We start from the raw sequence: 70,852 nt of genomic DNA on the forward strand, positions 1-70,852 counted from the left end.
GACTTCAGTCATGCCCGAGGGTGAGTAAACTGATTCAAGACCTGTCGCTCGGGGATAAACGTGACTGGACCCAGAGAACAACAACCCCCATAATTCCCTGTGGACATAAATTACATAACCATCAGTCACACCAATCAAATCTCCAAATAAACATCCTTATGACCTGACCCCTGACCAATCAGAGCAGAAGACAAATAAACTGTTGACCTGGCCGTTTCAATTCACTCTCAGTATACGCAGACACTCGTTGAGTCATTAAGAGAGAGAGAGAGAGAGAGAGAGAGAGAGAGAGATGTAGTATTATAGAGGTGTTGATGGATGAGGGTAACTGTGTTATTGTCATTTACGCCCAACTCCTTCTTCTATAAACAAATAATCACAGAAACCGCTTCTCGTCGCAGTCTTTCAGACGCTCTCACACACAATTTAAAGAATCTTAAATAAATACATAAACACATTTTCATAATGTCATCCCTTTCTCTTTTCTGCCAGATAAAATCGCACACAAACAGATAAGAGGTTAATTTCCCAGGACATAAGCAGCCCTTTCGGCTAAACCCAGCAGCTTCTGGCTAATCAATCAATCCTTTGAGAACACGCGATCAATCATGATCAAAACCCACAGTGGCTCGCAACTCTCTCAATCTTGCACTCTCACACACGCAGATGCAATGCCTGGGAACACCACCCTTGTTTCAGAGTGACCCTATTACAGCCCACTGTTTTACCCATAATTAACTCATCTGTCACCCTGACTGTGTCCCTAAAACAAAAATCGAAGTGTTTCAGAAATTAGCTAAGCACACACTCCGTGGTCTTTTTAGACTGGACATGCACGCAACGCAGTCCAAGAGTGAGGAATTTCTACATCGAGTCTCTACGGGGAAACATCACAATCCCAGGAACTCCACTAAAAACTTTGTAGTATATCATGCCAGGGGAGGGAGAAAAGTAAATATTTGCTCAAGCGGTAAAAAATTGAGACATTAATATAGTTGATTTCTAAGTCTGTGGAGTGCAGACAGATATAAAGATATTTTGTCTGTCTTTCCTTCACGGTTATGCATAAAAAATATGTTATGGTCAGACATGGTTCACAGTCAACATAACTGCATTACATTTATTCATTTGGAAGATGCTTTTTAAACTACATTTTTGAATCAGTATGTGTCTGGGACTCGAACCCATAAACTTTGCCCTGCTGATTCTCATCGAACTGGCCATTCATAAGACTCACTCTCACTTAAGCGGTCCGATCCGTTTAACCCGTTTTGAATAAGCTCGATAATGGACGCGGGATGGAGCAGCACGGCCCATTGCACAATGCGGAATATAACGCGCGCCCGCTCTGGTCGCGCGCTGACAGGCGGAGAGAATGCACGAACGCAGAGCTTATTCTCACGCGCTTCACTCACGCGGAATGTCACATTGTTAAATGTAGAAGTCTGTCTTTATTCCTTTTGCTGAGTCGAGCCGTTTCTCCGTTGTTTGGACATTTTCACGGTGAAGCGAGTCACATCAAAGTCAAAACAAAGGACGTGGCGTGAAACCGATGGACCTTGTGAAGACGCGCATAAGAGCCAAACAAACAATCGAAAGTCTTGCTAAACATGACCAGCTTATCAAATGCCGTTTCCATCAAAAAGCATTCTAATGCATACTAGCCTAATAACGATTAATAATGTCTGAGCGTAAAAAATATACTATTAATATTAAAGGAAAAAAACGCAACTCTTTCAACTTGTAATTTGATCCTCATTTGATCCACTGATCATAAATAATACGCCTATAAATAATTAAACCATACACAGAAATATTATCTACAGTTGATAAGAGTAAATTATTTTCATTAAAGCATTCAAAGTGTGTATTGAACATATTACGATACATTTGATGCTGAAATATAGTTAAACGTGCCAAAGCAATTAAGCTTGTCATAAGCTCTTAATGCCTGTCACAAAGCAGACATTCATTAGTTTGGTATCAACTGACTGTGCATTGTGAATCTTGGCATGTTAATATCTTTATGTATGCTCATACTGTGTAATTTTACCCCATTCGCCGTAAACAGGCAAATCATGCCGAGGGATAGGACAGTTGGCACTGCATGGCGAAGCATTAGACAATTTAAGACTGTTGGACCTGCAGGTGAAATGTCCGGCACCGCTGGCCAAATCCACAAAACATGTCGTGGACACACACACTTACTAAACGACTGACTTTTATTACATTTAAAGCACTCACACGCGCACGTGCGGCTGTGGTGTTGTGTGGTGAGCGCGCGGCAGAGGCCACACGGAACGGAGAGGGCTTCTTTCTTTTTTGAGGAACACGAGCCTGTAGCTATTCAGACTCGAACTGAACGCGTTTTACCGGCAGACGGTCCCGTTATGAGGAGTCTGGGAATTTAAATATTCAATGTTGACAGAGTGCAGGGACTGGCGTGGGGCCAGAGTGGCCAGTGTCTCGCGGGAGAGTTGCGGTTCTCGCCAGCCAGAACATTCTCCCCCTTTGACTTAATATGTAGAAATCTCCTTAAATCTTGGGTAGATAATTTTAAATGCACCCTTGTCAATTATTCAGCTATTCTAGTAAATAATAATCTTGAGCGAGAGGGTGAGAAGGTCTGTAACAACCTTAGTCTGACCTCTAACCAAACCAATGTATTATAAGAAATGCGTGTATTATTTGTTTATCTGTCGTCCAGCCTGTTATGACGCGGTGGTCTGTTGCTGTGAAATTTGTTTCTCAATGTGGTGGTGTAGAGGTTCCTGCTGCTATGAATATAAGGACAAAGTGACCAGCAAATTTCCTCAGAAAAAAACTGACGGTTGTCGCCCTCTTGATTTACACTAACAGCTGAAAACCATAAGAGTTATACATTTATACAATTACCAGTATTGCTATTAAATATTCATGACTTAAATTACATTTGAGCAGCTTATATTGTTACTACTCCTGTTTGATGATGTCAGTGCATTAAGTAACATGACTTCCAGAGCAAGTTGTCTGCGATTGAAATATAATGGGAAAAAGCAAGCGCCGGTAAGTGTGGAGCTATTGGTGATGATTTATGTACTATGAATATCAAAGTTAAACGATACCCGAGTAAAAGTTATGTGTTTGTTGCGAGACATAAAAAAATCTAATATGGCACTGTGATGTGTACCCCACCTGGTGCAAAATAACACTAAAGAATTCCAATTGCATTGGTCTGGGTACGCGCGAGAGAGTGCATGCACGTGAGTGCGTGTTTGACAAGTTGCTGCTGTGCGCAGAAAAATCTCTCACTGTACAATGGTAGGGCATAGGGCTCCAGAAGCAGTTTATTGAACGGATAAGACCCGCGTGACCCCTGTTTCTGTCCAGACGGGGCGCGCAGTTTCTAGCCCATCATGCTGCTGTCGACAGGAAAGGAAACAATAATTCAAAAGCAAAATGATCCTTTACTTGTTTTCCGTGCTTGTTTTCTACCCCAACCTCTTACGAACTTTATTAAATAAATGCCACTGTCTGTTATTTTGTTATTTTTAACAAAGACAAAAATATACACTTTCGAACATTTTAAAATAAAATAAAATGTTTTGTTGTTTGTTAATGCAACAAAGAAATAAAATGATTACTATTTATTTCTTTAAACTGGGCCTAATATATTAACATTTATAATTTGTTTCCTACTGTGTGCAATTAAAACAAGACTTTAAGCTCTGCACGCACGGCGAGAAATTAACTTAAAGCCTGTGGAATATTTGCATGGATTTCCGTAGCGCGGACCACAATGAGAGTTTATTGGAAAACAGCAGAAGGGAAAATTGCTCAAATCAGAGTCAGCAGCCTACTGCGCTAGAGGGGGGCCGAATTATTCACAGACCTGAGCGAAATACATTCGTTCCGAATAATTCCAGTGAGGAGGGGAACAACGTCCCACTTACCACTTGATGTTCAGTTTCTGCGTTTGTGTTGTGGCGTGGCAAAACACACACAAGCGCCAAAGGCAACCCGTAATCAAAAGTTAAGCTTACGGTCCACCGTTTAAAGTGCCATTACAAACAAAAACATTTCTCCGGGCTGTTCATAGCGAAACACAAATTCATAACGGGATTTGATCACTTGTTGCACAACCAGCGTCGACAATTACACAGAAAAAAAGGGTACGACGTTAACGCACACAAATCAAATATACTTAAAAGCATTTCGGACACAGTTCTGTTAATTTGGCATATATGCAATTCATTGAAACGCCAGCCGTGCGCCAGTTGTAAGCTACCTGTTTGCATTTAAAAGCGTGCCTCCGTATTTGCCTTTCTGTTGTCGACTATGGGGAAGCTGTCTTTTCAAAGTCGCGGCTGCAAATTGATGTGACCGCAGCCTCAAAACCTCGCACTGACAGCGTTGTTTTGTCGAACTTTCTTATAACACCATAGCGATCCGTACTTGAATGCAAAACGCGATTACAACACGCGAATCTTAAAGTTGGTGAGGCACGCGCAACTTTTGTCACTTTCGAATCTCGCTTCACAAAGTCCAACAGCGCGCTACGGTTCGCGTTTAGCTCGTCTTTAACTGTTACAAACTAAAATTCACGGAAACCATCGAGCTGACACGGATTGTTCGTAGTGCTGTCTGTAGCGGTTTAAATACGAAAGCGTGTATACTTTATAAGCAGCATACACATGTACAAGATGGCAGTTGGAAAAGGGCTAAAAAAGGAGATGTTGCACCTACCCGTGGTCAGTTTCCTTGCCCTGCCTTTGGACCTCATGATAGCCTTCCCGTCGTTTGGCGTTGCTTTGCCGGAATTTTTCTCGAATCTTTTCCTCCTTTTTCTTTTTCCTCTGTCCTTTTTCTCTGTGATTCTCAATCCCAGACACACTATCTCTCCAGCATTGTCAGTTTAGACACCTTCGCACATGCGCACACCCCCGAGCTGCCAGCATCGCCAAAAAAGTTTGGAACGATTTATCACCCAAGTATTACAGATCTTGTCAGATTGCAACAGCCAGCTAGATCCCTCTCGTGTCAGATCTTCAGAGATCAGTGGGCGCGGGACGGAGCCATTCGCGACCTCCGGGTCCACGAGGAACCAGAGACATTAATTATAATGAAGTAGTCTCGAGCGTCCAAAGCGCCCGGTCTTTGCGCTTTAAATGAAGACGCATTAATCACTGTTCAGCTAAATGACTATTGTAAAACGTTTTCATTAAACGTTTTATGTTGTTTAATTGAGATCTGACTATCGTTATGTATTTTTGAAATTATTAAAAAAAGAAAGGAAAAACTTTCACTTCTCCCCTCCTCCTTCAGTCCGTGGGCAGTCGGCACCGGGGGCAGCCCGTATGATTTTTTTTTCTTGCGGGACTGACAATTATTAATCTATGAAGTTCTGAGCTGCACGCACACGGAAGCTACTTTCACTTAGCTACAGAATAAATGTTCATGTGAAAACTTTAATAAATTATTTTCCGATCCCTACTCTCCAGGATTAATTACATTTATGTTTTAGCCCCACTACAGAAATATTTATGAACTTTCTTTGTTAATGTAAAACAAACAGTGACACTTTCTGCGGTGCCTTTGGGACTCATTTATGTTGGTGTCCAGCAGTGCTCATCAAATTTAAATAAATTAGATCTAGATTGTTGATACAGCAGGAACGTATATAGAGTATCTATTTAATTTTCTTTTGCCTTCTGTTGTTATTAGTTTTAAAGAGGGGTGAGAATTTGGGAAACTCATGGGTCATTAAGTTAATTGTCCATTAATTAGAAGCGCGTGACATCATTTTGACCTTGCCCATGAACCTTTTAAAGGGTCGCGTTCCACTCGCTTGGGGTATTGATTATTAGCTATTTCTAAAACGGATCCAATTAATCTGACATCATTCTGCATACAAATGAGCAGTGCGAGGCAAACAACAAACGCAAATCCCTAATTTTTAAGATGCGAATTGACCAGCTCTCAAGCATAAAACACTTGCTTACGTCAACAAAAATCCACAACAATACCAAATACTCGAAGAGACATGTCATTACACTAACGAAAATATCTCGTCTCGCTGCAAAAAATTTAAAGGCTTTCATGTAAAATTGAATTATCCATTATAAATAACAGTTCATAAAATGACAATAATTTATTTGTTTGATTTACGAGAAATAAATAGACAATCTATAATTTAAAGTCAGCTGTTATAAATCTAGGAAAAATGCAATGCTCTGGTAAAATTGTCCTATGGAATGGTTTTAGGAAAACCTTTTTCTGCATGAATACTGAAGACATCCTTTTTCAGTAAAGATTATGAATAAATATGGATCTTCAATTACTCAGCAAGAAACAATTCAATAGGAGCTTGTGAGAATAAAAATAAGTACCCATAAGAACTTCTGATGACAAACAAAAAGAAAAAATAATGATTGGGTGATCCATTCGTCTAGAGCATTGTATTGAAATTTTACCATCCATTTGTAGACCTGTACCTTGCTTTCCCATTAGTCTAAATGGACAGCGTTTTCATCCATGCGCTGCACACAGAACATATTTTATTAGGATACTCTGACCTCGTCGGCCAGAGATGGCGTATAGCTGGCGCACTGGTGGGGATCAGTCAAGACACCGTAGGCTGTAATTATTGAAAATTAATTGAGGCCAGAACCCTTTTGAAAACGCGGCTAAATTATTAGTTTTTCTTGCCCATCAAAACGAGAGGATACAGTTTACCTAATGTGATTATTACACCAACCTAATTAATGCTTTGCTCTCTCATGTCGTTAGATCGAAAACACGCAGAGGTCGATGGCATGATATGATGGTGAAAAGGGGAGGGAAGGGTTAAGATAAAAAACATAATTTGTAAAGTAAGGGGCTCTCGCGCCAGACTGAAAGTGAAATGGGAGCCGCGGGCACAAGGAAATTACCGCGCGCCCGCGTGACCTTTGCGCGAAGTAATCAATCAAGTGATCAACAGGGATATTTATCAATGCTCCATCCTGTCTGCCGCTCGTCAAACTCCAAATCAACACACCGCATATGAAAGAGGAAGTGAAAAAATAGGGTAAATATTTTTTATAACGTGTGAGAGATTATAATAAAGTGGCCAATACACTAAGGGATCAAGAGCTATTAGATCTAAAGATCTTTAATTGCACTGTATCTTAAAAATGTAACTCAATCGAATAGACAAAAATCGAATTTTAAATTAAAAAATCGAATTCTTAATAATACAAAAATAAATAAATAGATTTATTTTTACAAGAGGGCTAAAGGCAAACAAAACAGAAAATATGCTGAGAAGGGTAAAAATTGTATTAATTCACTTACGCTCGTAAAAACTCCTCGGTCATTTAATCAATAGAAATATATTGGCATCATTTATCGACATAATTTTCATTTGCAAATTCATATTGCAAGTTGCTTTGCACATAAAATACTCGGGGAGAAGTAGGAAGAGAGCTGGTAAAACATGAGGAAGGGAAACGAGCGGTGCCCCATCAAGTACTGCCCCTCTGAGGAGAAGCGCGTAACGGGAGACCGAAGGCACACGGGCGCATTCTCCACATCCGCGGAGACCCTGCCAACGACTCGCTCTGCCCAGCCTCTCCGCTTCAAACAAGCTGAAACATTCCGTAACCACAGGCTTCGCGGCAGAGAGAGGATGGAGCAGACAGCAACAAACACTGTGTGCAAAACTTACCTTAACATGTTTGCTATCTATCTATCTTTCTATCCATCTATCTATACTCCAGCTTCTACAGTTTCTAGAAGATATAAACCGAGGCTTTGCTTGGCAAAAGACATTTATACCTCTGCGGTGGTGCTCCACGTCCAACAGCAACAATGTATGATTACTGTAAAATCATTGGCGATTAAAAAAATGCTTTAACACAACAGCGTTAATGGTATTACAACAATCTCAAATGGTTTTAAAAGCCTCTGACACGTCAAATGTAATAATAAATAATGGGGGGCAACGTTGATCCAAACGAATGTCTGTAACACATTTCTAACAATGTCAAAATTGTTAGTGTATTTATATACGACGTTTATCTCGTCGTGTGCGTGAAACCCGCTCTGATAATCCAGGCAAACACAGAACAAAAAAGCTCCGCATAGAAACACTTTGGTTATGACGTGCTAGCGGACGTTAAACAGGCATCGAATAAATCTCCGTGTATAACGAGACCCAAGCCACAAGGCGCTGATTGTGGAGGGAAAGGGGGAAAAACTCTCATTAACTCCGCTGTGGGGAAAGATATTGTGCTGATCTTGCATGTCATAAAGTTACATCACTATCCCATATAATAAATCTGATTCATTCATATGTTCTGTCTCGCTCCCTTTAGCTGAAAAGGTATTTAGTAATTGAAGTGTTTGCAATGCCAAGACTGAATTTTATGCACTCACAACAACATGAGTGAGTCAGAGATTATTTGTACTGTTGACTACACTATTATGTGTTAAAACCATGCACGCAATATACGTATAAATAAATAATCGTTATGCAAATCGTTGCATTGTTTTATTTTTTTCTTATTTTAAAATGTTTTATTCATAGTAGATCATGCATAAGGAAAAAGCTGTTGGTCTGGTGATGCAGACATGTATACTAAATCTATAAGAACGTCTAGTACAGAGTAGGCTATACATTGCGCAGGTGGTCACATAAAACTTTAACATTTAAATCCATACTAGAAGTTTCGACATTAATAAAAACATTTACGAAGACTGAAAACTGTTGTAAAACAATAGACATTCCATTAAAGTACGGTGTATGAGTTCATTTATAATTAAATACACAAAACATTTTTTACTGCGCGCTTATAAGCAATTTACTTTCAAATAACAAATATTTACTACAAACAGCGCCACAAAATTAATGAGCATTTTCTGACTCTGCAAAGGCTCAACTGCCTAACACGAATAATTCTTGGAGGTTCACTGCCATCTAGTGTCACATACACAGACAGTATAACAAAAACATAATTATCCACGTTTTGTCATTATTTGTTTTAATGCGTCATAATGCACTGTGAGGTCCGTGCCCATCGGTTTGCTCTTAATCAGCGTGAATTAAGAGAAATGAGTAAAACCAACTGTTGCATCTCCCGCATCCCTGTAAAGTCTGACAGGACCACGAAGATTGACAGCTATTGGAGAAGAATCGTCAGCTTGCAGCTGCTTTCCCGGCAACTGACTATCAACGAGGTTTACGATGCGCGCTCGAGACAATATGTGGACGTATTTATGACCCTGAGCGTGGACTTGCCGACTTTATAGGCAGCCGTTTATCCTTAAGCACGCACACACGATGCTCATCCATTCCCACAAGCTCCAGCGCGAAGAGCTGACGAGAAATCGATTCGGACAGTCGAACAGAATTATTTATCGTCGATTCCAGTAAAACGGACAGCTAGTTCCCGGTTGTCTTTCTTGTAAACTTTTTTTTTATAAAACAAATGTACTTAATTTAATAGTCAAAATCGAATGACATATTTTTCTCATCGGTTAAACTGACTAGAGGTCAAGAAAAATATGAATAGTTTGGTTCCAAAATGAGATTTAATATCATTAATATCAATCAAACTGCAGTTGGTTTGTTTTGATTTAAACCATAATAACAAAAAATACAGCTAACTAACACAATAAAAACACGATAACAAAACAAAAAACATTATTTTTGATTAGTTATCTCATTTTGGAACCAAACTCTTCATATACAATATTATAATATATGTGTCTAAAATCCAAATAATATTCTATCCTGAGGCTAGTGCCCTAGCTTCAAACTGACTTCAAAAAGACAAAGTATCAACCCTACTACTACAAACAATGTACAATAAAAAAAAACAATGTGTCCCACTGCATTTTCACATGTTAATTTCATGCATTTGACACTTTACTGCATTGTTTGTGTTGTATTGTCCTGCACACATTAAATAAATAGTCACCTTCAAAATGAACATTCTGTCATCATTTACACGCCCTCTTGTCACTTCAAACCTGTTTGACTTTCTTTTTTCTGTAGAACACAAAAGAAGATATTTTGAAAAATGATGGTAACAGAACAGCACAGCCCCCCATTCACTTCTATTGTAACCGATGCAAGTCAATGGGGGGCTGTTAACAACATTCTTCATTTGATTCAAATATTAGTCCATTAATTCTAAGCAAGCGGCTCTTACACATTTTAATGTAATTACAGTGGTTTTTAACTCTGGTGATTTCTTTTTGCTGATTGTACGCTGTCATTGTCCCCAAACATGGCAGCGACTGCACAGAATGCAATGCACAATGACGTAGATTTCCAAGCTCTATACTGCATTATTTTGTACTTACTGTACTGAATTGCACCACACTATTTTCCTGATCTCAGTTATTGCCTTTTCTTGCCGCAAGTGCACCACTGTGTAAGAATTCCTTTAAATGACCTCCTAGCACTTTTGGCAACAGAGCTATCTTAAATCTTGACATATTACACAGCAGGGGTATTTACTATAATGATAGCTATGCTTGCATGTAAAGCGGAACACATCTAAACAAGAGGGGACCCACAATTTCAACTCACCAGACCATCAAGACAATTTTACACATGACATAGACACATTGCACAATACTGTAAACTTGACCTTAAGAAACTTAAAAGGAGAAAAATATAACGTGCATGCTTAATGCTCCGTGAAATGACCGAAGTATTTTGCTTGACTTTTAATTTGTATATTCAAGCCAGGCACTTGTCAAGTGTTATGGAATGGATGCTAACTGGCCAATCCAACACACTAACGTTACCATTCCACTAGCATGCTCAGTTTTAAACAGACAGATAAATATTCTCACGTTATTCGTTTAATCACTAATAGTACAGTTATCACAAACTATTGCATTAGGCCTTAAATAGTTTTGTAAAGGCACGTCCAACAGAAAATATTGAATTCACAAGCCTGGCATATGGATATACGACTGTCGTAAAGCTTGATGTTCATACAGAAAACACATGTCCGGAAGTCTGAAAATGGGCGGCTTAAAAATACCTCATTCCATCCTGAGCATAGACATAAATATATATTAACTAGACGCCAGAGCTGCTTATTTTTTAATATATTTGGTTAAAAGTCACTGTGCGCAATATATATATTTCTTACAGAGTAATTAGCCTATCACGTTCACGCGAAAGGTTCTCGGTTCGAAACCGGGCGGGAACATCCACTAACGTTACTATTCTTAACTCCACTTTACAGCACAGCAGCTCTCACAAGTGACCAAACTAAAATACTAAACTTCGTAACGTTAGTTGACTAAAAACGTGGTTGTTACTCAAGCTAATTGGACTGACGGTTGAAGTGATACAAAACGGACATATGCTTATGCAAGTAAACCAAGCCGACGTTTTATTTTTTCTTTAAATCACAACTTTCAAGTGAAGTTTACATGCATGAAGTATCCGTCTTTAGTCACAAGATGGCGACAGAACCTTGCCTTTAAACAACCATTACCCAGTCAAGGCCTAATGACTGCATAACAAAAACACATCATCTAACCGTCACGATTTGTCTAACCACTGCACGGTTTCTGTAGCATATGCCGTAACTATGACCAAATGACAAACCCACACGACATATAAAACACGACAGTTATAAAAACAAGCTAACAACACAAGCTGACAAAATTCACCACTCACCTTAGTTTGGTTTAAATGTAGAAAGTTGACGATCCAAGATCCTAATTATTATCTGTAAAGAGGTGACACGTAAATGAGTAAATTTGTCATTTTGAATGAGTGACAGTAACACCACAGAGCAAGACCATACAAGCTTACTGATGAAGTTTGCTAGGCACGCCAACCCAACAGTACCTGTGAATGCGCATGCGCACTGGATTTGGTGTTTGTTATTAAAAACTCAACACTCAGTGATCTTGTAGAATATTTTTCTACAACGTGCAAATATGAACATGCATATAATCTCGTTTTTAGGAGATTGTTAAATCAGACAAAGTGTACTTTTTTAACTAGTTTGTGTTTTATCGATCATCTTCCTTCTTTTACTTCCAACTGTCATTCCTTTCAGCTGTGGAATTACTTGAGAAAGAATAAAAGATAATTTTGTAAATTTCCGTTTCCATGGAAACTACAACCTCACGCCGCGAGCTGAGCGTGCAGGCTTTGGTGAAGAAGTTCGCGGTTTGTTCGCGGATTTATTGTTAATCCGTGACATCCGCAACTGTATCCTCTCAAAATAACGTCATAACAGAGCAGTATTAACGTCAGAGATGGTTCACTTTTTTTCAGTGCTTTCTTGCAAGACATATTACCTTATGACAACGTGCCATGGACCATGATTTTATTATGGTAAAACTATGCCAATGATTTCCGTATGTAGATTCATAATAAATATAGACAATATATTCTGAAAGTGAAAAAAAGATCGTATTTTTTATCGTAATTATGAATTTTTTTCAATGTGTTGGTGAACTATTTAATAAGAAATATAATTTGTTTTATCAAAGCGCATTGATTCGTGGGATTTGTATTCTTAATGTTTAACTGGTTGCTGTGGAGTCTACAATCATTTTTTGATTTAGTTTTTTTTCAATAAGACATTACTCAGTTAAATCCTGGAGCTGTACACTCCATAAATGAATTATTTCGCTGACCAGTTTTGTGGGTTTATAAAGATTTTCCATACTTATTATGCTAAAGTAATGCCAATATCCTTAGGGCCCAATTCTCTTCACCATTTACATAATGGAAAAACATATCATCGCCACAATATAAGAACACCAATGTCAACATATATGCTAACATGGTCGGGGGGATGGGAACTAGAAGCTTTGACTGAAAAGGCATATGGGGGGTCAAGGATGAATCATGACCTCTATGTCCATACACACCAAGGTCAATTCAATGCCATTAATCCCCTTGAGACGTGCTCGACATCTACCATCAGTGTACTAAATCTGCATTAAGCAAAACTTGATATTAAGGATAGAGATAAGATGTAGGCTATGTACAAAGAAAATACAGCATAACCAATGAATGCAGAACGAACAGCAACATTATAATATGCTGTTTTGAGATACTTGCTATGTGGTCTGTCTGATTCAGAAGACTGAAGCACCGGATTGTGTTAAACAAATTAACAAATGTAAACAACAGTATTGAACAAACCAAATTGGACTAGCAGACACAAAGCCTGATGGAGTTCCCTCGTGAGATCCACTTACACTCCAATCGTTCGTCCCAACTGACAACTTCCTGCTCTTCACTCTTATCTCATTACCCACATCAATAATTATGCAAAACATATTTCTTTTTCTTCAATGAATAGGTTATTTTACTTAACAGGATGACCAGGCCACTGATGGATTGTCTGAACAAAGATAATATGTGATAAGGGTTTGTTGGCGATACTGAGAGGTTAATAGGTCAACTGTGTGTAAGCGAAGGGGGTTAGAATAATCTTTTTCTGTTACTAACCCCCTTTATCTGTTTCCTTAAAGTCAGTCCATTAAAAAACTGTTGAGAATTCCCTTTGGGATGGTAGGCACACATTCCATTAATAGAAATCTGATGCACACATTATACATTTTTCAAGCAATGTCTTTTCAACCTCTTCTTGAGTCCTTTATCAGGGTCTCTTTGATTTGGCGGTGCGAAGCTTTCTAATATTTCAGAGCAGCTGATATCAAACATCAATGTGAATCTTTTTTATAGTAATACATTATGAAAGTGCAGCTGGAATGAAGTCAAAAAAGCTAAAAATAGGAATTATATCAATCAAGTCTATATACCAAAACGGTAACAACTGGCTTTTTTAAACCTGGCTCAAAAGGAGATTTGTTAATGATTTATATTTGATGCAAATTTGCTTTGGACAGCAGACATCAGCAGAACATTATGGTAAGGCTACGAAATTAAATGAGTAATGTGGAGTTTTTAGCGGCATCTAGCGGTGAGGTTGCAAATTGCAACCAACGGCTCACTTCAAACCTCCCCCTCCCTTTTGAAGCACTAGGGTGGCTCTCGCAGGACAAAGATGTCATGGCGTTTTTGCTTTTTGCAGGAGGAGATAATGTTTTTACGAAACACGCTCTGTAGAGCACTTTGTCCGTTTAGGGCTACTATAGAAACAACATGGTGAATTTCATGTAAGGGGACCCGCGGTGTATATAGATAGAAATAGCTCATTCTAAGATAATAAAAACATAACGCTTCATTATGTAAGGTCTTTATACACCTCTGATTTCATAGTTTTGTATATTACATTGCATTTATGTCAATAGATCCTTTTTAAATATTACACACAGCACCTTTAAACGACTCATCAGGACATTACCAGTAAACAGCAAAAATAAATAAGACAGGTTCTATGTGGCCTTGTGTTGGGAGGAAGGTAACATTGATAAAAATGATCAATGCACCATCTAAACTCGGTTTATATTCCTCAGTGACCAGGATAAGTAGAGGTCACCAGTCTATGATTTCATCATCTCAATATACAGCGAGCAATATGTCATTACAGTACAGAAACAGAGGGGTTGTCTTGAAAGAAGGCTAAATAAATGAAAAAAAAGGCTTTGTCTTTCATACACACAAAGGACATAAAGAGAGAGAAAGAGAGAGAGACCATGTTACTTAAGATGATCCACGCTGAAGCAGTCAGAGTGCTCTGACCATAAACAATTCATTACGGGGGCAGTATGACTTATAGAACCAAAACACACACACAGAGTTCAACTAAGAGAAAGGTTTTGCATTAAATAAGTCTTCTCGTTCTACATTAGAAATAATGGATGACAGAGGATGAGATCATCTATATGAGACGACAAATTGACTTTGCAATAGATCTCTGTGCGTGCGTGTATGGATTATATATCGATGTTTAATACACTTCAAGATTAACGGTTTATGATCAGACTGTGGCCTTAAGAATCTTAAACGATACAAAGTGTGCTGTAACTGCAATGCTTTTGTTTAGTTGTACACACAAAGGCTTTCATCAAGAACTGACCTTGTTAAAAATCTTTGTGAGTGTATGGCTGCACTTTCTATATAAAACCCATAACTGATGTATTTCTCAAACCCAATCAGTCTTTCGGAGCAGAAAGATGTAAAGTGTGTTGATAAGAGCCTAAAATCCCTCTCCGTTCTGGAGTTTCATCTGCTGTACCAGCCAGAGGACAAACCGACACATCCTCCCTTTAAAAAGGATTAACACTCGCAGGCTATTTCAGGAGCAGAATTATTGAGATTCATCCACATTCATCCTGTAATGTAAGCCAAGGAATGTGTAGGCCACATGAATCTGTAAAAAAGGAGTGAGAGAATAAGATCATAGAAAAATGATCATGTCAATCTTTCATGTTTTTCATCTATCTAATAGGCTTTATATGTTCCTGTAACTCAATTGGTAGAACATTGCGTTGAGCAGTGCAGAGATGGTAGGTATGATTCAAGGGGAACACACATACTGATGAAAAATGTATAGCGTGAATGCACTTTAATAACTCAAAATGCAAAAATGGAATATCCTTTGACATGTTTACTTCACTTTTAAGGGCTCTCCTTTGAAGTCTACTGTATCTAGGCTATCTGAAGTCCAATAAATGTGTATCGTTTACAATAGTAATCAATTTAATATTTTAATATTAATAATAATAGTTCATAATATATGTTTTCAATGTTAACAGCACACCTTTTCCCGAATCTGGGAGCTATCAACAAACGACAAAAAGAATTCTGTTATTCTAAATGACCCCTGTGAACAAGGATGACCAGGCAAGCCCTGTTCACTGACTCACATCTGTTGTCTCATGTAGCGATGAAGCTCAGCTCGTGTAATATCAGTAAATGGCCACTAGGGGCAGTGCTTACCAATTCATCACAAGTCACAACTTTTTATGTTTATTTGTTATGCATGTTTGTATGTGTTTATGTGGGAGTGGGGTTGGTGGGGCTTAGTGAATCTCTACAAAGTCTTCAAACACAGCAAGTGCACTTATCAATTCTAAAATAACAATGAGTTCAGAATTGTGGAATGTGCTCCAAACAGTTCTATTCAAGAATTCACAAGCAAGTGTGTATGTGAGAGTGAATAGTCGACGTGGGTGTCTCTCCCCTGATTCATGTGGGGTCTTTGTCTCCAGCGATTGAAGACCGTGATCTGTTATTCAGCTGTCTATTCAGCTCCTAATGTCAGCAAATACTGAACACAAGACACACAAATCCACAACAGAGGCTGTATGCCTGTGTGTGTGCGTTTGCGTGTACATGTTTGGCTATACATGTAATGGGCGAATTTTTGAAAATGTCTTCACAAATACAACAATACACGTCAAGAAAAAAACCTGGTTAACTACTTAAATACTCATAAATCATGTTTTGCTTAAAATCTAATCATCTCAAAAGGTTTGTGGGTGAGGTCCTCATTTATCTTGTGTGTGTAAAAATACAAGCATCGATGCAGCCTGGTCTGTGTGTGTGTGTGTGTGTGTACAGTTCATGCAGTTAAAGTGAAGGGGGGCTATGATGTCATGGGGGCAAGGAGTGATTGATGGCCGAAAACCCATAGACAGACATTCATCCCATACACAGAAACAAACACACACCTTCACACAGAAACGAGCAAGAGACTGAGAAAGGACAGAAGACCAGATGAGAGCAGTAAAAGAATGGAGGACAAAAGCAAACAAAAGAAAGAAAGATTTTAAAATACAATACACTGTGCGTGCGTCTTAGCAAAGGAGTTAATAAGGTAGAGAGAAAAAAACAAAAAACCTTAACTCATTAGATCCTGAAACATACTGAAGGTATACAAATGCAAATGCTACTTACTACACAAGCTCAATTTCAAACACAGGTTTGTTTCTAAAGAGCCACGAAACATTTAATTTTGATGTAAACAAAGTTTGTTGTGTTGCACATCATAGAAAACAATGTTAGCAACTGTAAGTTATTACAATAGAGAAAACTAGTTCATAATTTTGCCTTCCGGGTTTAAAATCCTCATCTGGCCAACGTCAAAGGATGTGACGTGGCAATGTACTATAGTAGCAATATTTACGTCACCTAATTCTGACCTCAACCCGGAAGTAATTTTTGAATTGGCGCTGGTTTAATGTCAATAAATACTTGTAACGTTTTAATGCTACAAAATTATTGTTTAAATGTTATTAAATACCTTTAATGTTACTAAATACAAATAATTCAGGAATTTCATATTTAAAGCAAAATAACATACAAAACAAACACAGTAAAATGTTGAATAATTTCCACAAATTAAGTTTGAATTGTTTTGAGTAAAAAACACAAACTATATTTACAAAACACATCAACTGCAAGTAACAGTAAATAACGATCAACGGTCTTCTCTTTTTTCTTCTTTCCTTTTAATGGCGGGTCGCAACCAACATGTTTAAGTGTATATCGCCACCTACGGTACCGGGTGTGTAACATCAGGGTTTTCAGTACTTCGGTGGATTATATAAAAAAATCGGATTTTCTAAACCTGTATTTTAAAGAAATTCATGCAACATCAGCTAACATTGGCGAGACATCAATATTGATTGTCAAAAATATATAAATCCATCGTGTTTATTCTTTCCTATTTGCATAATTTCACGGAAGTCATATGCGTTGTGCTTGCATTGCACGTTAAAACAGCATCTGTCTGCAAGTAGTGTAGGGATTACCGGAGTTAAAGTTCGAACTTCGGAGAGCTCAGCGACGCCATTTTGCCCCTTCTTTATTATTGAGTGGAGGCGACGTATTTCCTGTTCGAGAGTGGAGCTCCACTCGCCCCATCGGCTGCAGCTAGACCCCTCTCGTTTTTAACGGCTCTTCTTCTTACAGCGTTCACGCCCCTTTTAATTGCATTTTTCAAAAACGACAGTGAGGTCAAATGTAGCTGAAAGGGGAGGTTTCGTGACACTTTAAGGACAACAAATCTTTCTAAACTAGATAAACTGTTGACATGTTTATAACTGACAACCTGAACAGAAACATTTCTGGCTTAATGGTAAAGACAAGGTATCTATAGCGCCTCCTTGAGTATTGGGGTTATCAGAGTGATTGCCACTGTAATGCAAGAACACAGTAAGCATATTAGACAACATAGCAGTGCTGTGCAGAAACCTTTGTAGGGGCAGGTGCTCAAGACTTTCCGATCGCGTTCCGGCATTCGAGATTGCGTTCAGTCGCAAATGCCTTTCCGGGGCCCCCCCTTGGTCCGTACCTGAAAAGGGCAACCTAAAAGGGCACTTTGGGCATCAAAAAGGGCACTTTGGGCACAGGGGAGGGGCCTCAAGCACCCTTTGCCTACTATTTATAGGTATGTTTCTGTGAACTACTAACAATACAATACTGCAAAGAAAACAAGTTCATATTTACTTTTAAGCAATACAACAGTTATGTTTGTACATGTTTTTAGGAAAAGTTCAAAATTATTTTTTATGTGATAGCCTCGCACTTTTCATGTGTCTTGTCATGCTGTCAGTCTTTCACATTGCTGTTGGATGACTTTGTCACTCCAGAGGTTTAAAATGGTTAAAATTCAACAGACATTGGACTGGAATTGCCACAATACATCAAGAAATGCTGATTAAATGAAAATTTAGAATGGTCTCTTCATTTTCCCCCGGGGCTGTGTGTACTATTAAAGGGTCATATGACACGGCTAAAAGGAATATTATTGTTTGTTTTAGATGTAATGCAATGTGTAAACACGATTTAAGGTTCAAAAACGCTGTTTTTTCCACATACTGTGCATCTTTGTATCTCGTCTTTGCCCCGCCTCTCTGAAACGTGCAGATTTTTTACAAAGCTCATGGCTTTGAAAAGCGAGGTGTGCTATGATTGGCCAGTTAACCAGTGCGTGGTGATTGGTCGAATACTGCAAGCGTGTGAGGGAAATGTAACGCCTCTTACCATATTTGGAACACCAGGTTCCTCTTCAATTGTACTGACAGGTACGCCCACCTTACTTGCGTATACATTTGGGCGGTCTTAGTCAAATCAGACCACGAACTGAGGTGGATTTGTGGGGGTGTGGTTACACGAGGCGTTTCAGGCAGGTCTGGGTGAGCATTCGCTTTTACATAGAATGCATCTTTTGTTTTTTTGCAATTTTACGTGTCTAATACATGCATGGGCAACTTATAACACACCTAAGACACAGAAAAACACCTGTTTGCGCCATATGACCCCTTTAAAAAAAAAAAAATATTAAATAAATAACTGAAAACGGAAGTGTTTCTCGACCAGTGTTTACATGCGAAGTGGTCTATACAGTAGGTATACAACAGGAATACACACTTGCAACATTTTGGCAAAATGAGGAGACAGCAGAAGCCTCTTATACTACACATCTTTTACACACATTTCACGAGCTTGAAATACCAAGCCAAGCACTTTATAGGTGAAAATCATTTATTGATGCTTAAATACTTTCGCTAAATGTGCAGAGAGAACGAGGCCATTTGTATTGATAGCTTTGTATGGACAGAGGTCATGCCCACAAGAGAGGATTTTCACATATACACACACACACACACACATGTCTGGTTTACTGTATCCCCCACCGGGATATACAAACATGAACACACACACACACACGCACACACACAATCTGCCTTCCAGTGTGTGTTTATGTGTCGTTCTCTTTTTCAGAACCTCGGACAGCTCTAAGGGTGTAGCACACTTGGGTAAGAGACATTGGCTTACATAAAGAGAGAAAGAGAGAGAGAGCAGAACAGAAGATCACCGGGGAGATGGAGTGAGTAAGCAGTGAGGGTTGGGGAAAGCTGGAGGGAAGGAGATCTGCGAGGCGAAGCGAGAGACTGGAGAGAGAGCAGAGAAAGAAAAAAAGACAGAATAGATGATAGAACAGATGCTACAGATGGTCTCTTTGGCTTCAGCTCGTGACGCCTGAGCTGTGTGTGTGACGCGCATGGGTGTGTGTGTGTGTGTGCGTGTGACGGCAGCCGCGGCAGCAGCAGGGGACGACAGATCAAAGCGATTGTGGGGCATGATGCATTTAGCAGCCTAACGTCGCTGTACGCACACCGGCTGAACGAGAACGCTACCCCGCGCAGCCCGCCCGCCCCACGCACACACATACGCCACGCGTGTGTGGGGACAGCACAGATGAAGCAACGACCAAAGGGAGGTGTGGATCTTTTCAGAGCCTTGGTGGCTGTAGAGCAGCAGGAGTGGTTGTAGGTGGACTAGGGTCGGACCACTTCCGATGACCTTTTGGCTTTCTTCAGACATCTGGAACACCAAAGATGGAGCTCTTCTTCTATTCCCTCACCTTACGGTTCGTCACGCCAGCGTGTGTTTCCTCTGAGCTGCGTCGCTGTCGTCGGGCTCGTCTGTCAGCCGTGTGTGTGAGCCCCAGCGCATCCGCAGAGGGATTTGATAACGTATGGTACTGAACAACTCCCGCAGAACACACCTGGACATCAGCTGTTCAAGAGGAACAGACACACCGATACTGTAAGTATGTCATCAGAACCATACTGTATGTGTGCGTGTCCTTCTTCTGGTTTTCTTGTTTCCTCCTCAATCGTTCCACATGGCATAAGGATCTGGGTCCCAATCAGGACGTCTTCAAAATTCACATTTCACATATTCAAGCTCTGTGGGTTTTGGGAGAACCAATCCTGTTCTTCATCACAAAGCATTCAGATTAAATGAGAACATTCTGTTAAACGTGAAGGTTCAGCGGTTTGGGACTTACATAAACAGATTTACAAAATGACCACCGATCCTCTTCCACATCTTCATATTCATTCAATAACCATGCTGTTTATTGTCATTTGTTACAAGAAAATCTATCAATTCAGAGAATTCAGATAAAATAACTTGACACATGCTCATATAATACAACGATGTTGTGTGTCGACGTTGCTTCACGGTTCTGTTGAAGCCACCGTACATTAATTCATGGTTTGCATGTACACATGCTGGGTTTCATGTGCCTGCTGTAACGTGTTTTAAACATTTCTATGCAGCTGTGATGAATTGGCACTATTAATGTGGCGTAGACTAGAGGAAACCATGAATTACAGGGTAATGGAACAAATAAGGAAGCTAAGCTCCACTCACTGGGAAGCACTGATGTGGTGCTGTGGTTTCCCACTGTACAGCATGTGGAATATGGCATCTTGCCACTCCATCACTCCAGAGAAGAGACCTAGTATTAGATGTGCTATTTAAATACGTACGCACAAAGATGGCACAACGTAATTGTAACGTTATCCATCTCCAGCAAACATACACAGTTAAGGGAAGAGAGGAAGAATATCGTGTTTCATGCTTTGGGCATTACATCGCACACACACGCATGTACGGTGGGGATATCACGGGTGCCAACGTAAAGCGGAACTAATGCATCTTCAGCAAAGAATTAGGTTCCCGGCTTCCTGCATTATGTCAGCGCGCTAGGATACTGTTGCCTGGAAACCCACAGCTCGCTCTCCTCGCATTCACTTTATAGAATACAGCTGTGTTTTCTGTGTGTATGTGCATGTTAGTGTGAGGTTGTGGATGTGGTTGAGAGCCTCGTTGTGCATGTACAGGTGTGTGTGTGTGTGGGGGGGGGGGCTATGTTAAACGTAGGAAAAGCAGATGAGGAGTAGAGGGATTTTGAGAGAAGAAGGCATGAGGGGGGAGAGAGATAAGCTGAAATCAGAGTCTATATTAAGACATGCTGAATAATGCAACAGTGAACATCAGACTGGCCACATATTCATAGAGTTGCAGAAATAAAGTCAACCAACTATGGCATTCTCTCTCTCTCTCTCACACACACAAACACACACACGGCCGTCAAGGTGAAAATTCATTATTAAACACACTAAATGATGCTTGTTTGATGTAAAAAAAGATTTGTGTGCTCTTTGCTGTAAAAGGATAACATATTCCCCCGACAACACATACATTATGTGCGTGTGTGTGTGTGTGCATAATTCCCATCTGTACTTCCACAGTGAATATTCTCTCAGTGAATAAGAACAATCTCTCAAGAGGACGATATGACTTTGTGTGCGAGACACTCATCTCCCTCTCTCTCTCTCTCTCTCTCTGGCAGTCTCTCAGCTGTACCGAAGGATGGATCCAGGGGAGGACGAGTGTGCACGTTTCCTGCAGTACGTGGAGGACAGGGGTCTGAGAGTGTATGATGAGCTGGTCATTCAGAACGCCTCTGACATTGCCCGAGAGAGCGACCGCGTCCGCAACCACACGCAATGGACGTACTTACAGGAGAAGAACCAGAAGAAAAGACGTCAGGAGGAGGCAATCAAATGGTACACACATGCAAACACACAGGACCACAACTACAAATTGAAAGATCTAAATATAAATATTAGACATAATATTTCCATACAATGGAATGCATCATTTGCAGTTGCACGCGTAGGTTCCAGATTTTAAAACCTTGACTTGAAAATAACTCCATTGTTTGTGTTACAGATATGAAAGACACTTCGGTAACACTTTACAATAAGGTGCGATTTGTTAACGATTAGTTAATGCATTAGCTTACATGAACTAACAATGAACACTACTAATACAGCATTTATTAATCTTAATTCATGGTAATTTCAGCATTTACTAATACGTTATTGAAATCAAACTTTGTGTCTGTTAACATTAGTTAATGCACCATGAACTAACACGAATAACTGAACTAACATTGACAAGGATTACTAAATGCTGAAAAATATTGTTAGCTAATGCATTTACTAATGTGAACTAATAGCACCTTATTGTAAAGTGTTACCGACACTTCAAATCTTATTGATGACAGAGGTGTGCCATTATTTTTGATGTAATCATCTTATAAATGATCAACCGTAAACTAATGGGTTTCTTCAGAAGATGTCACATTCTCTAGTTTATATCGATGTCAATGTACTGTGCTCTTGGGAGGTTATGTGTGCACAGTGAGAGAGAAAAAGGTCACTGGTCTTATACACTCACAATAAAAGTCAACGAGGAAATAGCTGGATATTAGAGAGACGAACACATTTGGCCATGACATGTGTGTGAGAATTATTTAGAGCCAATCTCATAAAAGAGAGAGATTTATTCATCAGCATCTGGCTTGCATGTGAGTTTGTATGTGTATAACAGTGCATTTAGATTCTCCTTTACCGTTACTACAGACACCTTTAAGACAAAACTGTGAAAGGGGAATGATAAGAAAGTGTGGGGGGTTGGGGAGATCATTAGAAACGTACGCTAGGATCATGAATATTAATAAGGGGATGCCTATAGTATTCATTCCTGAATGGCATAGGTATAGAGCCATAGACAACAGCTTTCTATATGGGGCTCACTCAAATTATTTCCTCGCCCAGCGGCCAAAATTCTTAAAATATAATGACTATTTCCCACAAAGTTACGGGTATAGGGAGAGGACGCTTAAAACGTAAAAAAATAAATAATGCATGGAGTACACTTCCTCAAAATGACGTATGTACGGTGGATTTGAATTAACGTAGGGTGCGTAATATTTCCCAGCCTACACAGCTTTGATCAGCAGAGGCATTCATCTTCTTCAGAATAATGTGTGATGATGAATGCGACGCAATAATAACAAAGATATTTATTAGCATTTATGAGCTGAGTTCACGTTGCCTTCAGCACACATTCCTCTACCCTCCCCGACTCCATTTCTGTGTTCATTCGCCATTACCACATACACACATGCCTGTTCTTCCCTTCAAACGCTTTTTCTTGATCGGAAATTTCTCCTCTCAATGCCCTCATTTTCTTTCTCTGCTCCATTAACCCTACATTTCCTCACCCCTTTACCCTGTTATTGAATCTCTCTCCGTCCCTTTCTCTCTCTCACTGTTTCTTTAAGTGGTCTGGGTGTTTTTATATAGTTTAAGACACTCTTACCACGGTAATAGGGTGTAAGTGGGGTCTTCTCTATGAGGAGAGGAGGGCACAGAGAGAGGGGTTTTGTCTTTCCTGTCAGGTGTTTTAGTGTGATTAAACAATCAGGATTACAGAATAGAGATGAAATTTCATTAATATAAACTCCCACGCTCACAATCCCAAACATAAACGCTGACAGTGGGAGTGGATAAGTCACACCTCCTCAGCCTGGAGGAAAAAACAGGGTCTGTCGCCATGGAGACAGAGGGGTGAGTTTCTATGGCAACAGTGGGCTTGGTCCTTGTCTCCCTCTCGTCTCTAAATTTAGACGGCTCCCCCTGAGGACACATGCATGCACACTTCCTTAAAACACACAACAAAAGTCAGGTTTTGATGTGTCATTCGACTCTTATCTCTCTTGCACACACGCATAGATGCACATACACAGATACACACACAGAAAAGGCCATGCAAGGACACGCGACCTATAGAACAAACTGAATGATCTGGATCTGATGACCTTAAATGACCTACACACAGTGCCACAAATCCTGTTACAACACAGATTTGCTTTACACATGTCATGTCTCTGAAGATAAGGTTAAAGTTACAGAAAAACATTTATTGTTTTATACAACGTTGTTGGTCCACAAATTCTGATTGCTTAAAGAGCATCAGGTTAAGTTCCTTAAATGCCTCTGAGATCAACTTGTAGATTAACACACACGCACAAAACTGTGTCCAAAAGCTAAAAAATGCTTCCTTTGCTGACGGTATATGTGGGTAGACAAGCATTTTATTTTCACAAATAAAGAAGAATTATATCACAAATATATCCATCACTGCCTGGGAAATCACACAATCCTGTGAGCAGTGTTGCGAAGGTCCAATTATTATAAGCACAGTTTTCCTAGAATTTTGTCTTCCAAAAGAGAGAATCTGAAATGATTTCGGTTCATTATAGACTTAATGTTTGTTTAGCATGATCTGGCAACAAAGAAATTTGTGACCCTGAACCACAAAACCAGTCATAAGTAGCATGGGGCAATAAAGCCAAAAATCATTAGGATATATATAAAGATCATGTTCCATAAAGATATTTTGTGAATTTCCTACCGTAAATATATATAAACTTTATTTTTGTGAGTGGATGCAGCAAATGCGCTAACAAAAATGGCCTGAAACGCACCCACAAACTTCACTCGCTGCTGCCCGCTCTTTGGGAATGACCCACTTAAGTTATCTATCTAAGGTATCTATATAAAGCTTAGAATTTCCGCTTTCGGGTTCATCTACTCTCCACAACGCCATTACAGCTGTAAGCCAAAAGAGAGCGTTAAAACAAACCTGTTTCTTCTTAGCAACAGCTTGCTGCTGCGCCTCTGATGGACGACTTTAAAGGCGATTTTCTCAATATTTCGATTTTTTTGCACCCTCAGATTCCAGATCTTCAAATAGTTGTATCTCGGCCAAATGATGCACGAATCTCAATTTCAAAAACTTGACCCTTATGACTGGTTTTGGGGTCCAGGGTCACATTTATTAGCAGAGAATTCTGAGTTCATGTCGACTTCAGCACACATTCTATAGTTTTGACACGGTTCTTCCTGTCTAAAAGACTACAGACAGGAAGAATAGAAAGACAGGAAGTCTTAGTTCGTGTAAACATGTGTTCAGATCAATAACTAGTGCATTGACATTTAGTATCAGTAAAGGTCAGTATAAGGTCTTTTCAGATGCATTAGAGAGAGACAGAGAGAGTCAAAAGGAAAAACAGTTCCAACAAAAGAAAACAATGCAAAAAGGAACAGAGTTAAATGGTTCAAAAGTAAAAAAAAGAAAGAATAGACAAAAGACTGTTGGAACAAACGTTGGCAAGAGGAATGAATTCAAAATCCGTGTTCAGCGCTTCACGTGAACCTATGTGCATCACGCATCATGTCAAAATACGTGCCTTCTGCAGACGGGTCGAAAGGGTTCATGATAAAAGAGACGCTCGCGTTCAGAAGACACTGCGTTAACACTTTACTCTGATTACACATGAGACTAAGCGAGTATCTAGCAAACGCGAGCGTCTCTTTTATTAAAAACCCTTTCGACGCATCTGCAGCAGGCACGTATTTTGACATGACGCGACACACACATGACGGGCTAAATACATGTTTTGCCGAGCTTCGCATTACTGCTTCCCCAGAAGAGGAGGCACCGATCGCCACTGGGAATGAAGAGATGAGAGGTTGATTTATTAGAGGAGGGTGGATGGGTGTCAAACGGTGGATGGGCAGATACAGAGGTTTATTTACCGAGCTCTGATCAATACAGACTAATATAACACACACACACATAAACAAACACGCTGGAATTGGGCTTCGGAGACATCCACATCTCTCCTCTTCCAATGGGATTATAGGAATATTTCAGGGAAGATTTCATTACAAAACCGTGTGTGTGGTAATTTATGCCCATAGGACAATATTAAATCAACGCATCCTACGTGTGTCTAATACACACACATGTGCGCACGCACACTAGTACAGCTATCTATGTCCATTAGTAGTGGAATTCCAAGCTGCACCCTACTAATCCCTGTCTTCATGACCTTTAACCTTTACAAACACAGCCGGCTACAATTCCAATTCCAACACATTGATGGTACACATGATAACACATTGAACCCCACTACACTCGAGACGAACACTTCCTTATCTGTTCATTCACTTAATACACAAATAAAGCATATCTACTTGAACCTAGAACCCCCAGCTTTGTTTTAAACATTATGAATTTGTCTACCTAGACTGGAGAATATCACATTATATGTTGCTTTCTAAGACACATCGTTTTGCCCAAAATCTAAAACTTGCAGCATCACATGCATCCCGGACAAAAAAGCAATCCCAGAATGCATCGCGACAAGCTCAGTGTAAAAAAAAACAGATGATCGAGTCAACATAATGAACTAATTACAGAAATGGTGGCATTTTCATCTTCTAAGAACGAAGGAGAGATGTTGAGGCTTTTAAGAAGGACGGGAGCACTGTTGCAACATTTGTCTCTTCAGACCTTGTAAAATATGAAACAGCGGCAGGAACAGAAGCGATGGATGGAGAATAGAGTTGAATCATCAGTGCTTCTGTGTGCTTGCGTTCTGGTGATTTAGTGCTGGGACGTTTCATATTCGCTTCAATTTTCTGATGTGGACTTTTCAACCTTTCTGGTCTGCAACCTGTTCTTGCAACTCGGGATTAAGCTACACTCTTTTGGATATAAGACAAGGCACCCTATGTTCTCAGGAATACTCACACACTTTACAAGTCAGTCGATTGTTTGTTATGGCAGAGTAAGTGCTATATCATTCTAGCACTTTTAGAGCCCTCAGTGACACTTTCGTGTACTCATATTTGTGCCCTGGTCACAGTGTAGACAACTTTACAAAACGGAGAACCTCTGACATAGAGTAAAATAGTGAAGTAAAAATAGGAAGCTTTTTAAGTAAGCAGTGTGAAAAGTGAGAGGGAGGAAAAACTGCAGATGATACAAGAAAGACAAGATAGATGACAAGATACATAAATGAAAAGATGGAAAGAGAGGGGGATAAGGAGAGAAGAGGGACAATGGTGCAGTGAGGTTGGCAGACAGTGAAATAGACCCTCAATCATTCTTTATGAATCACTACAGCCCACAACACCACACCCTCCACTCTGACTACACACTAAGTGTGTGTGTGTGTGTGTGTGTGTGTGTGCGTGCGTGCGTGCGTGTGTGTGTGTGTGTGTTACTCATAGCCAACACAAGTAAATCCTGTCTGCAAATGAACTGACTGGCCCCTTCTCTCTCCATCTTTTCTCCCTCTATATGTTATTGCGCTTTCTCATGAACAGACAGATGAAACTAACTCGATTTTTTCCTGGGATATTCGGTGCAGAAATCATCTTAAAATCCAGCCAAATTGCTTCGAATTGAATTACGCAGAACTGACTCTTAGGCGAGACAGATTCTTGAAGGTACGAGGGAATGGATAGATGGATGAATGGATAAAGTGAATCGGTCTTTCGTCTGTAACATTCCTACGTTTACAACACTTCGGCATGTTTGGATGGCTAGAGGCCACATATGAAATACAATATTTAACATGTATTAAGCCATTTCGAATTGAATAATATCTACAGGAATTCTGCATCCATGGGCACAGAGATATGAATCACCTAACAGAAATGTATTATAATCTTGTGACCACTGTACCAGTCCTAGAGCAGTTACTTTTAATCATTCCAAACCTGTATGATTTTCTTTCTTCTGCAGAAAAAAAGAAGATATTTTGAAGAACGTTGGTAACGCAACAATTTGAGGTCTCCATTGATTTCCACTGTATTGACACGAAACCACATTTCTCAAAATATCTTCTTTTGTGCTCCACAGAAATAGAGTCATATACAGGTTTTGAACCGCATGAGGGTGAATAAAAAAATGACATAATTTTTGCTTTTCAAGATATACAACAACGAATAAAATATATTACAAATTTCATAGTTCTAGTTCTAAAAGCTGATTGGAAGATTTGTAAAATATCTGACTAAATTCAATCTCTGCAGGATCGGCGAAGATGTGGCCCGTGTGACAGAAGGTGGGGGTTACGCGGGCAAACACTTTCGAATGGGCTTTATGACGATGCCGGCCCCTCAGGACCGCATTTCTCCTTCCTGTGGGCTGGGTTTCACCGTACGCTCACAGTCTTTACACTCAGTGGGCGGGGGTGACGAAGAGGGAAGCCCTACGTCCCGAAAACAGCCCCCTCCCAAACCCAGACGAGATCCCAACACCAAACTGAGCACATCCTCTGAGACCGTCGACGCTGGGCTTAGCACGGGGAAGAGCGGAAAGGACACGGAGAAATGCGACGGTAAATATTTTCCTGCTCTCTTTGCCTTTTACTCTCAATTAAACATCGCACATTCATCTCAACCATCCAAACATCACTGTCGAAACGCATTACATCGCCCCTGAAGAAATGCATCTCTCTCTCTTCAGCATCACGTCAATGTTCCTTCGCATCTCTTTCGTGCGCTCTCCTCCGTCCCTCATTCACGGGTCGATACGCATGCTACACCTCCTTTTGAGTAACATGCACCAAATGCACTCTGCATACATCACACAGAAGAGAAAGACAAGAAAACATGTTTACAATGCTGATCTATATTTTAGAAACAATGGTGCTTTATGAGCATCACTTGCACACACACACACACAATAAAATGCACTGTTCACACTTAGAGGATGAGAAATATTTGAACATGAGAGGAGTTTTGTACATTTGTCAACTAGTCAGGAAGAAAACCAGATAGACAGATTTAAGCCTTCTAAACCAAAGATAATAGATTAACATGACGTGCCACTGCCTTTACAATGAATGGGGAGGAATGCAACGCTCAATATGGCCGCTCTCACGAAGAAAGCCCCGCCTTCCAGTAGAACGATCTAGTCATCAATCGATAAGGGCGGGACTCATGTGGGACAACCCACTCAGCCTTTCTTTACAGCACATTCACCCAAAAACCATCAACCAACATTTTAAAGGGACCTTTTACTGAAACACCTTGAATCTGACTTCCTTACTAAAGGAATCAACGACATTCGATCATTCTTTTCTGCAGAGACACCATACGTTAAAATATTATAGCTTCATTTTACAGGATGCTGAAACCTCAAACATATGCGATTACATTTTTGGCACACTCAACATAAAACATTACGATTCATTTATCCTTTAACCACTACAAAACATTGGTTTTATAGCAAGCTTAAACTCAAACATATGCAACCTCATTGTGTACAAGCTGTACTACATAGCAGTGATAACGCCCCCCATACATTACACATCAAACAATCGCTTCCTGCTTTCAAACCCTACCACAAACATACATTTAAAGTCATATAGGATCGTGACGCCTTAATGAATACACTGAACGTATGCTCTCCGCGGGAAACCGATTATTCCTCTACAAGAGTCTCAAAGAGCTCGAAAATCTCTCTCTCTCTCTTTGGTTTCTCTGATTCCTGCCATACATTCATGTTCATGCTACATTCTTCCTGTCTTAATGTCACAGAGTTCATCATTCACATTTTCACTGTCAGCCACACCCATTTTCTCTTATAGCATATTTGCTCTTTTATTTCGTTAGTATTATGTGAAATTCTCTCTCAAGCCCATCCCATCTGTTTTTACGTCTTACAGCATATTACACAGAGGATGTCTTATGGTACTATCATGGTATTTTGATATAAATTGTATTACTGACCTCTAGACAAAGAGTTTATTTCCAAAATGAGATAACTCAAAAATCATGTTTTTTTATTGTGCATTCCAATGAATGGAATCAGATTTAGAAGGAAATATTCAGAGTACCATGGTAATACCTTGGTTGTTTACCATGTTCATTCATTAGGGATGGGTTGTCTTTATCATGCTGTTTGTGATGTTGTATCAAGAGGATTAAGCCACATAGCAATGAAAACAGGGTTTTATTATGAATGAATGTGTTATAAGCTTAAAAGGAAAAGCATAGAAGAATATAAATTATTTCTCGACCTGTTTTTGAATTAAAAGCTAATGAAATATTCATCATCTTCTGTGATGGATGCTAATCATTTTATGTAGAATAAAATCTGAAGAGTTGGTTTCCAAAATGAGAACTTGTTTTTAATTATGTTGTCATATTTTTATTGTGTTAGTTAGCTGTATTTTTTTACTTATTATGGTTTAAATCAAAACAAACCCACTGCAGTTTGATTGACTATAACCTTTGTGATGGCTTGCGTGTGCGTGTCATCATGTACAACTTGACTTACTGTAAAAGTGAGCACGTTTGTTCTAAATATAGCTCTGATTGGGTTACTCGCCACAACTCGCAAACATGCAAGAGAGAAAAGAGAAAGAGAGTTTGTGACATACCTGCAGAACCTAAATAAATCATGATCAGCGTTCCTTAAACAGCATCATATTAAACCTGATGACATGTGGGATGTGGCCTTGTGCTGTATATCTCACTGGCAGGGACTATATCATCTGTACGTCACTTTTGATTTACAGCAAAATCAATATAAATGCAATGCATCGTTTACACATACGCTTATACAGATTAACATCTATAGTATATTAGTAGTGAAATGGGACACTAGGTCTAGTTTAGAATTACTCTACATGTTATCTAATGGACTAGATAAGAGATAAGAACATTTGCCACATTCACTAATCGGACAAACATCACAACCCTGTTTCAAAGAGGGAGGGAGGGACCGAGAGAGAGAGAGAGAGAGAGAGAGAGAGAGAGAGAGAGAGGGGGGGTACATTATGCACCTGCTGCCCTCTGGAACATAGTGCCCTATATTTCCCTGTGTCACAGCCATCAAATTACAACACAAACACAAATAAATGCATCAACACACTATCCTCATGCATATGCCCATACAATCATTATTGTTTCGGGAAAAGTGGCTGTAAACGCCAGCCCCAAATTGGGCCCAACTTTTTTTAACAACAGTCATCATCACAACATAAATCTGAATCTACTTATCTTTATCAACACACTGTCATATAAACATCCAGCCTGTAAATTGATTTAAGTTCCACTGCTCTAAAAAAGAAGGATAATAACAGAGCAGTGATTCTCAGTCTGACATGAAAACCTGCAGTATACAAAAAGAAAATATCATTAGTTCCACATGAAAACAATGAAAGTCAATAGAAAGTCCCAAACATAATAAACGAATGTGTGTGTGTGTGTGCGTGCGTGTGTGTGTGTGTGTGTGTGTGTGTGTGTCTGAATGCACACCAACTCATGGGGACTCTTAAATCGTCCCCAATCGTAAAAAGCTTTTAAATCGTACAAAACGATATTTTTTGAAAATCTAAAAATGCAAGAGGTTTTCTATGATCTTAAGGTTTAGGGGATAAAATATACAGTTTGTACAGTATAAAAACCATTACGCCTATGGACTGTCCCCACGGAGATAATAAACCAGACGTGTGTGTGTGTGTGTGTGTGTGTGCATGTAATACTGCTGAGAGAATGTAATCCGCCCTGTCCTTGTTGTGTCACTCGGGTGGGTTCCGGTGGTCTTTCTCTTTTACTGAATGATATGTGAAATGATTTTGTCATTCGCTGACTTTTCATCTGTGTATCCACCACACAGCTGATATAAACCCCTGTCACGTCCTTTACATATCCTAAACACACGCCAAAGCACTGCAGGACATCACTTGACAATGACTATAGCCTCTGTCATCTTTACACAAGATTAAACATTTGCATGCATTTGAGAATCACACATGAACTACTGCAGGATGATTTGGGTCAGTCCAGCTATAGGTGATGTATATAGAAATGACACAAGGGTGAAAAGTGAAATGCAAGCGTGCGAGTAAACGACTGGTAGGGATGAAAAATGAGCCTTTTTACTGAGAAAAATATTAAGGACGAAATTCATTCATGAAGTTAAAAAGACCTATAGTTTTTATGTTCGGTCTAGTTTTCTTAACTTCACCTCTGCTGTACGTGTAGAAAGTTGCCTGCTTGTGTATACGATTCGGCTGCGATTCAATTTAAAATGATGTCTTAAAATAAAAAAGAATAACCTCTTTGAGAAAGAAAACCAAAAATAAGTGTTTTTAATATTTAAGTAAGCATACAAAAAGCAAAAGTGTCCATCAACTGAACCTTACGAAAACGTATTTGGAGGCGTAGTTATTTTTGAACACTGTTCTTCAGAACATGGACGCCATGATTGTTCTTCCTTTAAAGCGACTTCATAGGCATCATTGATGTCAAACTGTGAGAAATCAAAGCTTAATATCTCTCAGCGCTGACATCATCCGTTACTGGCTGTACACACACACGGAGTACGGTTTGCTTGCCTCATTTCTCGGCACAACTGTGTATAATTAATCCCGTCTCAAGCAGACTGTAAAACTCTATTCTCACTAAAAAGTCCTCAGAGAAGCTTATTAACTCGCTTCATAACCACACGCAGTCAGGATTAGTTACTGTACTGAGGTCAGCACTGGGAGAGATGAGAGCAGAAAGAGTAAAACGTGAAGCATCAAAGGCAATCGCGTGCACACTGGAACAGTAATGGGACCAGTGCAGCTCCATGTGGCTTTGTGGGATTACTGAGACTTTAAAAGTTAATTCAAGCTGACTTGGCTGCCTTTCTCAGGCTTATTTATATAGCGTTACTGTACATGTCCAGGCCACGGTGACACTCTAATGTTACAGTATAAAATATATACATGCTTACTATACAGAAAGTGAGAGGATCCTGTTGTTCCCATTTACTAATCTTATATTGGTTAGCTTCAATGACACAGGTTTAGCACAAACATTTGGGATTGCATATGGATTATTTAAATAAATACTGAAATGATATATAGTTCAATTAAAATAACACTGAAACATTTGAAAATGTTTTATTATAAATATTTTAATGGAAACCTAATGAAACGTCCAAGACGTGCCAAAAGTCTACTTCAAAAACAGAGATTTGGCCCTTTAAGCTTTCCATATTCTAGTGTACACTTATTTGAATAAAGAATGAAATATTATAGGTAATAATTACTAGATTGGACTGAAGTTTGCAAAGTTTATGACATCATCATAAAAAAGATGACATCATCAGGTTAATTTCCTAAAGAGCGCAGCTCTCTTATAGGCTATTAAGTTTACAGAAAGAAATCTGTGTGTACATTTAAGATGTATATGTATCTATGCATGCAAAATCAATCCCTAATACAGCTTAAGAATTGCTAGATACTACAGATGAAAATCCTACATTTTAACTTCTGTTCTCTTTCCTACAGCCTCTAAATCCCGCCCCTGCAGCGAGGAGTACCGTCGCATGCCTCCGCCCAAACCCAAACGTAACCCCAACACACAGCTCAGCACATCCTTTGACGAGTCTTACATCCAAAACCACAGAAGCAGGGCCAAGTCTGCCTCTCTGCCTCGACGGCAGAAAAAGAAATCAGCATCTCAAAATCAAAGCCCGGCCCCAGCTAGTGACGAAGAGGCTGAGCCTGTTTATATAGAAATGGTGGGCAACATTTTACGAGACTTCGGTCGAATGGACGGAGCCAATGGCGATGAGGAGGACGATCAAGGTGAAAGCGTATACGAGGAAATGAACTACCCCGTCTACGATGACGTGGCTTCATCCTTGGACCATGCCCAATCGCGCTGGGAGCAGTGCCCGACTCCTTTGGTGCCAGAAGTAGAACTTACACGCCCCACCACCCCGCGTGGTTCTCTCTGTGACATTCCTGCTCCTTTCCCAAATCTGCTCTCCCATCGACCACCTCTGCTGGTATTCCCACCCGCTCCTGCCCAGTGTTCCCCCAACTCTGACGAATCCCCTCTCACTCCACTAGATGTCACTAAACTCCCTATGCTAGATAACACTGGATATGGCAAGCCTGGAGCATCCCCGACTAGTGCTGACCCTGGACAGCAGCTGGACACACAGCAGGTGTCTGCTAAACACCACCATCACCACCACCACCATCATCGTAAGAAGTCGGCTGAGACTAAGGAGCAACAGACGATCACAGCATCAGGCCGGTCGTCTGCACCACCCCTGCCATCTGCGCTGTACAAAAGCGGGGGTTCGTCATCAGCGCACGGTTACCCGCGGAGCCACTCCGCCTGCCCGTCGCCCGTTAGCATGGGCCGCGCGTTAACTCCGCTTACCTTGAAACGCCCCCCACCGTACGATGCTCTCATGACCGGCACGATTCCTCGCAGTGCGTCTGGAGTCCCGCATGGGTCACGTGAAAGCGGGCGGCTCTCCAACTCCTCCAGCGTGCACGGGGGTTCCATGCAAAATGTTTCCACGGCATCATGTTCTGGAGGGTCCAGCTCAGGGTCAGGTGGTCGAGGCAGTCGTACGCCAACCAGTCCGTTGGATGAGCTTAGCAACCTGTTCACCTCTGGACGAAACATGCTGAAGAAAGGTTCTGGAGGACGCAAAAGCAAAGAGTCAGCAGATGGTAAGTGTTCAGAACTGTATTAAAGTTTCAGATAAATACATGAAAGTTATGATCTGTCTTGCTATTGAGGAACTTTAAAGGGATAGTTCACCCAAAAATCTTTCTTCAGCAGAACACAAAAGAAGATATTTTGAAAGATGTTGGTAACCAAATAACATTGGCTCTCATTGACCTCAATTGTATGGACTCAAAACCACTAAGACATTTCTCAAAATATCTTCTTTTAGGAAAGAAAGTCACACTGGCTTTAAACGACATGAAGGTAAAAAAAAATGTATGACGATTTATTATTTTTGGGTGAACTATCCCTTTGATTGAACTATTTTAATAGCAGATTTAATATTCATGCTGGTCTAAACTGGCACACCAAATTTTGCAGTTCACTTGAAAAACATGAAATACTAGGTTGACTATAAGATATCTTGTGTGATTGGTGATTGGTAGCCCTCTTAGTTACAACTTCAAAATGAGGGATGTTGTGTCGGCGAGCAAAGCTTGATTGGGTTTAAAGAGCGTGTGTAATCGTCTTGAGAGCTGTAGCTAAGGACATTTTTCTTTTCTTTTGCGTAATCGTTATTCAAATCATAATTTATTCTGATGTACTTTGGATTAATGAATCAAGGCTATCATGTTGATAAAAACCCTCCACACACATGCAGACATACACTAACCCATATTTTATCAAAAGTGAAACCTTTATGTAATGAGACATTTACATTGAGTCATTTAGCAGATGCTTTTATCCAAAGCGACTTACATATGAGGTAAACAATGGAAGCAATTGGAACAACATAAGGACAACATAAAGCATAAGTGCAATAAAACTGGTCTCATATAGCCTACCACAGTACATATACTGTGACATATACTTACAGATGTATAAAAATACATACAGTACAGTACACATTTTATTATCTTAATAAACACTGGAGCACCTCAGCCAGTCAATCAAGTTTTATAGATGCCCAGTACAGCCGTGACATTACACACACAAATACACACACAGACACCCCTGTCAGTATGTCTTCCTCGGATCTGTGATTTGGGCGTGGAGGTGTGTGAGATTAACTCACTATTTGTGTGTGTCTGTGTGTGTGTGTGTGTGTGTGCGTGTGCGTGTGCGTGTGTGTGTGTGTGTGTGTGTGTGTGTGTGCCTGACAGACAGAGAGATATTAAAGATTCAGAGCTCTCAAATAAACCAAACATTTCACTCATTCAGCCTTTTATACATTTGGTATATCGTTCTTTTGTAGAAGTTACAGTTGTTTCAAACTTGAAAAATATTTTCAAAACTTTCTGTTTCCTTTTAGACCAAATAATGTATACATTTATGCCAGGTTTGTGGCGAAAATAATTTCCAAATTTACATTAGCATTAAATATCTTTCCTGTTGTAATATTGTTTAAATGAGTTGTTCCTTTAAGTGCAGGTCAAACTCTGAATAAAGGCCATTGCACATTGAGGCCGAAATTTCCGCACGTTAAAAATAAATACGACCTCACATTGTGTCAATCACATTTACACACTGCCTCTGATATTTTCGCCCTTCATAAAAAAATTCGATTTTCTGCGTTTTTCAAATCCGTAGCAAGCATTTTGAGAGGCGTTTTGACAATTCAGAAACACCATAGAAACAAGCGCCAAATACGAAATCGAAAATTTCGTACTGTATGTGTAAAGACCTTAAGGGTTTAGTGGGAAAACAATCAATTATCATTGAATACGGTATAGGCCTGTAGGTAGATGACAACACATGCGTCCCATAGTGTGTCCTATAGTCTGATAGCAAAAATTTTGAAAAAAAACTAACAATAAAGATAAATTTCTGTAAAATAATATATTATTAACAGTAAGTTTTCTAAATTTTATGAATCAAGCCATGTGCATCAATGTGTATCAAGCTGATAGTTCAAATAAAAATTCTGTCATCATTTACTCGCTCTAATGTCATGTCAAACCTGTATGACTTTCTTTCTTCCGCAGAACACAACAGAAGATATTTTGAAGAATGTTGTTATCTGGAACCCATTCACTTGTTCCCATAGAAGTCAACTTTTTTCAAAATATCTTCTTTTATGTTCTGCAGAAGAAAGAAAGTCATACAGGTTTGAAATGACAAGAGGGTGAGTAAATCATTTTTATTATGCCTGGAGTCAGACAGCAATTTAATATTTTATTTAATAAGGCTATATACCCTGCAGTACTCAACAGTTTAACAGTTTCTTCAATTCTTCGCATATTTTAAGTCTTCATTAGCATATAATGATCCCTAAAAAATGTAATGTATTTCCTTATCATTACAAGACTGCCTTACAGTGGAACAATTCGGAGATACGGTAATGCTTGTATGGTGCCTTATGATAAAGAGACCTGATCTGAGCAACACAAATCCTAATGGCAGATCAATAGAGCATGACTGGAAAAGGATCCTAAAAAAGCCCCAGAATCTTCAAAACAAGTGCCATGAAACACTGAACGCTCTGTGAACTGCTTTCAGTGTTGTTCTATTTAGGTATCTGACGCGAGGAGTAACATAACTTCCAATACTCCTGTTGATGTTTATTTTAATACAGACAGGAGCAGCAATCCTAACTTTGTTGTATACAGAGCTATAACACTCACAAAGGCTTTCAATTCAAGCGTTTCCTTGAAGACATCACTGTTTTCTATTCCTCCCAAAGCTCACTTATGACATCACTGTTTTCTGTCAGGTCCATACCTCCGTGATGACATCACTGTTTTTCTTTCCTTCCAAAGCTCACTTATGACACTACTGTTGACTCTGCAATATATTTACCGGTGACCGTTTTCAGGTGGCTGATGTTTTTGGATATTCATATTCTTCATTGCATCTTAAATATTATCTTTCTAGAACAACAGGGCAATAAACCTGAACCTGGCAAATGTTTCTCTTTTTCCTGATGTCCCTTTTAGTCCTTTTAGTTAGTTGGTGTGTGTAAGTTGGCTAGGATGTGTGTATAACATCTAAGTGCCAAATGGTATTTGGCATGGCATTTCTTTCTAAGTGGATCAGCAGAACAGTTTTCTAAGTTGGCTGTTAGGAGCCTTGTACAACAATCTGACCCCGTGCACACAGGCAAGACAACATTACTGCCAATGCACACACCTACATAACTTTATTCCTATAATGGACATTTACAGACTGACTGCTGAATGTATAAGCAGGCTACATTCAGGCATCATGTGTGCATGTTAAAAAGCAAATATGATCAATTTGTTGCACTGCTAGTGTAAGCGCTTAACGTTATTGACAAAGGACACTAATTAAATGTTGACTAATGGAGCAGGACACCACAGGCTAATGGAATTTCAACATAGACAAACCAAGTGTGTGTGTGTGTTACAGAGAGATGAAGTACGGAAAGTAAGGTTTGTAACTGGTTAGCTAATGCAGAAAAAGAATGCAAAGCTTCGTGAACTGAAATGAACCCAAGCAGCCAAAGTGAAACCCAAGTGGTTCAGTGCACTTACACACACAAACCGTTGACATCCGATGATGTCACCTTCAATTCCTATGCCCATAAGTGTCAGACCTGCACGTCTACATGGACGATACATGGACACGTGTTCAGATACTCTTGCCAGCTGAAATAATTGAAAAGCTTTCATCTGTTAGTCAAGCAATTTCCCTAATGTCTTCAGAGCCAGTGAAAGACATGATGAATGTGACTGCTAATGGATCCCCTGTAAGGAGGGAGGGAGAGAAAGAGAGAGATTAAGAAAGACGGAATGGTAAACAGAATGATAACTGGATTGACTGAATGAATGATGAAGGGGTGGAGGGGGTAAAAAATGAATATTAGGTATAAAGGTGTATAGGTGTAAAATATTGAAATAAAACGCATAGATGGTTTAACGTTCGTTTTTTATATTTATTCAGAACTAATAAAGTTGACTTTTTGCCCACAAGCTACTTTTTAATTGACAACACATGTTGTCAGTAGGCGATTCCACACAAGTCATTTAGTCTCTGTAGTGACACCCTGTGGTCAAACATTTGTACTGCAGTAATGCAACCGATCACTAAAACACTTTTGGTTGTGCAAAGTCATTCTTATATAATCAGACATTTAGGATTATCTTGCACAGTGAAATGTTGGACGGTTGGTCTGTGTGTGTATCATCTGAGGCTGAAACTAATGTATGCAAAGCCCACAGCCAACAGATTGAAGTTAAAGTGATAGTTCACCCAAAAATAAAAATTCTGTCCTCGTTTACTCACCCTCATGTCATTTCAAACCTGTATGACTTTCTTTCCTCCGCAGAACAAAAAAGAAGATATTTTGAAGAATGTTGTTAGCCGGCACCTATTCACTTGCAATGGTTTTGTGTTCATACAATTAAAGTAAATGGGTGCCGGCACTACTCGATTACCATCTTTCTTCAAAATGTTTTGTGTTCTGCAGAAGGAAGAAAGTCATACAGGTTTGAAACGACAAGAGGGTGAGTAAATGATGACAGAATTTTCATTTTTGGGTGAGCTATCACTTTAAGGTGACCCTCAATGATGTTTTCTTTCCTTCTCTTCCAGGTGAAAGTAAAAGCAGAAGTGACAGCAGAGAAAGAGCTCTTCATAGTTCTCCAAAATCACAAGATTGGGAAACGCCCACAGGACAATCACCCACCGCCACGCCCAATCGGTTTGGGTGCTCTTCTGTCAGCCCGACCACTATGCTTGGGGGTAGGTGAACATTATAAATATAAAAATATAATCAGATTAAATCTTACACTTCTTACAGGAGATATAGTATGATAGAAATGTTTGATTTCGGATATTGAATTCACATACATTCTCCTTTGTAGAAACAAAAGGCGGGTGTAAACTTGGTCGCTCTGCTTCCACATCCGGAGTCCCCTCCCCTGTGGGAACGCCTCAAAGACACGCCCCTGACCCCTCCGCCCACCAGGGCGGGAGCCCGTGCCAGGTACAACCCCCTTATTCCTCAGAATGAGCAAGAAATCGCATGTCTGTCCCTCTCAATCTACCCAGCAATACCTTTCAACTTCATGTCTTTGACCTCTGACCTCACGGCTGTGTGTATATCTGATTCCGTCTGCTGCTTTTCCATTGGCACCGCTGCTAATGCTGTTCCTGTGTGTTTAGTTCGGTTTGGTTCAGTGCTCATCGTCTGTATATGCGTATGTGTGTGTTTGGTTCAGAGCACGGCTGCTTTCCCATCATGCTCTGAAGAGGCTCTCAGACACAGAGTTTACGCCAAGAGAGACACAATTGGGGTTTTATACATCAGGTGGTTTTAGCACTTTAGAGAAGATTAACTTGGAATTAGATCGAGAACCTTCTCAGAGCATCTGTGGACATCCTTCCTCTCAACCGGCAACATGTCAGTCTGTCTTTTATGTCACAATGTTTCTGACAGCGCGTTTGCGTTCCACAGACATCAAACTGTGTCAGTGATGCCATGAAACCTAACTGATCAAAATCTTTCTGTATTAAATTCCATTATGCCACATATGCTTGCATCATAAACAAAACACTAAATTTACATATTTCTTAATGTAGTGCCACTGGCAACCACATAAAAACATTACAGTTTCTATTGAACGTATACACTGTTTGATGTTTGTAATGCCATATTGGAATGAGTTTTTACTTTTTAGAGCTATTGTATAATGTACAGAAATCCTGTAATAGCATTGTGGTTATCATATTGACATCACACAAACATCACAATTAAAGGAACACTTCATCCAAAAATGAAAATAGTAGGAAAATTGCTTTATCCATTTCTTTGTTCTGTTGAAGACAAAAGAAGATATTTTGAAGAATGTAGGAAAGCAAACACTTCTGGGGCACTATTGACTACCTACCATTGTAATTTTTCCTACTGTGGTAGTCAGTGGTGACCTAGAACTGTCTGGTTACAAGCATTCTTCCAAATATCTTTCTCTGTGTTCATCAGAACAAAGAAATGAATACAGATTTGGAACAACTCGAGGGGGAGGAAATGATGACAGTATATTTATTTTTGGTGAACTGTCCCTTTAACTGAGAATGCACACTTCGTGTATTGTATATAATTGTGGCACTATAAAACAAATTACACTTACACACTGTATAGCAATAGTGTTTCCAGAAAAAATAACACATTTATAATAATGCAGACGATGCACAAAATAGTAACAGTATCTTTCCTATCACTCCCGGGTATGTGTGTTTGATTGTTAGTGACTGTACTGTAACTAACCCAAATAAACGAAAACCGCGGGATAAACTAACCCAAACAAAGCAAAACACTAAATAAAACCTTGTTAAATTACATGTTCCACATTTCCTCGTCCACTGTAGTCCTTGTGTGTCTGCTGCTTCCTTTCTTAAACGCACAAATGTGTGTGTGCATGTCTGACATATTGTGTGTTCATGCGTGCAGGTCTGAGACTTGAGTTGTTTGTGTTGTGTGTAAATGAATAAGTCTGAAAGATGGTGTGTTTGCAAGTTTAGAACGAACTGAACTGCAATACATAATACATTATTCTTGATAAAAAGAAAGAATGAGTAAAAAAACAAATGCCACTTAGGAAAAAAACATCTGCATGCTGTAAAGGGATCGTTGGTCCGACAATGAATAATGTTTTCATCATTTACTCACTCGTTTCAACCGTGAGTACTGTAGAATGTCCAAGCGACTTTTTATCAATACAATGAAATGAATGGGTGAGTAAATAATGACGTTTGAATTAAAATTGTTCATTTTAGGTGGCCTGTCCCTTTACTACTTAGTGTTAGAATACCAATTCAAACATTCTCTTACCCTCCTTACCCCCTTGCCATCCCATTAGATGCCCCCAATGCCTTGGGCATGTGGGGACAGCACCATGATGGAGATGATAGAGAAGAAACGACACCTGTGCAAAGAGATAAAAGCCAGGCAGAGACCTTCAGACAAAGCTCTGTGCAAGCAGGACAGCATGCCCATCCTCCCAAGCTGGAAGAAGACCAACGGGGGAAAGAAATGCGGTCCCCCTCCGTATTCTACCCAAACCACTGTATTCTGGGACACTGCTATATAATGGGTGACCAGCAGTGCGCGGCCATGGTGATGCACAGACACGCCCACTGAGGGGCGTATACAAACACAGATTGACAGCTAGCACAAACAAAAAAAATATGTGAAGGATTATCAAATCTCCCTGGTTTCCTATCGTTGTTTATATTTGATATTTTTATATTGAAAATAACTGTCTTAGATATGGTTAGTATAATTCGCGGTTTCATAAAGAGGAGCTCTCCAAACGATAAGAAAACCGTACACTTTTACCCTATGAGATATTTGTCCTCTTTGAAATGGTATTTCTATCTTTTTTGGGGGCATTTCTATATTTGGCACTCATCTGTGTGTCTGGGGAAATAATCTATAATGTGTGGTGAAATATGTGCAGTAACTCCATTGAGAACACCATTGTTTTTATGCCTATGCATTTGGTTATTCGGCATGGATGGCGTTTTTTTTTTGTTTGTTTCATGGATGGTATTTTTTTTGGTATGGAGAGTTTATTTGAAAATAATATATATTTTTGTGTCTGTACGTTAAATGTCGGATTGTGGGGTTTCAGGCTGTTCTTCCTATGATTTCTGGATTGGACTTGAAGGGAATGGTTGTGAGTTTTGTTAGTTGGACTGGATTGTGAGATTATCCGTCTGTTTTTACAGGTGGTTGGTCAGATCAACTGTGAGACACTGGCTGGTGCATTCAATTGTGAGCCTTGAAAACTCACAAACTCACACTTATATTAGCTGCTCTACGACCTAACATTTGGTGCTGTTCAACTCCTTTCTTGAATGTTCAACTTTAAACAGCTGTATGACAGTCACACACGTGTACCTGTAAAACACCCAAGGTGCTAGGGCAGTTAGCACATGCTAAATGACGGTTACCTGATCAGGGAATGGATGATGACATATTCTGGCAGAGTTACAGGCCGAGGCACCAAGGTGTGACCGGGGTGAGAGGTTTCGTCCATCACAGTGGCTTTCATAAATCTGACCGTACAACACGTCAGATAAACGTCCTTGTATGAACCGCTATGCAGACATACTGTCACTTTTCACGTTCGTATATCATCGCGACAAGAGGCAAGGGCAGGCGTGAGGCAACATCGTTTGAAAAAGCTTTCTGGAGGGAATACACAAAGGCTCCCCTCAGATAGAAAAGCACAGCTTGTTATTAGATGATCAGCATCTAGGTCATACCCAAAGCTCTTTCACAGTTTATCACGGTCGCCAGCCTCATCGAACACACTGGATTTCAGAACTGCGAAAGAAAGTACTTAGAAGCACATGCCTAACCTAGCAATAGAGTAGATGCCTTTTTGTATACATGGCTTGCAAAGCTAGACGCATTCGTTTAAATACGAATGGTTTGAGATGGAGTGGATTTGCATTGCCCTTTCGAGTGGACGGAAATGTCTAATTTTTGCTCAATAACAACATAGAGTAGCCAATGAGCAGTGATCATGTGTTGGTGCCACATAGCCATTGGCTGTCTTTTCAGTCGGCCATTTGAAGGACCAATGATGATTTTTGTCTGCCAATGAATAGTGGTGACATACACGTCCAGTGTACCGTGATGGCCATGGAGACACCGTGCTCTCTTTTTCTTTGCACTGCTATGGGCAGGACTGTGATGTCATGCTAAAGCTCTAATTGATATCTGCTCAGGTGAGGAAAAGCCACACCCCTAAAGATGGGGCTAGAGGTGTGAAGCCCCCCCCCCTTACTGTCATCACATTCCAGATAACACATGTGCTCATCCAACATACACTCATAACGGCTTGAATTCACATTAAACTATGTACGATTGCACATAAATGCAGGCACTTTTTACCAGATTGCATAAACACACATGCATATTCACACAAAATACACAGACACTCATATACATGCACAAAGCTGGCATCCATGTAAAAAGCATTGCCTTGGAGACCTGGGTTCACTGTGACTTAAAAGAAACTTTTGCGAGGGGCTTAAAGGTCAGAGATGTCTTAAAGGTTCACAAGTGTAAGGTTAATCCAACAACTAGCATCACTATCAAGTCACTAAAAGAAAAACAATGTCTTTAAAAGTAAAAAAACAGCCCAGCAGTAACATTTATTCACCAGTAGAGGGCAGTAGCAGTGTAGTGTTCTTCACATGCACTGCATCCTAATTCGCATACACACTCTGTAGTGTGCACTAAAATGTATTACTGTACTTTACTTTAAAGTATGTAAAACGTACACACATAACTAACAGCATGTCATACCATGTCAAACTCACCCCTGTCTCTTGTTTGTGTTTGCATGTCAGCGTTAGAATAAAAAAACTCAAACGTCATTATTATGTAACTTTTAGATGTAAACATAAAAAACAAAACCTAAAAAAAAGAACAACTTCACCTGAAAAACTTGAAAGAGAACTTTAACAAATGTCACATAGAAACAGACGTCCATGGATCTTATAGTAAATATAACCATCTAAGTAAAATATTCTGTGTGAATTCCAGCGGTCAGAACCTAAAATTAAGGGTTCTAGAGCACTTGTGAGTTCTTTAATGCATTCTAATGTGAACTGTTGTGAAATGTGAAACGGTCTAGAATACGGGTTTTTGTGGCATGTGTCGAGAACGCTTTTGGAGTTTGTTCTTTTACCCTATCAGTTCAAAACCACCATGAGTGTCACAAACAAAATGAAAGAGCCACTTACTGTACCAGTTCCTCCAGAGTAGTTAGCAGTAACTTTGCAGTGCACTTATATTTGACACAAACGAAGGATCTTCTGATGTACAAAATGTTCTGTTTGCCTAGATGTTGGAGAAAAAAGCACACGATGAATCGATGTATACTATATTTAATAAAAAAACAATGAATTGTAAAGTAACTTAAAAGCGAAAAGTGGTTGACACATAGCAGTAAAATGACATACAAACTCCTCATCCACACACACTTTCTCTCATTGCAGTTTTGGGTTTTGCAGTAGGCCTATGTAAATATATCAGTGGGCGTTTGTTGCACTATGGGAGTGTGACATAAGCACAGTGGTTTCCCAGTGTGTGTGTGTGCGCGTGTCTTTTGCACTCAGAAGTGTTGGAGTCTACCTTTTCTAGTATTTTTATTTAAGAATGTTAAAAAAAAGAGTACAAGCTAAAAGAGTATGCTTATGTAACACTGTCTTTCTTTTAAATTATTTACAGAGTATGACAGAAATAAATACATATGTTTTTGCATAGCGCTGTCTGAGTTGTGTGTCTTTGTGTTGTATGTGTGGTTGTTCAGGTCGTGGGTCATGTTTTTGTCCTCACACTCTCTCTCTCTCTCTCTCTCTCTCTCACTGTATGTAACAGAAGCCAGAGGTTGAGAACAAACACATTCATCTTATGACCTCACACTCCCACTACAGACATGTAGAAATGATGTAAGCCACGAAACGGTCTGCCCTGAGCTATAGTTTTGTTTAGATATTTTATCTAAATTTAACCTGACAACATGTGAGTTCACAATACTGTAACGCTGCACTTTCCTGACACAAAAGAGAAGAGAAATTATGTAAATATCTGCCCAAAACAAACATACTATGTACAATTAAAGTACAACAAACAAAAAAATAAAAACACAATGGTGTTAATAGACACAATAAAGGAAGGCATTACAACGAGCTTTGTGCTTTAAAATCACTTACTATCCTTTGTGCCTGTGCAAAATTATCCAGTATGAATTCCCATAGACATATATGGAAATTCCTGTCAGGACCGCAGGTAAACACTGACGCGCAGGAACATGAGATGACCTTTCACCTCTCATCAGAAATTCATCCGCCTTTTACTGTAGTCCCATCTCAAAAAGTCATCCATTTAAAAAATACTAAATAAAAATTGTATTGAAAGAAAATGCTATTATGTTTTGATATATCGATAAATATTTTTATTTTTAGGCTATTAACTGTTTCATTAGCCTATATGTTTGTCTACAAAACGAAATTCACACACTTCAGATATTTAAGAAAACGACTTCAGACATTTAAGAAAACGTCGTCAGATCAAAAGATTGGAGAATGAATATTTCGTTGATATATTTATCCATTATTTGAGCTATACATTTCGTATTAGTTGAGCCTAAATAACATATTTTTAAGACAAATCAGAGTTTTGCATCTTTTAACTTGGCCTAGGCTACTGACATTAAGGAACAAATGAAGATTTTGGTTCCAAAACGAGATAAACGCCATTAAAAAAATGAGTTTCCGCCAAAATCAGTATTGTATCAGGTCGGTATTGAAAAGTCACTTTTTAATGTTACGCAAAATGCGATATCCGCCGTGTTATTCTGTCATGTTTTCTCCCTTTTTTTCCCCAAACCGCAATTTACGCCAGTCTCACTTCTCTGCAGAATGCGATATATCCGCTCAACCAATCACAGCACAGCATTCCACGCATTGTAAACAGTAATGGCGGCGCTTTGAATACGGTCGGCTCCTAGTTTCCCCGATCTACTTTGTGTTCAACAAACAAACAAAATAATGAATAATTTTGACGGCATTGATGAACCTGTGCTGGTTTCTGCGGTGGGGAAGGAAACGTAAGGCATCGAAATCTAATCATTTACGTGAGGAGATTAAGAAGATGAGCCGTTGAATTCATTTTAGGAGCGATGACTGATTGAATGTGTTTTTAGTCCAGTGCCTGTATGTAAGATTAGTATTGTGTTGAGTTCAGAGGCTGTCACATGAGGATCAACTCACTTTGTTGTGTATTTTCAACAGTTTCAATATGAAAAATAACTTTTATATTGATTCAATGGATATATTGCATTTTGGTAAAAAAATGTTATGGATTTATTGCATTTTAGGGGGGAAATTATCAGTTTTTATAATAAATCTTTTAAAATCAAAATTTGGATTTGGATTTTTTATGTTACTTGAACCTAAAGATGCTATGTGAAACTTTAAAACAGAAAATAGTGGTTTTCATCTTGCCACTTTCTTTGTAAAGAAAACACATTTTTACTCAAATTAATCTAAATGGATTTATAGCGTTTTGGAACCAAACTCTTCAAGTTAAATGTTCGCTAACATGAACCGTATCAATATGCACCACTAGATGGCAGCGCACTTTATCGCTCTGCATTATTCTCAAACGCTGAATCAAAAAAGTATAACACGTGGTGCACGTGCGTGCGGTGTGTGTTAGTATGTGCAGAGTGCTCCTAACAGATATGACCACCATGTGTAGGTTACATGGAAAATATCCTGTCAGCGATCGCATCAGAGCTACCAGCATGCACTCCTTCATTTTAACAGCACACACTTAGGCCCTGTCCCAAATGACGCACTCCGGTCTTGTGGACCTCCTCAGAGTCCACACTTGGTGACGTCAGGAAGTGCAGACCTACAGGGCACTAGGCACGAGTCCACAAGGATACACGGGAGTGCATTTTGGGACAGACTTGAGGTCATCACACCGGAAAGAGCAAGCGGTGCTTTCTAATCACTCTCGCGGTACTTTGTTGTCATCCGCTGATCAGTCTGCGCAGCGCCGCGTGTTGTCGACCACTTGTTGTCCCATTGTAGTATTTGGGACAGGAGCTGCAGGTTTTTATTGTTCTGTATTTCATATGTTGATATGCCACCCGAGCATTATGCAATAGATACTTATGTTTGTAATGCATTCATTTGTCATGACGTAAATGCAACTGCTTATGTGTATATTTATTTATTTGTATACAATATTCTTCTGTATACACTTCTTAATATGCATATATGTTGTTGTTGTTATTTAATATTTCTCTATAATACAGAAGCTGTGTTGTTCAGCTTTACAGAGACAACTACATATAAATCTACAACAAAACATGGCTTATTACCTTAAGTAAGAAAATGCACTGCATTCAAAGTTTTTATTCTTGAATAGCTGGCTTAATAGAAACTAAATAAGCAGTAATGTGAATAAGTAACCAATTAATAAATTAATTTAGAATTTTATCAAAACATACATTTAAAAATGTATTTGTCATGTTTACGTAAATGTCTGACATCCACGACACTCCTACCATCCGTTCTGTGATTGGGCGTTCGCAAGGATTCCTGGGTAGGGGACTTCAGTTGAGTCTGCATCAATGCGGGCTTCGCCGAAGACCGCATCGAAGGTACAAAGGAGGCGCTCGCGAGCAGACTTCTGAGCGCTAAAAAGACAAATGGGACACCCTACGGACTCGTAGACTTGGCGAGCATGCGCAATTTAAGTCCACGAGACCGCAAGTCCACATGAAGTGCGCCATTTGGGACAGGGCCTTATTTCCCTCCACAGACCGAGTGTTTCCACTGTGAGTGTGTGTATAAGTGTGTGTGACGGTCCTACCCCAGGGCAAAAGCCTGTTATTCACTTTAAAAGGGCATTCCTTAGCCTACCTCCACCAGGAGAACCTATTCATAAATTCTTCCATATGTTGCCTCTCTCCCTCTCTCTTTGGTTCCGGCTTCTCTTTATCTGTTCCCAGCATGTCTGTCTCCTTCCCTTTATTCTATTATCCATCCCTCTTTCATTCATCACTCACCATTTTTTTTACTTCAACGTTCAGACCCCCTCCCAGCTCTCTGACAACAACTAAAAAAACCTGTGAAAGAGCGAGGGAGACCGTTTGGGGCAATGTGAGGCATGGGACCGTTTTCTCCTTCAAACTTCAGATCTCCCCACTGAACCCACTGACCCTCATACCCGCCCCACACACACACACACACCCGTCGGACTAATCCAGGCATTTATCAGCCCAAATAGAGGCACAGATAATCATTCCACCCCCATGAGATCACCTCTCTACCACCCCTGAGTGTGAGTGGATGCATTGGTGCGTTTGTCTTCCCCTCAAACCCCAGAACGGCACACAAAGGGCGCAGGAAAATACATGACATCTTTCTAAAACGGCACACGGGAGTACTAAAAACTCTTAGGGGCTCTGTAAAGAACGTGTGGGGAACAGAAATGGTGCATGCTGTATCCTATAATAATCAGCATCTGTCTTGATTGACAGTAAAACATTCAGAGTTGCTTAAAGAAGATACATGAGAAGTTAAACTCTATAACAGGGGTATTCAGTTAAAGTTCCAAGATGTCCGGTCTTTATATTTTCTTCCAAACGGAGGTCCAGACAGTATGTTTTTTGAAAATAAGTAAATATTTAATCAATTTAGCCCAGTTATATATATAAGATATGATCTTTTATCAGGACTTTTATTTTATATGTTGATGTAATAGAGGTCTAATAATTAATATTTGTAAATAAAAAAACCATACCATTCATACCAGAACTACTATCTTTAAATAATTTCCCAATTAGAACGTTGTTCATTATAAAATGTGACCCTGCTTGTGAAAACCCAGCAAGTCTTTTAAATAAAATCATCCTACAGAATATTCTGTGAAAATATAACAACAATATCTTCAATATTGACTGAATAATGCCATTTCAAAGATTGAAATCTTAGTGAAATTCATGCTTGTAGCCTGGGTTTTCACAGGGACACAAATGTTTACATGCTGATCAATGCTAATGCTAAATGTAGATAAAAACGTTATGGTTCATAAAATATCACAAATCTGGTCGAAAGGTTGGTGACATATAGTAAACAGACTGACAGATACAAATACTTTAATATTGCTGCATTTAGTTTACTGTTGTGTGTCCATTTACGGTGTTTTGCCTGTAGTATAATGAGCCCCTCCCGCTGGTTTCCACAGCCAGTAAATGGTAAGTGTACAGTAAGTGTTCTCAACCAATCACTGATGAACTGAGCCAGACCAGACCAATTTACCGCTGATCACGTAATGCCTTTGAATTTACAGGATATTATGTGCGCAGGCAGTGTTACCTCTGCTAACATTAAACATATCATAGCTTGCTTTCTAAAGGAAGGACTTTTTCTTTTTGGAAATGTAAAGTTACACAACGTGGTCAGCAATTATAGCATTCCAATCCCATTGTATGTATCTATCCATGCTTATTACATATAGTGCCCAGTTAATTGCTTACGTGAAAAGCAAAAAAGTAATGGGTCGAAATATTGTATTAGCTAATTTCCAACGCCAGAAATCATTCCTGGTATAAGGATTAAGGTCAGCCAGAGTTAAAAGTAAAAATGTTTTTGCAACCAGTGTTACTTGCATAGCCCACTGGTTTGCTCGGTTGGCTCGCAATCTATAGCGTAATTGTGACACCATCGGCTTGCCATAGAAAGGGTCAAATGAAGCGCGTGTGGCGCTAGATAAAAATATAGCAGCAAAAGATCAATTACATAAATGTTCCTAAAAGCGCGTGTGATGCGATTCTCCGTTGTGTAGAAGCGGGGCTCAATTTAAACAAGGGAAATAGTAAAATGTTTTAAATTGTTTATTAGGCTGTCTCGCGGTCTGAATGAACGAAGCAAAGGTCCGGATCCGGCCCGCGGTTCGCCAATTGAGGATGACTGCTCTATAAGATGCATTATAAAGTAATGCGTTTGAAGAACGTATGCTCAATATGTACGTTTTTATTCAATTAATTTGCTATTAAAGATAAAATTTGAAATATTGAGGACTTTTGTTTTTTGTCAGTGTCAAGGTATATTGATGCAATTAATACTCTCTGAAGCATGCACCCTTACTGTTTTAATGTATTATTAAACTTATGCATATATATTAAATATATATACTATTTTAAACTTAAAAATAAAATGCCCATTCTATTATTTTTCTGTATTTACTGTTTATAATCGTTTGATTAAATGTTATGCTTTTGCTTTATTTTATGAACTACTGACAACATTTCTTCTGAATTCCAAATAAAATATTGTTTTTATTTGCATTTATCTGTAAGTTAAAACTGGACAAACATTTTAAACCCAGAACTGTATATTACATAATATATATAGACAGTTTCAGTATTTTTAATGTAATTTAATAATATTAATATACAATAAAATATTAATATAAACTAAAACAACTAAAATGAATTGTTATATTATAACCAAACACAGACCGGAAGTTAACTTCAGTCTGAACTTTCTAACTTTTGTGTCTCATTTGAAGTATTTTTAAGTATGGTATCTGTTTTGTGCATGCCCACTGCATACCGTAGTATACAGCATTATCTACAATAGACTTCTGGTAAAAAAGCTCAACTTTGAACCAAAGTCAATGAGTCGGTAAGCGTGTTTGGGTAAAATAAACCAGAAAAGCACTAAAGACTTTCCTTCCATACAAACAAGTCTCCCTGTCTCTCCCACTCATAAACACACAGACACTTAAAAACAAAAACACTCGCTGTTGCCAGCCAGAGAACTTGTTCCCTGTCATCTGCTGGCGAGCTCCGTGCCTCGACATCACATTTTATTAGACAAAGCCCACCCCCGCACACACCACACACACACTGTTGAATAGTCTGACTGCGCTTTGATCTGTTATAGACTGACAGTGGCACTTGTCCAGGGTCATGAGTGGAAATAATGACCCAAGAGAGTTCACTCCAGGAAGGGCACCCCCGTCCCATCCACACACACTCACATCAGCGAGGTCACACGGGACAATGGGGTCAGCCCTACCACATCTACTAGCAAAACGTGGAATTGACTTCCTATAAATGGGACCGCAGGCCATGATGAGGAAACTCGTCAAATGTTTCCAGATTTCACACTGAGCCTCTCACACACAAACAGGCTTTAGAAGATATATTGGTGAGGACCTCTCCATAGATGCAGTGGTATTTATAGACCATTATGCAAGACGTAAAACAACATTGGTCCAAACAGATCTCATCCCCCATTCTGCCTTACAAAGGTAAAGCGCAGTAACTACACATTTACTCAAAATTGAGTTAAGACTTGAAATGGGCTTTGTGACACCTGCTTTGTCTTGTGACAAAGTCTTCTGGTTCAATCTTGTACCATTTCAGAGAAACAAGTGCGTCAAAATTGCAGTAACTACTAATTTAATTACTGGAGTAAAACTTTAAAGGTTTTTTTTTTCAGTTCCAGTGTTTGCATAGTTATTGTACTTTGTCTTTGGAGGGCAGCATTGACTCCCATAGTATTTCTTTCCCTACTATAACAGTAGATGGGGAATGAGGTCTGTTTGGTTACTGACATTCTTTCAATCTTCCTTTGTGTTTAGCAGAACAAAGACATTTATACAGGTTTGGAACAACCTGAAGGTGAGTAAATGATGACAGAATGTTCATTTTTGGGTGAACTGTCCCTTAAATTGTGGAGATTTTAGTGGCATCTAGCGGTAAGATTGCGAATTGCAACCAACGGCTCACTTCCCCCTGCCTTTTGAAGCACTACGGTGGCTGACACAGGACAAAGATGTCGTCGCGTCTTCGCTTCTTTGCCGAAGGAGATAACATATTTATGAAACGCGCTCTGTAGAGCAGTTTGTCGGTTTAGGGCTACTGTAGAAACAACATGGTGAATTCCATGTAAGGGGACCCGCGGTGTATGTAAACAGAAATAGCTCATTCTAAGGTAATAAAAACAAAACGCTTCATTATGTAAGGTCTTTATACACCTCTGGAGACATAGTTAGGTATATTTAGGGGCTAAGTCCCGTGGCCACTACTGCTTCTGTTGGTATTATTATTATTCTTCCCCAATGGGAGTCTATGGCAGCTCTATGAACCGTATGTAGGAAAATGATTGAATTTGGCACACTCGTAGTGGTGGTCCTCAATAGTCCGGTGACCAATTATGGGGGCCCTAGCACTCACTCTGTAGAGCCACCAGCAGTTCAAAAATTTAATTTTCAAACGGCTGTAACTTTTGAACCCATTGATCTACAGAATTCTACTCAGCACATGTCATCCACTCCTCACGCTCATCGTATTCCATGTGTTACATTAAGACTCCGCCCATTGCAAACTTTTCAAAGTTGACCCAAAAATTTATTTGAGGCCGTATCTCGGCCATTCTTCAATCTATCGACACAAAACTTTGTACGCTTCATTGACACCTCGAACTGGGGATCTGTGCCAATTTTGGGAACAGCGCCACCTATGGGCCGCGAGTTTTGAAAAATGGCTATTTTTTTTCATAACTTTGGATATGTTTCTCAGAAAATCGTGATCTCGGTGTCTACGGGTTCCTCGGGTCATGTCGGATCGCTTGATTCTGTCACTATTGGATGAACGGCCTGTCCGCCATTTTAAATTTGGACATAAATCGAAATATATTTTGAATTGTATGATATAACTGCACCAAATTCGGTACGCGCCAATTAATTACAGTCCCGGATGTAAGGTGAAGTTTCAAGACAGCGCTACCTAGTGTTCATGAGATATTACGCTTTTTATATAATTGCTTATAACTCTTGAACACTTTGTCTGAAATTCATTTTCCAACATTATTTCTCCTGGTCCGTGCCGATTCCATTGATGCCTCGTTTGTCATTTTCAAACATTCGGTTCATAACTTATTCTAAAGCATGTGAAAAACGTTTCTGTAGCTGCTCATTTAACTGAAGTGGTCTATTTTTTTCAAAGCTCCGCTCATGTGATCTTTGGACCGAGCCGCACAGAAATGTCCAAACTGATTTTTTATTTCTGGGGCGATATTTCGAGAAATACCTATTCAAAGTTGACTGTGCCTGTGACATTGTATCTTTCTCATATTAAACTATTCTGACCGTATGTAATATGTTGTGCATTACTTTACAAAAATTATATTGTTGCCTTCATTCCCACTTATGCTATCTGTTTCTCAAATACATTGTATTTCTGTTATTTTTGCTCTATGCTTTCGTTTCAGCCCCTTCGGGGATTGGCCCATTTCAATGTTTTATTTTTTTAATTTTTTCTTTGGTTTCTTGGCCAAGCATGTCAACTGAGTGGCACACCTGATAAACCGATAGCCTCTGGTCCAAAAGGTTGTGGGGTCGAATCTTGAGTTGTGCATTTCTACACAAAATTATATTCTTGCTTTCATGGTCACTTCTGAAATCTGTTTCTCCTGTACACTGTATTTCTGTTTCTTATGCTCTACTGCGTCATTTCAGCCCCTTCGGGGATAGGCCGATATCGATGCTTAAAGCTCTGAAAGCTGTCCTTTGCAGCCAGGTCACACTACGTCAACTGAGTGGCTCAACCAGATAAAGCGCATGCCTCGAAGTGGGTTCGAATCCCGAGAGGTGTGTGTAGCTTGTTATAGAGTGTGCATTGTGATGTCTTTGTCGCCTGTTATTTAAACTGTCCGTTTTTCACGAACATATTGTTCTTGTGGCTGTGCGATGTCATAGCTGCAACTTTGGTTGTTGTTACATATCGCTACGTACACCGCTATCAGCTTTGCTCTGAAGCCTGGTTGTGGGATGTCGGCTCAGTGGCGAGACTCGCAAAGTCACTAACATGGAGTCTTTGGGGTCAGTGGTTCGAATCCGGCTGTGGGCGTGTTCGGTGCTTGTGAGTAAATTGTGCGCTTTGAGTTTGTTCTTCTCGAGCTGCCCCTTTTTCATCATCATGGATTTTCCATTTCTGACGTTTTCGCTCACGTGGCTCTGCTCCGGCGTGGCTCCGCACTGCGCTTGAGGGGCCTTAGGGGGGAATGGCCCCGTATCGCTGCTTGCAGCTATATTATATTGCATTTCTGTCAATAGATCTTCCAAAAAATTACACAGCACCTTTAAAATCTTTGATTTTGGACACTTGGTAAATCTGAGCACAGTTTGCATCATGCTCAGAATTACAGATCTTGGAAAACAGAGACACTTTTACGCACACACAAATGAGGTGTTCTCAGACTTTTCTGTCTCTTTCACACAAACACACACGTTGTATTCTCCAAACTAGTGTGTTATGTAAACGTGTATGTATGTAGGTCAGTTGTAGCCCGTCTCCACACGGCGTCAGACTGTGTAATGAGTCCTGCTGTTCTGTCTGTACTACCCATTACATCACCCCAAGCTAAGCGCCCACACACAAACAGACTCGCTCATGTCTGCTGCATGTTCATATGTCCTTCATTACAGTAAACAGGACGGCACTTGTTGTTTTTTCATTGAAAATGTGACACTCAGTCTTGGCCATTGATTGCTGTGACGCACATGCAGCCGTACCACACCCCCATTGTATTTGTGTGTATACATTAATGTGTATGGATGTGTGTATGGATCAATAAATACATGGGTTGTTGGATGTATAGTGACTGTATGTTCACGCATATGAAAATCTATAATAAGGGTAAATATTGGCCATTAATAAAAAAAATGTTAATTTCTCATAATGATGTGTTGCTACTTTGAAACCAAGCACGTCAAAATTAATGTCACTTTTAGGGTCAAAGTTCAGAGTCATAGGTGATGGGGCACAGCAGGTCTGATTGGTGTTTCTATTTGAATCACCGTGTGAAAATGTAGACAAAACCCCCACACACACTTATATGTTTTTGCAAAACTCTTATTGAGCAACAAATTCATATTTTTTTCAGAAACTTTGGGAGAGGCAAACAAGTTATTCTTTATTATGTTAATTGTTTTGATATGGAACATAGAGAAGAAAATGGTTTTATGTCATGTTTTAACATGTTTCATTTTGACTAATGCATTTATATTCCTTCAGACACCAGTATGAGTATAGTAACCTGAGCCCTGCTAAAAATGTAATCATTTCTGTACCACTAGTGGTGTCAATTGGAATTACACTAGCTTTCCAACCCCCATCTACCAGTGGTCATTCAAACAGTTCCATCCCAAACAAGCACCACCGGTTGAGCCAGTTGACATGTCTTTAGTGAAATCAACCTTATGACTTATAAACTGTAAATGGATTTATTAAGAATTGTTTTATTGTTTATCCTTTTGTATTCATAGTGTAAACTGACTTTTGCATTTTTTATTGTTTATTTTCATTATGCTTCCTAGTTTGTCTTTTATTGCATATCCATTCATATTTTAATGCATTTGTAATTTATTTATTCAATCGTCTTAAATCATAAATTCTATTCTATTCTATTTACATGTATTTTTATTTAACTTTTCACAATACACATTTTTTTCAAAGCAGCTTTATAAAAAATACAATTCATTTTTAATGTAAGTTATAGTATTTAAAATGATCAAATCTAATGTGCATCCTGAAGAAATGATAATGTGATCATAAAGACTAAAGGAAAAATTAAATTTGACAGTTTTGTTTATGTTCCGGTTTGAATTTAGTTTTATCTTGGTTGTTTAAAGGGGTCATATGGCGTGAATACGTGTTTTTCTGTGTCTTTGGTGTGTTATAAGTTGCCCATGCATGTATTTTATCATGTAAAATTGTAAAAATTAAAGTGTCGGAACAAAAAATGCGTTCTAATTAAAAGCGAATGCTCACCCAGACCTCTTGTGTAACCAAATCTATGAAATATTATGATTGGACTAAGACCGCCCAAATGTATACGCAAGTAAGGTGATGTTCCAAATATGGTAAGAGGCGTTACATTTCTGTCACACGCTTGCAGTATTCCACCATTCACTACGCACTGGTTAACTGGCCAATCATAGCGTTTCAGAGAGGCGGGGCAAAGACGAGATACAAACATGCACGGTGTGTGGAAAACACAGCGTTTTTGAACCTTAAATCGTGTATACACATTGCATTACATCTAAAACAAATGATAATATTCGTATATGACCCCTAATATCATATGACCCCTTTAATTTCTTGTATCGTGTTTGTGTTTTTATGTTAAGAGACAACCCAACAAAAAAACATTTGAAGGAATTTTGTGGGAATTAGTCATTGACAATAAAGTCCAATTTCACTCTATTTTTATTTATAGGTTTTATTTCAATTAGCACAGAAAAGACAATAACAAGTTAGCCCATTTACTGCATTACACATGTGTTAGTGAGTGTGTTTGTTTTTAAGCGGCCTTGTGAGCGTGTGGGTGCACACGTGGTTGGTGTACGTGCTACAGGAAGTGTCTCCACTAGGAGTCTGTTGAGGGGTTAAAAAGCTGGACTGTGTGGTTAGCATGGAGGTTGTCGTGGTAACAGGAGTGGAATGTTGAGACCTGCTGTCCCTTAGTGGGGCCGCACTCGGAGCAGGGGCTTGTGTGTGTATGTTACTGAAGGGAGCAGGCCAGGGGTAGCACGCTTGATGGTCGTCCTGGAAAATGCCTCACCATTCTGATGGATTTCTCCACATACAAACACATATAGATGTGGACGGGACATCCAATCGTGTTCAATTAGTTGAAAAGGCAAATGATATTTATCTGTTTATCTGAGGTTATCTGTTTAACCCCACACGAACCTGTTGATTTCATTCAATTTCAAGTAAAACACATTGCACAAAAGTGCTTATTTACACTTTCACTACATCCTCATGCAAACATTCTTATGGTTATCAAGGCTCACAATGTTTTGAAATTTCAATTTAGTAATCTTGTAAAATCATTATTTATTTCTATTCATTAAAATGTCAAGTATGTCCATTTTAAAACTTAGACTATAACCAAGAATATATTAGGCAAAAATAAAAAACAAACTATACCTTTAATTATATTTGCATATACAAATAAAAAAACAATGATTACTTTTTAAGTCATCCACGTAACTCTGGCAACGTTTTGTGTTTGTTCTCTTCTTTGTACTAGCCCCTCCCTCGCCCGAGGGCCACGTTAAAGGTTTTCCTGTCCTTTCTTGTTCTCATGACATCATCTTAATACCTGTCTCGTGAGCAAGAGGTTGCATTAAGAACTGCTAATAAATTGTGAAGAGATGCATTGCATGAGATAGGATTTTTTAAGGAAAACGTAACTATCCTAAAAGTTTACAAAACACAATTCTATTTTCATTCAAACTTCCTGTTAAACGTAAACTTACCACTTTAGTTCACTTTGTACAGAAAATTCAGCAAAATGATGATGACGTGTGTACTACGTAAGGGTGTATACTAGCGCAGCGTCGGAAATCGCATACTGTAACCATACGTACTGAATTTGAATAAGTACCTACATATCGGCTGTTAAAAGAGTATGTATATAGTATGAGAGTAGTATGAATACATTTCGGACATACTGACCACGCCATGTTTTATGGTCATGTGACCCGTATGCTCTTTGACCTATGACGTATTAACAGCAACCTGTACGTGAGCATTGATAAAAACATGATTTAGTCACGAGAAATTCATTAACAGGCACTTACATTAAAAACGGACGTCCGCCTTATATTTATTTGATATTTATCCGCTATATTTATTTGATTTACTTTTGAAATTTGAGCGTTGCTCAGCTCCTGTGGCATCATGGGATAGAAAAGTGTCCATCCGATCCACACTCAGACCATCCGGGTATTTCTCGCCAACTGTTTTTTGCATACTGAGGTTTCGGACATACTATTCATGACTCATACTCATTCTCGCCTACTATATAGTATGGAAGTAGGCGATTTTGGACGCAGCGTATGTTTTGCCTAATAAGAAAATATGAGAATGTTCCCTTCCACCACTTACTCATAAATATACCAATAGTTAGGGTTTGGCTGGTTAATTTCAGTCCTTGCTGGTAGATGTCGTAACTACGAACCAATACTGTAGCTCTCTTTAGGTATATATTTATCGCTCTACCACCTGTCTCAACAATTTAGCAAAAAGCACAAACATCTGTTTCAGCCCGTTGCAAAAAAATACGGTTGAAGATTGTTTGTCAAGAAAATTAAGAGCAAAACTATTTTAAACACGATTTCTGTGCTGTTGTCAATCTTTATTACGGTTTATATAATAAGGTGGGACAGATTTATGTTATGAAACTGAACCCATCTATCTCATGAAACTCAACCTAGGTGCAGTGTGTTTGTATGTGTGATGTATATCAGCACAAAGCTCCTGGTGGCTATACACAGTAACTCAAATTCCATTCATCCCGCTTGACCACAGGTGTCAATAAAAAGATCTCCTCTTTTCCTCTCTTACACACATGCACGCGCACACACACTGAGATGTGGAATGCCGATTGTGATCTGATCAAAGACTTTACACCCTCCCTCAACAATACACACTATAGTGCTGTATGTGTCTGCGTGCGCATGTGTGTGTCGGTCTGCTCTCTAATGTTATGACCCAGAGAACACAAAAGGTCAGTAGAACACACCACACCTTGAGCTGTGACACAACAAACATGTTGATTAGAATGTGCGTGTATATTCCCATCAGAAACTGATAGCTTGTGAAATGTCAAAGGCAGAAGTACATATCCCAAATGTCACTGTGTATGCGTGATTCTGCGTTAACCATGGTGCCAAGAATAACATTCAAATGTCACACACACATACACACCTGATTTCTAACTCACACCCAGCTGCTTCCACAAACACTTTGTCTTCTATTAATAGAAGGGATGGTTCAAACTCTGTCATCATTCACTCACCCTCAGATTTTTTCAAACCTGTATAAATGTATTTGTTCTGTAGAACACAAAGAAAGATATTTGGAAGAATGTTTGACATTTTCAGTTCTGGGACATCATCCACTACAATACTGTAGTAGAAAAAATATTGAATGTTTTAGTTCTGTTCAACACAAGAGATATTTTGAAGAATTCTGGAAAACAAACAGTTCTGGGTACGTTTGACTACCATTTAATTTTTCCCATGGTAGTCCCAGAACTGAAAATCGCTCTGTGTTCATCAGAACAAAGTAATGTATACAGATATGAAATTACATGAGGGTGAGCAAATAATGAGAGAATTTTCATTTTTGGGTGAACTATCACTTTAACGGCATCTCTATGACATCACAGGAACACAGGTCATTGACTTCATTGACGTGGATCTATTACATCATAACAAGAAGAAGGCGTCAACACTTCCACTGGTTTTGTAATGATAAACAGCCACTGTGTGTGTGCGCACATGTATTTTATAATATAAACAAAACTGGGTTATGATTTAAATCCCACGTCACAATCTCAGTTACACAACTGACAAACAAACACAAACACACTGTTGAGAAAATGCAGATTGTGTTTTAGCTTTTATCTTGTAGCCTACTACAGTTACGTTGTTTCTCTCTCTCTGTCTTCATTTTCTGTAAGCTTTTGTGTTGTATTGTGTCCAAGGACTGACAATGCCTTAAGGAGATACAGTAGCTTCTATCTGTGACAGTCACCTCTCTCTCTCTCTCTCTCTCTCTCTCTCTCTCCTCTCATTCCCTCTCCTCTCGTTCCCTCTCCTCTCGTTCTCTCCTCTCGTTCCCTCTCCTCTCGTTCCTTCTCCTCTCGATCTCTCTCTCCTCTCGTCTCTCTCTCTCTCCTCTGCTCTCTCGGTCTCTCTCCCTCTCCTCTCATGTCTCCTCTCCTCTCATCTCTCTCTCTCCTCTCTTCTCTCTCTCTCTTTTCTCTCTCTCTCTTCTCGTCTCTCTCTCTCTCTCTCTCTCGTCTCTCTCTCTCTCCTCTCTCTCCTCTCGTCCTCTCCTCCTCTCTCTCTCTCTCTTCTCTCTCTCTCCTCTCGTTCTCTCTCGATCTCTCTCGTCTCTCTCTCTCCTCTCTCTCTCCCTCTCGTTCCCTCTCTCTCTTCTCTCTCTCTCCTCTCGTTCCCTCTCCTCTCATTCCCTCTCCTCTCGTTCTCTCTCCTCTCGTTCTCTCTCCTCTCGTCCCCTCTCCTCTCGATCCCTCTCCTCTCGTTCTCTCTCTCCTCTTGTTCTCTCTCCTCTCGTTCTCTCTCCTCTCTCTCTCTCCTCTCGTTCCCTCTCCTCTTGTTCTCTCTCCTCTCGTTCTCTCTCCTCATCTCTTCTCCTGCCCTCTCTTCATCTCACGCTCCCACACTCCTCGTCGACTCCTCGATCCCCTACTCTTGCTTGATTTAGATAAATCCAACACATGTGATTTTCATTGACCCTGTCAACGTCTTTTGTGCATTTTACATGCGAGCAAGAGCCTCGTCAGGAGCCTGAGCACCCATCCTTTTATTTAAACTTGTCCAATAAACTGGGGTTCTTGTCTTTTAAGAATCACTGCATACCTGCCCGCTTTTCCTTTTAAACACCTCTGATAATTCAACCAAACGGTTTTTCAAAATCAGAAACTACAGATATCTAATCTTCCTCGCATAAGGGGTCATGTTAATGTGTGGTTTTCTCCATTCCTTGGTCTGCGGATGACATCAAACAACGACAATTTTACACAAAAAAAAACAAGTAGTGCATGTCTTCGACATGTAAACCGTCGGTGTGTTCTTACATAAAAAGCCATTTTATTTCACAAATTCTTTCCCCTGCAAACGCCAATTACACAGGGCTCGTCCGATAAAGGCATCATAAATTTACTATTCAATTTACTGGTCTCCAGTCCAGCCAGTCTGGCCGAGGTGACAGGACAATAAATAAAGCTGGGCCCTGGGACGCTCCGAGAACCTTAGTGATTTACAAGGACACGAGGTTGAGGTTACGCATTAGTGTGACCTACAGTTCAGCAGATAACATTAGAATAGCACACTGTGAATTCTCGGCCTGCACACTGAAGCCCAGCGTTCTGCTCATCCGAGTCCATCTGCTTTATCATCGCGCTTCAGACGAGGCGTAAACCAACGGATGTCATATTTGGCAAATCCTACAAGTCTCTCTGAATCGATTAAGTCAGTAACAGAATTCATAGCTCTAGGCCTTCAATGAAATATGCAAATACTTTTAATTTAATTTATTTTAATTTAATATCTAGATAGACAGCAATTGAATAAATGCTCATTTCAGAGCTGGAAACCTTGCGGAAACATGCAAATAATGTTCAAATGCAAATGCTCACGTTAAATATGCAGCATTCGCTCTGCCTTGCATTTTATTTCAATCGGCTGCATTATTTTAAATCGCACGAGCGACTGATTTGAAGAACGGCTGTTGTGAACAATGGTTTGATTTCCTTCCTAATTTACGGGCAGGTGTGCAGAAAATGTTCTTAGCAATAATGACAGCTAATGTTCATCTTTGCTGCGTTTTCTAAATCTCTTACTCTAAAGCAAATACCCTGACAAGCTTCCATGTTACATCTAAACAGAGCACAAAATAATCAGGAGTTGATCCAGATTAGGACATTTGCATGGAAAATGCTATTTGGATTACAATTAATCCACCGTGACAGTAAATTAAAAAGTAAGAGTAAATGAGAATGAGGACTGTTTTGAGAGAAACTGTGATGAGAGTCCCTGTAAAGATGAACTACTCTATAAAATATCTCTCTATATAATCTTTAATGTGCGGGAGCCTGGCGTTTTATATTCAACCTCACATTCGAGATTTCGTTTTTAGATATTTAACATATGGGTTTAACAGAGCAAGCCTTAAAATCCATTCTAACCCTTTCAATGGAAGCACTGGATTTCTTAAATCAAAACAACAACTACTCAAGGTGGATATTTTGTAATCCCAATAGAAAAGATGTAAAAAGTTAACATACATATTCACATTACACCAGTTTAAGCAATATCTGCACCCCGGCCACAGCATTAAATGACGCTGCATGTAATAGTTCATGTAAATGCATTGAGTGCGAGCTGCCTCAGACGGGCCTGTCATGGTTATATGGATAAAAGATAAACGACTGGCTAAACTAATAGGCTCTGTCCTGTTCAGCATTTCCTCTGCTCCATTGAACCCAACATTATGTAGCTAGGTATGGTGTGCATGGAAAGACGTCTAATGTAATATTCATTTCCACCATATATTTCCATCTCATACATAAAAAAGCACATATGAATTCTTATTTGGCAAATCAAATACAACAGAGCCTTAGGTAGTGATGCCAGATGCTAGCTCCAGGGGCTGTTTCCTGATCTCAACACAGCGCTGTTTTGTAAGGATTGTTGCCCTCGCTAATGTGTTACCAGTCGTATCTGCAGTTATTCTGCGCTGAAGGCTCCGATAGGCGGTGCCTAGTACGTTGGGGGGGGGGGAACACAGGGAAGGGGGTTGCAAGGGTGCAATTTTTTAAAAGAAAAAAAAATTTGAGCGCTATCTAATCCTGTGCTTACACAAAATGAATATGTCATCAGAGGAATCGCAAGAACAGCAAAGATTAATGAAAGGCGCTTAGAAATTACAAGCACGCAAACTGATTTGATTAAAAAATAATCTTGGTGGTCATTGTGGAATATTCTTTGCCTTATCCACATCTCTGCCATCAGATGGCTATGATTAAAATGGGTCAGTGGGAGGTTACCGAGAGAATTCACATGCAACCCACACATGCAGCTATTAATGCAAGAGAAATAAAGGTGAGAAAAACAAAATCGTGTGTTACAAAGAGGCTCGGAGAGAGGATACCGGGAAAAAGACCAAAACTAAAGGTCTTACTAGAGTCCTTCTCAGTCGTCTTGCCCTCTACGGCGTCCCTCCCGCTCGAGTCTTTGTCCTCGGCCGCGGCCAATGAGGATGCTCGTGGGGATTCCTCGCTGTCTTCGCCTGGTTCTTCTACAATTGAACACAGGAAGGGCATTCGGTTACCCACTGGAGCTTAGTGCGAAACATCTTTGAACCCAAGATATGCCACAGATGACCAGCACCTCAACAGTTTAACACTGGCGTGCACTTCGAGGTCGTGGGGGTCCGTCTGGTTTCACACCCCAGGACATGCTGAAATATGAATCGTCTTCTGGGGTCCACATTACAACCTTCCCCAGATTGTTAGCGCCAGGCAGATTACATGGAAATTTTTCCGTAGGCTCAACCAACCCCCCCCCGACCGTGTTTAATAATTCTGTGTATCTTTGCAGCACTGCCAGTGGATTAATCTGTTTATGCTGTTAGGTGATAGGTTGAGGCCATGTGCCTCTAATCCCTGAAAGGCCTACTGTTCGCTTTCATCCAGAGAGCATTTGTCTCTCACTGTGCTGATGTCACATTTTAATGAATTTTTAGCAGGCTGAGTAATGCCAGATAACCACTCCTGTCTCTCTCCCTCCGCCCCATGCAGCTTCCATCACATGGCACGCGACAGGGGGAAGAAAGAGAGAGACGGAACGGGCCGAGAACGCGAGAGGGGGAGAAATAAACATATTTTGGAAGACCCCGCGAGAAATGAAATAAATTAGGACGACGTGAGGCAGGAAAATGCCGTTCAAAGTGCTGCGCTCATCCATTTTACAAAACCTTAATAACCATATAAATTGACCACGGGGAGGCGAAGAGGTCACCGGCACATTTGCATACAATCACTCAAGTCATTGTTTGGTAAGCAGAGGGCCCCGGCTCTGCGGATACATGATATAATTAACCCCTTAAAAATCCCCACACAGCGCTGGCACCGACGTTTTAAGTGCAATACATTAAGTGGAAATTATATACGGCATGAAATTTTCATGGCAGATGCTGAGAGTGATTGAAAGGCAAAATTGTGCTGCACTCTAGTCCTGATGTTTTATTAATAATATTCTGACAACGGGATGAAATATCTCCTGTCACTGCTGGCAGCCGGCTGCAAAAATTGCTATTTTGGCGCACACGCGGTGACGGCGTGCTCTAATACGTCCCGCAACAAAGGCGCCGTGTGTGTATGTGTGTATGTAAGATAGCTGGGGGTCTTTTTAGATGTACATGCTGCATTTCTTAAGGAAACAAGAAAGCTGGTGTATGTGTGTGTGTGTGTTTATTTTTACCAACCCACATACACATAACATGCAAATATAGTGCGCATTTCTTTACATTAAATTCCACAGTCAAACATGCACAGTGATGAATAAAAACAGTCAAATGCTTTTTATAATAAGCACACACACATAAGCAGTAGGGTCAGTGCTCCTCAGTTCACCTCTGTCATTATAGTAAGACAGGCGGTTAAAGCAACGCTAGGGGTGAAAAAGGGTGAGTGGTGTGTGGAAAGGGGGTGTTTGGGGGCAGAAGGGGTCTGGACGGAGGTTGTGTTTGAGCTTAAGCCAGTGTCAATGCAGAGGGCTAATAAGAAAGAGAGAGAGTGCTCAGCCTCAGTAGGCAGATGAGAATCTGCGTGACTTGGGCGGGGGGGTGGGGGTTGAGGACCAGCTGGAGGTCTGTGATCATGACCAGATTTCAGGACGGTTAATAAAGGAGACGCACACACACACACAAACACCACAGCACAATGTCACACCCTAAGGGCATGGGGGCAAACCCGTGGCCCCCTCGCCCCTCCTCCTCCAGCACCCGTGAGCTGCTCTCCTCAGTCGGCTAGATTTACCGACCCGGTCCCCCTAGCTGGGAAATGAAGTGCTAGCGAGCGTCTCTACCTCGAGGGGGCATCATATTTTTAAGGCGATCGTGGAATGTATTAATAAAACATAAGCGTGTCACCAAAAAGAAAAGGGCGAATTATGAAGGTAGTAACAGACGGAATAAGGGAGAAAAAAAAGACGGGTTGCTATCATCTGGGTCTCATCAGACGGCATTTTTTCCTTTCCTTCCACTGTCCCTCTCTCCCTCGGCTGTAAGTAGGGTGTTCTGCACTTTTTCTGGTATGCATTTCATGAGCGAGAGATACTCCCAGACACGCTTTCCTATACATCACAGCGGTGTCTGCACTGTGCCTGACCCTGGCAACAGTTTGAGTAATCTGAATGCTTTGCAGAGGCAATGTGTCAGCAACATTGGAGCGGGACGGGGGGGCAGACTCTCTGCCCATCAAACTTAATCGCAAACAGCAGAGCCGTAGACAACTTTTACTGCCCCCGCCGTCTCTTTCAAGCGAACCCGCAAACACGTCAACCGCACATCTCCGACGGCTTGCCGTTCAACAGTCTAAACGTCCCGCGAGACACATTCTGATGTGGGATGATAGCGCGACGGGGGGTTCGGGGTCAAGGAGGCGTCACAATTATCGCTGTGTTTTTACCCTTTTACAACTACGGTAGCTAGTGCATTGTTGTTTTTACATGTAGAGATAGTGGAAGGGGAAGTGTAAATTTATACATGTGACGCTGGTCACTTCTTCATTAAAAACTGGTAGAGAAAGAATAATAATGGACGTGGAGGGTGGGTTGCTCTCTTAACACCTCAGTCTGGTCATTATCTGCCGCCCGCTGCACACGCCGAAGGATACCCCAAAAATGATTGGGCTCATTAAAATGTGTCCCCCACCTGCACTATCATCACACTGTTTATTTATGTCTCTGAACAAAACAACACCAGAACGTCCTGTTATTGAGGTAAGGCAATGAGGAAGCACGTTTTTCAAAACACTAAATATTATTACAAATAATATTTTCTATGTGATATGTTTTTTGTTGTTATTGTTATTTCTACATTTGTATCAATCCTTCTAAAAAACACAATCTGGTTGCAATTATAATTTCTGTCTCCTCTTGTTGAGGTGTAAGGAACACTAATTTCCCACAACGCCACAGGTTGGCTCTGAGCGGCCCACGCTTTTCATGATGTCACATTCTTTCCCCCCATGGTTTTCATTTGGGTCGCTCCGTTTTAAAGGAATCTTTGAAACTCTAAACCCTGTACTACTTTGTTAAGGGCCAGTTGTAATACTTTCAGGATAATAAGCTTTAACTGACTTGTTGATCCACCGTCCCCCAACCCAAATCTTTTTTCTCCCCTCTCTCTCTCTCTCTCTCTCTCTCTCTCTCTCTCTCTCTCTCTCTCTCTCTGTCTCTCTCTCTCTCTCTCTCTCTCTCTCTCCCCCTCTCTCTCTCTCTCTCTCCCTCTCTCTCAAAACTAAACCCGTTAATTTAAAACAAAACTAAAATTTTTAACAAATAGCACCTTTTTATAAAATATAACAGAGGTCAAATTATATACTGTGAGCCAGTAATGGAGATGTTACCAATGAGGACCTCACGGCAGCACAAACACATTCATGCAAGTGATTTATTGTGTGCAGTGACCTAAGCCGACACCTCTCCCTGTGTGCCCGGTAAATCTCAACCGCTGAGGAATCTCTTGACATAACCGCTCAGACAGGAAGTTCTCTGAGGACACAAGGCCTGAGGTTTGAGGAGTAGTACTGTACTATCAGTGATCTCTAACCAACCGAGAGATAAACACACAACGCTCTTATCAAAATAAGGTTGTAGTAAGGTCCTCTAGTAAAACCAACTTTCAAAGTCTCAAAATTGAGGTTATCACATAAAAACATATTTTTCAACTTTCCTACACAGAAATATTACTGTTGTACTGCTTAAAAGTGAATATAAACTTGTTTTCTTTGCAGTATTTGAGGTCTGAAAAAATACAGAGCATCTTATATTTTCTCCAGTTTCTCCATTTTCTGCAAATAGAAGCAATATTTTAGGAAAAAATATTGTAAGTAGTTCACAGAATTTTTACAAATTCAGAAACACTGAAAACAATTTTTAAATGGTCCCTTATTTTTGTCTGGGGCTGTATACTGTGTCTACGAACATGAATTAAGCAAAGCCTAAGAAAAGCTTTTACATGACCATTTTTTATTGCATTTTGCAATGAAAAGATAACTTTTACTATGTTGTATGTACAGTGCAGGGATTTCAGGTCAGTTGAGACCTAAGGTTCACCCAGGCCATCTTGGATCACTTCGCCTCTTTCACACTGACCTTTTAAGGTAACAGAACATCCCGTCTCTACCAAACAAGCACCCTGTCCTCAGTGCGATACATATCACCTTTGCTTTCAGACTACACGCTAATCCAGTGTTTACGCATTCTGCGCTGTACGCTTTACCTAATCTGAGTCACACACGCTCAAACTGAATTACCCCGTAACAATCCGTGCTCCGCTTCAGATGAGCGCCACATGACCACCGCTGCATTTTTGGGCTGTTTGTACCAAAAACTCGCCTGACACAATCCTGTTCCGAGCTATATTTAGAGACAAACTCTCAAGAACGAGAGTCTCGTCAAAGATCACGTACGTGTTATAGGAAAACAATTTTGTGAAGTGCGTGACAGTTCCCCACCCTCACTAAACCACATCTAACGTTCATTCAGAGAAAAGCGCGCAGCTGTTTCAATGCCATTGAGCGGCACTAGAACACTTGAAAGCTCTTTCACGGAACAGCTCGCCCTTCAACCAAAATTGTTTCTGTTCCCCTTATTGAAAAGTGGTTTAAAATAATAAACTGGGTCCACCTCAAAATATGTCCGATTATCCCAGAGTCTCATGTGGTTGCAAACCAATCGCTCTAAACGTTTTGATTTTGAAGAAAGGTAGCTGTCAACGCCGCATTGGGTTTACAGTCACCGCTGTGTCGGTAATGACTGTTTATCGGTGGGTTCGGCCTTACGGTTAATGAAAGGGTGGTCGGCCACCTCAGGAGCCTTGTCATCTGTTTTTGGCCTCTGATGAAAGGAACCGACGATAATTTTTACCCTGAAAACCTCAAACTTGAGACTTGGCGGTCAAAAGAGCTACACTTTGTTGGACCACTTGTTGTGCCTTCAGGGTGCAAACGCATTTAGGAGGCCAGATACTCGACTGAATTAGTGTTAAGCCTCTGAGGTGACCTACCAACAGACTGGAACACTCGGCTTCTTCCCTTTGTTGATTTTGTTTTATGTATTAAGTTTCGTTTGATTATATTTAACAGTTTGAATAACAGCAATGGTCAGTTAGTCCAGGACAGCAGTACGCATGCATCAAATATTTGGCGATTTCCCCTTCGTCTGGGTTCAGCTCAACCCGTTTTAGAGTCAGATAAGGACACATCTGCTGAATATTATTCCCTAGACTGCTGCGGGGCCCCTTTATACATCAACCCTTTACATACTACACACGTACACACACCCCTCATGCCTTCCCATACACGTGCATCCTTTGTTCTCCGCTTCTTTACCACCTCCATCTATCCGTCCTGTGTCTTCACATTCCTCCTGTCTCACACATAATGACTAGTATTTGTTTATACATTTGTTTTGTTTAGTCTCGGGTAGTATTTCCCTATTCTTCATTTTTTCATCTGGGTCTTTCTTTGAGCAACACAATTTTTCTAAGTCTACAAAAAAGACATCAATGTTAAATGAGAAGGGTTGAAGCAGAGTTAAAACTATTGAAATGTCTTATTGAACCTAGTGTTCACCCCGTTGACCTCATTTCCCATGCTCATTTGAATTCTTCCCATCCGAGTGAACAGAATGCAGTCCGCCGTTACCACGCACGCGTACGCATGCACGCACACACACATTCCACATTTGCTAATATAGACACACATATGCTCAAAGGCCGAATTAAAAGAGCACGTAAGGAAGGAAATATGTTTTTACTATTACGTTCTAGAAGTGGGAGGGGGAAAGGGATATTTAGGTATTAGGTTCTGGAGTTACAGTATGTATGTCACAAATACTGAATCTTAACTTAAAAAAACTTTAACTTAAAAAAAGAAGTTACCCGGCAGCCTTAAAATTCTACTTAAAAATGTTAGTTAACATACCAATTTTACATCAAATTCACGTAATAACTAATATTCCAAATTTAAGGCAGCCGAGTTTTGAATAACTACACAAAAACTGCATTTAGTCATATCATGACAAAGATATTGATAACGTTTGTATTGTATTGTCAGGTCGCTGTTCATTTGAACACAATCTCATGACAATTCATTAGTATTTTACAAGGTTAACCTCTATCTGCTTTTCGCCAGACGGTTTAGGAGTGATATTTTTTTCTCCGTAATTGAATATTTTTCTGATTCACGTCATACAAATTTAGACAAAATAAAATAGTTACATATTCCTGTTAGACCGGCTCACAGAGATTTAGCATAAGGCACTATAAACTTGACCAAAAAAACAGTTTTACTGTTGCTGTGTTTAGTTTAACAGCTGTTCTCGTACTTCTTTAAAAGCTCATGTGTCTGTGGATTCTTCAAAGTGAACGTGTGCACTTACTAAAACTTCATCATTGCATAGCAGACAGATCAGATTATACCAACCAACAATACAGTCAACAGAGACAACCGTGTGCATGTGTGCGCTTTTAAAAAGCCATTGTGTGTGTCTACAGATGTTAGACCGCTGTCATTCTCGCTCTGTAATGAGAGAGCAGGATTGCATGTCTGTCAATCCTGTCTCTCAGCTACCTGGTTTCCTATAAACGCTTTATAAAACAGGTGTGTGTGTTGGCAAAGAGGAGGGCCATTAAAATGAATACAAGTCAGTCTTTTAAAGGGATTTTTTACTGCAGGTTTCAATGCTTCAGTACCATTCATTGTCTGTGGATGCATTAAAAACATGAATTACATTTATACATATCTATATGGGTTTTTAGCAACATATATTATATAGTTTTAATACATATGATACTTATATGTATGAGCCTTATCAATATGGGACAGTTTTGGGGGTGAAATTATGAACATTGAGCTAATAAACAAACACCTAGCAACCACATAGCAATGCCCTGGCAACAATCCCCCCTATAGGATTGGCAACATTCGAACCACTTTAAATATCTATATATACACCATTCATTCTATTAAATGCGGTATAACATGATTTACTGTAAATACTCAAACATAAACCAGAACATGGCAAGTTTTTAGTACATCCGTGTTGTTTCCCAGTACAGTTGTGCTTTATTGTGTTTAACCAATGCATCCCTAATCTAAAACAGCAAACGAGTGTGCTTACCGAAGGCTAATTCAGTTAAAGGGGGAATCTGAGGACGCGAGCCCTCGGTCTACAGGACAGTGAAAGCTGGGACACCGCGTTCTCATGGAGGACGTTTTGCCAACATGTTCAGATCTGATTAAATACTCTGTTGCCAACAATCAGGGCAAAATCCCTGAAGCTATCGCCTCAAACACACAGCATTAGATCCACCTGAGCTGAACCTCTCATTTCACACACACATACACAGCAACCGCATTAACACACACATACATAGAGTTAGAAGAATCTTTTGTTTGTAAAGGAGCTACACTGAAGAAATGCTTGAGGTGCATTTCATGTCCACATGTCATACTTTCCCTCTCCACAATCTGAAAGACTTTCCATATGTTGCTGGTCTCCAGAGCCCGGTAAACGTGCTGTAATTCAAGA

General features: G+C 39.9%; 2 protein-coding genes across 2 annotated transcripts in view; one reads left to right on the forward strand and one right to left on the reverse strand.

Moving 5' to 3' along the window:
* Window positions 1-5,192, reverse strand: part of mecom (MDS1 and EVI1 complex locus) — a 138,695-nt gene extending 133,503 nt beyond the window's left edge. Inside the window, 1 exon segment of the mRNA XM_057351660.1 lies at window positions 4,726-5,192. Within this exon segment, the coding sequence (XP_057207643.1) occupies window positions 4,726-4,762 (37 nt within the window). The 5' untranslated portion in view covers window positions 4,763-5,192.
* A 14,539-nt stretch (window positions 5,193-19,731) lies between these two features.
* On the forward strand, window positions 19,732-46,794 carry nyap2a (neuronal tyrosine-phosphorylated phosphoinositide-3-kinase adaptor 2a). Its single transcript, XM_057351575.1, has 7 exons — window positions 19,732-20,482; window positions 22,080-22,296; window positions 28,471-28,778; window positions 33,732-34,916; window positions 39,469-39,618; window positions 39,741-39,862; window positions 41,736-46,794. Exons 2-7 carry the CDS (start codon window positions 22,100-22,102, stop codon window positions 41,964-41,966), a joined length of 2,193 nt encoding a protein of 730 aa, XP_057207558.1. The 5' UTR covers window positions 19,732-20,482; window positions 22,080-22,099; the 3' UTR covers window positions 41,967-46,794.
* The last annotated feature ends 24,058 nt before the right edge of the window (window positions 46,795-70,852 follow it).

This window comes from Triplophysa rosa, linkage group LG14 (assembly GCF_024868665.1).
Source record: "Triplophysa rosa linkage group LG14, Trosa_1v2, whole genome shotgun sequence".
NCBI classification, from domain to species: Eukaryota; Metazoa; Chordata; class Actinopteri; order Cypriniformes; family Nemacheilidae; genus Triplophysa; species Triplophysa rosa.

What these genes read in the sequence shown, in the direction of transcription:
- nyap2a (XM_057351575.1), top strand. Translation starts at nt 22,100, where the DNA reads ATGGATCCAGGGGAGGACGAGTGTGCACGTTTCCTGCAGTACGTGGAG. An exon ending in AAGCAAAGAGTCAGCAGATG is followed by an intron (nt 34,917 to 39,468) that starts GTAAGTGTTCAG and finishes CTTCTCTTCCAG; the next exon opens with GTGAAAGTAAAAGCAGAAGT. An exon ending in AGGGCGGGAGCCCGTGCCAG is followed by an intron (nt 39,863 to 41,735) that starts GTACAACCCCCT and finishes CCATCCCATTAG; the next exon opens with ATGCCCCCAATGCCTTGGGC.